This window comes from Callorhinchus milii, unplaced genomic scaffold (assembly GCF_018977255.1).
Source record: "Callorhinchus milii isolate IMCB2004 unplaced genomic scaffold, IMCB_Cmil_1.0 Scaffold1, whole genome shotgun sequence".
Classification (NCBI taxonomy): Eukaryota; Metazoa; Chordata; class Chondrichthyes; order Chimaeriformes; family Callorhinchidae; genus Callorhinchus; species Callorhinchus milii.
Window position 1 is genome coordinate 45233855 of NW_024704742.1, and position 72089 is coordinate 45305943.

The following is a 72089-nucleotide window of genomic DNA, read 5'->3' on the forward strand; positions in this document are numbered from 1 at the left end:
TCAATAGGTAAAATCATACTTGTATCAATGTCACATAACACCTAAATACAAAATAGCTGGAAAGCAGTGCGTAGTGTAGTTATTTGCAAAATTAGGTATATATTCTAAAACTATTACAGTAGACCATTTTGACATTTCACACATTAAACCAATGATCTGATTTCAGGCTCAAAGCATTGAATAGAATCTCATAATCCTGCTTTGGTCAAGATCATTCTCACATCTATACTCATATTCGATCATTTCCAATAGGACAGTGATGTACCAAGGACAAGGTTGTTTAAGGAATTTTTTTTTGTTACGGAACACATCTATTTTCAATTAAAGAATTACATTTCACCAAGAAACAAAATTACTAAAATAATCTTCACAAAATTACTGAGCAATATTTGGGGATTAGGTTCTTTTTAGATTATAAAACTACAATATCTTCTGTTGTGATTATTGTTCAGTAAAATAATGTGGTAATACAGGATAATTCCTCTTTATCAAGTTTCAGCCAACTTGTTCCTTTGGAATAACATAAAGTTATTTTTTTTAATATGCCCTATCCTCCCAGTCTCCTGATCAACAATCCCCCAAATAAAATTGCTTATTCTTTTGTGGCTGTTTGTGAGACATTGCTGTGCACAAATGGGCTGCTGCATTCACCTTAATTCACATGCACTCCATTTCAAAGTAAATTCTGTGAAACACTGTGAAACATTTTTCTGATGTGATAAGGCGATGATGCAAGAATTATTAAGTACATTTAGGTCACCTAAAAAAAAAGTAAACATTCTTTCCTCACCATTGAAATTGCTACCCAAATTTCCCATGGTATTAGTCATAACAATTGTCTTAAAATATAAGATTGTACAGAATTATGGAAAAAAAATAATTTGTAGTTTGATTTGTACAGCTATGAGGTGATGGTTGATGGTGATATTTTGGAGTTTCATTTGATTATTTTGACTATGCAAGTATTTATCTTCAACCCTCATTCAATCTCATCCACTTAATTTCAAACTCGGCCACCCTCAATTCTCAGCCCCACTCAGTATGGGCCATAATCATTCTCAGAAATGCTGAATCTCAGCCTTACTCAGATGTTATTTATTTATTGCTCAGGTGCTATTTATGTTTGCTGGAATCTTTCAAAAAAATATTTGTGCGCCCCTGGATGGATTTTTAGTTACACTCTCATTTAGATTTCCCTGAATACCAAAAGTGGGTATGTACTACCCCAAATGCTAATGAAGAGACATAACATCCAACAAGTTGCACAGCACTATTGGAGTATTAATTTTATTTCTATTCTTGCATTTGATATAGATTTTTGCACACCAGAAAGGCACCTCAAAGCATTTCACAGGAGTTTTAATCTACTGTAACGTAAAGTGACTGTATTTTGTGGGCAAATGTGGCAACCAATTTGTGAGGAATCTAAACACATTTCTCTCCTCATGTTTATGTCCTTATTTCTAGTGTCACTTGGATAGCTAGATTTTATAATAATAGTAATATTTGAATCCTTGCCTTTGATATAGTACTTTAGCACAATGTTGAGATGTCTCAACACGCTTCACAGGATATACAGTAAAGTGATGTTACTGTGTGTATTTTGTGGGTGAAACACAGCAGCCAATTTGTTCACAGCAGAATCCACACAAACAGTCATAGAATGTGTGAACACTTTTTTGGGGGCATTGTTGGCCAGGATACTAGGAGAAACTACCTTACCTTTTTGAATAGGGCCAAAGGATCTTTCACATCCACCTGGACAGACCTCAGTTTAACGTCTCATTTGAAAGGCAGCATGTCCACTCCCTCCCCCCTCCAGAACTGCATTGGATGTGGGGTCAGACTATAGGGTACCAACTGAGCCAAGCTTACACCTGACATTTTGATGAAACACAATTACAAACAAATAATTCAAATCCACAATATATGTACAACCTAAGCTTTTACATGGAGTAGATTTTATACACCCAAAATTTCCCCTCGTCTTTAAGATCATTTGATCTTAAATGTTAAGCTTGGAAACATATTCTATAATAACTTTCAAAAGGGAATTGGATAGGTACTTAAAAAGGAAAAATTTGTAGTTCTATGAGATAAAAGTGGGACTAGTCAGTAGCACTTTCAAAGAGCTGACACAGGCAGGATGGGCCGAATGGCCTCCTTCTGTGCTGTATGATTCTATAATTCTATGATTGTGCAGATTTGTTGAAAATTCATCAATCAAATCTTAATTCAAAAGTGGTTTTCCACCATCCAGAAACAAAATGGGCTTCCAAATAAAGGCAGAATTTAAGAATTTTTCATAAATATGCACAAGCTCAAATTGTGTAATAAATGGTTTTACAGCATAAGATTATGAGAAATTTTGGATCTTACGTTGTTTAGAATATGCAAAAATGTACAAAAGCAGAATACTTTAATGACAGACTTCAAAGCTGAACAGATCACATCTGATTTTGAAAATGGGATGAAAATGCTAACATTTCACGACAGATTTGACATCATAAATATTACCTTGATTCGTTATCATAATTATTATAATTGTTAATGATCTCTGCAGGCCTATCACCTTGTGACCATGCAAAAGAGAGGCTGAAGCACAGAATCATTCAACCCAAGCAGTAACTTGCAAATCATTTGGACGTTGCCTTCAAAAGTCATGCTTGCCGGCTAATCTCCATTATCCCGCGGATTGTGTCACGACAACATGCCAGCTCGTCAAAAATTTACACACACTTCATAAAGTCAAAAATGCTTTATTGCACGTCAGATCACAATACGTGATAATCTATAAAAGACACACTTCGGAAATTGACATTAATGAAGAGTACAGAATTGTTACTTGTACAAATACAGAACCTATTCATAGATTATGTGGAATTTGGGTGCATAAATATCACATAAGGTATGTATCAGAATTTCTTCCTCTATTAGAAGGGCAGTGAACTTGAAAGATTGTTGCAAAGGTGATAATATATTGTTAGCTAAATAAAAGTAGAGTAATACCGTTACTGCCACTTAGATAAATCATTAACAAAATGTTGTCAATTATACATATGTTACACAAATACACAGATATATAGGATATACATGCACAAAAAAACAAACAATTAAAAAAGCCTTACGACAATCATTTTAGTGTCACCATCAGTCACGGACTAGCACCAGGAATGTACTGATAATCTGCAGCGTGCCTTCAAAGGTGAAGTTTATTTGTCTTTGTGAACAATTGAGGGTGATATTTTAGGTGCTGCGATCTTTCCACCCGAGTCCAAGTATTTTTCAAGTCGTTGAACCATGAAGCATGTTGTAACTCAAATTGAAGAGATGGTAGAGATGAGCAGAGGGCCAATTGAGAGCATTTATTTTCTTGGCCAGCTTTGGCTTGTAACAGGCACTTAACAAAGGGGGGTAAAGATTGTTTCTGCAGACTTCTGCCAAGCAAGCTGTAATGTTTGCCATTGTTTTCTCCATGCTGTTTGGAGAACCTGCCTGCTTCTCAACAGCAACAACACAAACTTGCATTTATATAGTATCACTCACGCAGTGTAATGTTGCAGAATGGGTCTCCCCTGCATCTACAACAGAACCTTGCTAGTTTAAGGTTTGAGGGGGATTGTTGAAAATGTCCGTGATTCCTTCTCTGTTGGGGAAAGAGCTGATGTTTTGAGCATTAGAAAATGGCACAGTAGTAGTTGGGGTTGGGAGAGGGAAGGACACAGTTCCAATCACCAGGGGTCTGGCAGGCAATTTGGGGAGTACTGACTCAGCAAAGGTGTTGTGAGGTCACTGAGATAAGTTGGCATCCACAGAAATGTCATGTTTTTTATCCATCAGGTGTTGGGGCACATTCAATATGGACAGCACATGGCAGAGTATGGTGTGGCGATTGGTATCATCGTGTAATTATTACCAGCCAAGTGACTGGTCACATCTTGAAGGAAATTCCCAACCTGTTCAAGAGAATCACATATCCTTTCTACTGATTCTAGTAGGAAGACCACTAGATCTCAAAAAAATGGGATTCAAGAGGTTTGCTCTTCTGGCATTCTGAAAGGCTGTTTTTTCCTCAAACATAGTATCTGCTTTTGGAAGCAGAAAGGTCGATGATATCTGAATACAGCCATTATTTAGAGTGACTTCTTTCGGAAGTTCGGAGAGTGACATCATTCCCATCCCTTCACCCTACAATATCTAACAGACAACCCACAGCCTGTGTATGTTTTATATTTTAAGAGAAGTTTTCAACAGGAAATGTACTGGTACTTCCAACTTCTCTCTCACTGCCCGCAATGAATGGGGTAGACAGTCTCTCAATGCTAACCGCAGATGATGATCAGATAGAGAGCTATATACTTCACTGCAATGAACTAACCGTTGATAATAAATAATAATAATCCTTGCATTTGATATAGAGCTTATCATGTCTTCGAGATGTCTCAAAGCGCTTCACAGGATATACTGTAAATATAATTGACTGTATATTTTGTGGGAGAAATATTCAAGAGACAGATAGTTAAAACCGTAGGCTGAAATAGCTGAAAATAAAGTTTCACTTAAAGGAACATGCACCCCACCCTCCCTGTTGTTGAATCCATTATCTTGATTTCTTCTATGGTAAATGGGTATCAGCCTGCATCAGTGGAGCACTCTCACCTCTGAGTCAGAAGGATGTGAGTTAAGGCCCCTTGTAGGTACTTGGGATCATATAGTCTAAGCGGACACTCCATTGCAGTGCTGGGATGTGTTGCATTATCGGAGGTGGTGTCCTTTGGATGCAACATAAAAAATGAGTTCCCATCTGCCTATTCAGGTGGACATTAAAGATCCCATAGCACTATTTGAGTTGGGAAACTATTTGAAAGGAGAAGGAAGTTTCCCCGATGTCCTGGCCAACAAATTCCCCCAAATAAAATTGGTTACTCACTCTATTGTTATTTTGTGGGACACTGCTGTGTGCAAACTGGCTGGCACATTTCATGCACAAAATACAGTCAATCCACTTTACAGTATATTCTGTGGAGCACTTTGAAACGTCTCAGCAATGGATGCGGAGCTTTATCAAATGCAAGGATTATTATTATTATTAAACCTCAGAAGAAGTTTCTCATTTTCCTTTTAAGTGTTCTTCTGCTCAATTACTTTTAAGCATTGACTACAACACATTGAGACAGCCTAGCTGACTCCTTTGCTGTTCCTTTCTACCTCCACTTAGTCAATTTTGTTCACTTTATCTTGGCTGGCAGAGGCACCATAAGAGTTGAAATTGGACTCAAAACAGTAAGAGATGGCAGTGAAAATGTTAACGACAGCAGAATCATACACGTTCAATATTTTGGCAACAACAATTCAACAATGGAGAGGACATTTAAAGCATTTTAATAGGAAAAATTGATCTCAAGATCTCGTAAGATCCGGGTCAGACCGATATTACTGCAGCTGTCAATATCAGGTCAGGACTATAGTGAGTGAACGGGTCAATGGAAGTGCACTGTTTTTTTTAGCAGACAACACAGAGCTGCCATTGTAATGAGGTAATTAAGTAACATTTAGTTAGGAGAGCTTTAACAGCTGTGAATGTGACTTTTTGATGATATGAATATCAGTGCTTCATTAGAGGTGCTGAATGATGGATATCTGAGAGACTTGAAGCCCCGGACATTTGAAGGCTATAATAGGATCATTGGAGGCTTGTAAAATGTTCATTAGTTATACATGTAAAGTAAACATGCAGGCTACGATGGTACCTTTCTTTATGTACAAATAATATGTGTGTAATGCAAAAACAGACATTGCAAGACCTGAGATAACATTGTAAAGAATAATGATAAAATCCGTTGCGTGAAGGAGTTTTATCGCAAGTATCTTATTCCTGGAAAAAGGCTTATTAACAAATGTTAATCTCAAAGCATGTGAGAGAGAGCACTGTGCCAGACTTGTGAATCGTGTCTGTCTTCTGCTTCCACCTGCCTCAAAGGGATAAAAAGATGCCTTTTTATCACAGAATGTCAATGCAGCCTTTATATCTTGCAACAGTGCTTTTCAGTTTATCACACTTTGGCCACCAAGTGTGCCTCCTTAATTTTCATTTGCACTGCATATAAGGGTGTTGCATATAAACCAACATGTACTATAAATCAGCTTTATCCTTGGAATACATTCTAACGGACACTCAATTAATAAAGCTTTTCTGCACAAAGATGTTTATGTAGCAGAGATGGGACTCTTCAAATACTGTTTAATGATGTTTCAGTGTGCAATTTGAAACATGCCCATTACCATTAAAACAGTCCATTTTGAAACAAAAACTGCTTCTACAAAACCTTCTCAGAATATCTGCATCAGCCCTCTCTTATCTTTTGAAAACTTATTAAGGATGTGACAAAGTAAGGAGTCTTTGAGGGAAATGAAATTTACAGGGAGAACATGATGTCTGAGCCTTCAAATACTATACACCTAACCTCTGGAACTTCATGTCACAGTTCCTCCATGTTGCCCCGACCCTTTCTGTCCTTAAAGTGCACCTCATTATCTCCCATCCCCTTTCTCCCTTGCTCATCATCTGACCCTGCCACTGTGAAATACCCTGCCACCTGCGTGAAAGGCACTATACAAATGTAAGGTTTTAATGTTAGTCAAAACTGTTAGGAATAGAAAAATAATGGAGCCTAATATGCAATATTTGGAAAAGGATTTGTAAATGGTGTATTCAGAATGGATGCTGATCTTGTGCCAGCTGGTAGGAATCCCCTTGGCTGCAATCTGGAAGTTCGACTGAGATTGGCGCCTGAGTGGAGCTCCAGAGAGTCACATCTGGATCCAAGCTGTATTCTCTATTTATAAATCCTTTTGAGAATATCACAAATTAGGCACCACAGTTATTGAACATTTTTTCTCAGTAGAAAGAAATCCTTTTGTTCCTCCTGTATTAGACTGCTCTAGTGACAAAAAGTACAAGGAGGAGATGGAGCATCTCTATTGGTGTAAAGGGAGTGGGCACCTTGTATCAGCTTGATAATAAATCTTTATTAGATTTGTAACCTGCTTATCAACAACTGATCTGTAGCTCAGGTAAGCTTGTATCTTACATGCTTTCACTGTCAAAGCATGTTATAGAGTGGACACTAGGGAGAGAAAGAGGCAGATCAAGGTGATACCTGTGTGAGAAAGAAGTTGGCAGCATTACACTTGACCCAATCATGCTTTTAGATCAGGAAAACTACAAGATTTAATGAACTTTTATATTCTAGTGGAATAATCAATCTCAATGTAATATTGCAAAAAAATCACAGAAATATGTTTTTTTGTAAAGTTTTATGTTGGTAATTTGTTGCGGGAATATTCCTGATTTGTTTTCTTTTTAACATTCTGCTACTTTTTACATTCTAGTTCCATCCTCAAGGTTGATTCAGAAGTGATGGATTAGCCTGTGTCAGGTGTAGTGGTGGAGATACCTGTTTAGTGGCACTGAGTGTCACACAATTCATCATCTTCATAACCAGTGACTGATTGCTTCCTTTCTGTAGGTGCTTGAATCTTCTTGGGAAAGGTTTTGCAAGTGACATTGAGGGTATTGTTAGAATTGACGTTGTGGTGAGCTGTGGCTGACCAAGCATAATGACGGAGCAATATGTTCGGATACACGCACAACTCGTTGGTTCAAGACTGGACTGCAGTTGCTCAAGGCTGCTTCATACACAAGAGTTGAGATTACATGGATCTTGAGAACGCCACTAAATTATTGAGAAACTTGTAAAACTTTTCTTTTGGAAGCTAAGTGCTGTTCTTAACTGAAGCAGGAATGTCAGAATAGACACTGAATCTTTCAGTCGTATAAATGGAGGCGAGGTGATCCTTTTGCAAAAGTCACAAGATAACTTGCCTACCTATTTTGGGAAGTGACAATAAAATCTGTGTTCTGCAGACAGACCTCATCTCAATCAGCAAAGGTAGACGTGGTGCCGGTGACTGTCAGTAATTTCAGAAAAAAAATTCCTTGAATTGCTTTTTATTTTTCCCTCCAATATGAAATATTAATTTTCACTTAACCAATGATTTTTCTGGGGCATGGTACCTGGGAGAATAAAATGACACAGACAAAGGCAATACAAAAAAGAGCAGTTAGCTGGCAAATTAGGATTGCCTATTATTATTAATAATAACAATCCTTGAATTTGCCTTTCATATCGGGAGATTGTCTCAAAGTGCTTCACAGTGGAGTGACTATGTATTTGCAATGTCCCATAAACATCCATGAAATGGATGATCAATTTTATTTTGGGGGATGTTGTCTAGGACACCAGGAGAAACTCCCTTCACTTTTCAAACGTGGCATGGGATTTTAAATGCCCACCTGAAGAGGTCTCGTTTTTACATCTCATCTAAAGGAAGGCACCTCGAATAATACAACACCTCCCTGCATTGGGGTGTCAGCTTAGACGCTGTGATTCCAAGTCCCGATATGGGACTTGAAGCCTCAACCTTATGACTCAGAAGTAAGAGTGCTACCACTGGACCAGGCTGATAGTAGCATAGGAAATTTGTTCTGGAGCTTTTGCATAACTTTTACAAGCGCCAACTATACCCTATTTATCCTCTCATATGAGGAGCAGAGTTCTGGACTAATTCCTCTTTGCAAAGGGTCCTCCAACTGAGATAGGATGTTAACAATAACAATTTAGGTTTATATATTCCCCGTCACATGGGCAGCTTCTTGGAATGCTTAACATTGGTGTTGTTTGATGCTGAATCAAAAGGGAGAGAAGATGACCAAAGGCAAGGACAAAGACGAAGGTCTTCAATATGATTTGAAGAGAGGCAAAGAGGGGGCAAAACAGAGGGATTGAGGCAAGGAGTTCCAGCAATTCGAAGCATAGTAAACTAAGCCATAGAAAAAATACAAAATATTGGGGTATTATTGTATTATATTATTAAAATGTTGCAGCAGTTGGTAAGATCTCAATAGAAATATAGAGATATAGAGACGAAAATGATGAATCTATAAATATTGAGATCTGACCTAAACATTAACAATTATTTTGGTCCCATTACACTCACAAACATTGTAAAGAATTGACAGACAACTATCTTTCTCCTTTGCTCTATAGGATGGACAACAACCACAAAATTACATTTGTATAGCTCTTTTCATGTTGGGAGAACATACCAAGGCGTGGACTGTCAAGGTTTGGGAGTTGAGCTGGGTTTTGGGATCAGTGTGGAGGGCAGGGAAGGTAAGGGTAGAAGGGAGACCAAATGTATGCTCAAAGTAGAGAGTCTTGAAATGAGCCTTCAAGAAGGCAAGGGATAGGGTTAGGCGAAGGGACTGTGGGATTGAATTCCAAAGGGGCAGAAAGTTTGACGGCCTGACTGCCGATAGTGGACCAAGCCAGAAACCACCAAGCAGAGTGAGTAGACAGACCAGTATAGAGTCAGCAGATCACAGAGGTAGGGACAAGCAAGGTTGTGGAGGGCTTTGAAAGCTAAGATGAGGACTTTGTACTCTATCCTCTGGAAATGGGGAGCTAGTGAGTGGAACCAGGCGAGGATGGGTGTGGTGGATTCACAGAGCTTGCTGTGGGAGAGGACACGACCTGCAGAGTTTTGAATAATGTGCAGTTTGTGGAGGGAAGAGTTTCGCCCACAAACATATGGTCAATTCACTTTACAGCATATTCTGTGAAGCGCTTTGAGTCGTTGAGAAGATGTGAAAAGTGCTATATCAAATGCAAGGATTATTATTATTATTATTGGGTTGACCAACAAACAGAGAGTAAGCATAATTGAGCCTGGATGTGGATCTCAGCAGCCTGAGGAGAAAGTCAATGGTGGAGCTGGGCAATGTTTTGAAGGTGGGGAAAGCCAGAATGGGTCATGGTATAGATGTGGGGTAGAAGTACAAACAGTTCAGAAACTGAAAAACAAACTTTTTTTCTTGTTCGGTCTTCTGGGATTTTCTGTCATCTTCTGAAAGAAGAAGAATCCTAGAAAGGATGCAATGCTCAACTGAAACTACTTCATGCCTTGGCTCCTCCATACCTCTCCAACCTGCTTGTGTCCCCTCCACCATCTGCTGCATCCACTCAGCTGCCTCCAGGAAGGTGACCAAAGGCACGGTTGAAAAGAAAGGTCTTCAGCCGAGAGCTGAAAATAAGAAGAGAGGGGGTGCGGCGAAAGGAGTGAGGAAGCGAGTTCCAGAGCCTCGGGACATAGTGGCTCCAGGATCCGTCACTGTGAAGCACTCTGAGACGCCATCCAAAATCCTTGGCTAGTTGCAAAGCTTCCCGCTTTAGAGTCTTGTAGCTCAGTGGTTAGAGCACACGCTTTGCAGGTGAGAAACCTGGGTGGAGCGGAGGATTCGGGGGACAAGGAGGAGGTCAGACCCGGTGGAGCGAAGGCAACGGGCACTGTTTTGAGGAGAGAGGAGGTCAGAGAGGTAAGGGGGTGCAGAGGAGTGGAGGGATTTGAAGACAAGGGTGAGGATCTTGAAGTCGATCCTCTCTGGGATAGGCAGCCAGTGCAGTTTGGCAAGGACAGGGATTATTGAGGAGCGGAGTTTGGTGTGGTTAAGAATGTGGGCTGCAGAGTTTTGGATGACCTGGATTTTATGAATGGTAGTTGAGGGGAGAACGGTGAGGAGGGCGTTGGAGTAGTCCAGCCAAGAGGTGACCTAGGCATGGACCAGGGTTTCAGCGGCTTTTGGAGTGAGATATTGGTGAAGACGGGCAATGCATCGGAGGTGGAAGAAAGCTTTGCTGGTGCAGGTCCGGATTTGGGGGAGGAAGGATAATTGGGGGTCAAACCTGACGTCTAGGTTGTGTACGGGTTCAGAGAGTTTTATGGGGAGGTCGGGTAGGTGGAGGAGGTGAGAACCATGTGATTTTAGATGTTGACGAGAGCCAAAGAGTATTTCATCCCCTGTTATGCCTTTCATGAAAGTACATTGACAGTTTTTAGAAGCGAGTTTTGTGCAAAAGGGTACAAAGAAAGAGGAGATAATTGATAGAAAATATTTCCAGTGGAGGATGCAGTACCGGAATAAGTCTTGACTTGCCCACTTTCCTTCTATGCTACACTTTACAGTGTGTTCTGTGAAGCGCTTTGGGACGTCCTCCCGACGTGAAAAGCGCTATATCAAATGCAAGGATTATTATTATTATTATAATTTCTATGATTCTACAAGTCAGCTTTTGTCCTGCATCATTTTGTATTCACTGGAGAAGTTGTAAATAACATAAAAGGTGACGAGATACAAAAGCAAGTTTCAGTATAATCCCTGAGTGCTAAATCCTAACAAATGGTTTGGTGACGTAAGGGACCAGTGCAGAATTTAGATTCTGACTTTGTGAGATTTGTTGAGAGAATCATTCAGGTACTGTGAAATTGATTGAATAACAGGCTGACTGATCTGCTCTGAAGCTATATTGGTTGTCCAATCAAAAATGTTGCTGTTGAGATATTACAATAACATTCAATTCATTATATGCTTTAGTACAGCATGAATCAGTAGATAAAAATATATTGTTGGAAATCTGGTTTTCATTCCCTTTTGTAGATAAGCACAACTGGGCTGAAAATCCAGACAGTGTTTGGTGTAATACTTTGGCAATGTTGGCCATGAATACAATTTTCATTGTGCATCATCAAAGATGCTATGACTTATTCTGACTAAAATTACCGCCCATACATTTGCTGAATTCCTTTTGGATGTACAAATTAGTTGATTTTTTTTTATTTTTGGTCAGCTGGGTGTCTGACACATGCGGAAACCCATCACTATGTTTAAGAGTATTCAACCCAAACTGAGATTGCCATACATCCCACCTACACATTGAAAACCCAGAGATAGATTGTTGGAATGGAATGCGCACTCTCTCCCTGGAGGGACACATCCTGTTTACCTAATTCCGGAAAGTATTTAGCACAGGTTGGCAAGAACCAAGGCTTGAGGACCCCAGAGTGTGCATTGGGGTACTGCTGGAGGCTAACCAGCTAAAACCGCACAGCTTGCCATTGATATTCTGTCTTTCTATCTGGCAAGCTGTCCCACTGCTTGTCCAGCTAGGACCACACTACCCGTTAGGGCTTTGGCTTGTAAGGTTAACAGGAGCTGAGTGGGATGACTCCCTGTCCCCAGTAACAGGTCTGCCCTTCCAGCTCCTGCCAATGAGCCAGACTGACTGTGCTGTCATCAGCAGTGCCCTGGAATACTGCAGACCTGTCTGGCTCAGGAACCAGACTACCAACACCACCATGGAGACCTGGCTTAATTCCGACATTCCACAGCCAGGCATGTCACCTTGGAGCCAGTTCGGCACCCAAGAAGACCCCACTTATTACTTGATATAAACAATCAAAATAGATAAGAAAGGAAATTTCTTCAGATGGAGGTTTGAAAACCTGAGCTCCTATACTACCAGGGTTAGTAAGCTTTTGAAGAGGTAATATTTTGCCTTTGTCTGATCTTGTCATTTAGTTTTAACAGTTTATGAATTTATGGACACTAAACAAAAGTGGTAATTGTCAGGCACAAAAGTCATCTCAAATCACCTTTCAAATATCTAATACTTTTATTATCTTGATTTTGCATTTGATCCCTGGTTTATCTACAGTAATTTAGCATTTAGCTCTTTTTTGCAGCAATAGGAAGAACACAGTTAACTGAATAGACACTATCTGTTGGCAGTTGTTGAAACCAACTATCCAGCTTGAAGTGAGTGTTTTAACTTTTACTGATTGACAAGTTAACCAGATGACAGAGGTTGACCTTGTGACTATTTTAGATAGCCATGACATGGTAGATGCTGAGGCACAAATGATAAAATGTTTTCAACTATGCATTTACATTTTTATCAAAATTGTAAAGAATATTCTGTTACTGAGTTATGGTAAGGATTAAATGAAACATTTGGATTTCTTTTATCATAGCAATTTTGGAAAAAGTGAAAATTCACAAAACAAATTTATTTGAAAAGGTTCAGAAAGCAGAAAAGTAATTATTTAACTGTATTCTTTGCTCTCTTCCTGCAAAAATAATGAGAGTATAAACTTTATGCTTTTTTACTGCAGCTGTAGTTTTAGTCTAGTTTGCTCTATTTGCAAGTATTTTTTCTCTCATATCCACATGCTACTAATTCCTAATCAGTATATGCTGACTGTTTCAATCACTTCCCATGAGGACAATCACCGGTATTGTCTTTCCTTTCAGCAGCAAAAGAAAAATCGATTAAGATTAACTATTCCTCTTTTATCTCCATTCTTTTGCTGAAAACAAATGTGTTCATGAGTCCCTGATTATGACTGGTCACAAGGGATGTATTTGCTCTCTGTTGGATAGGATTTAGCAATGATGCCTGGGGAAGCTTCACACCACCTCAGAATGTTGGAGTTGTTTTAACACATTGTAAAGATGCATAGAATTGGTAAAGAACATCTGCTATGGTATCTTGGGAAGAACAGGAAATTCTAATTTAACGTCTCTATGGCATTATCCTCTGAATTGCTTAATTCGTAATGATCTCATATTCACTGGTTTGTATTATATCCTGAATTATGTACTTTTAACTCAAAGATTACTTCTTACTTGATGCTGTGTAGACCATGTGACTTCTTTCCAAATGAAATTTGCAAATCCTTGTTCAGATTTGCTATGAAAGGTGAAAACATCGGTTGTAATTTTTATTTATCTTCTTCATATCAGAAACTACCAAGAACATATCATGAACAAGAGATACTACCACAATGTACAGTTCAGAAATGAATATAAGATCATGACACGGAAATCAAACTCAAGAGGCCATGTAATCCTACATGTACCCCAATCACATCTTTGTGATGAGAGTTTATAATAGACACATCCTGATCTGTGTGTTGTGTTCTCACATAAAATTGAGATCTGTGAAATACAACCAGTCAGGGAGAGTAAAACATTACAATGTTGAATTGGTATCTTGATATCGTTGATATCATTGTAGCTGGACAAGAACACTGTAGAAATGTTGCTGAGATTTATCTTCTTGTAATTTTGCCTTTATTTATTCACCTTCCTCAGGAGATTTAAAGGACCTAATACATTTTATACAAAACTGATTTTATTCTGCTGACAGTGGAAAAACATTGTTGGGAAAGGATAAGGAAGTCAAAGAAATTGAAAGAAAGACAAGAGTAATTGATGGATAGTAAAGCCAAATAAACAAGTCAGCAGGCAAAGGAAAATTCAGGTCTGTAAACAAGACAGTGATGTTTTTATCAGGTAGAGGAGGGTAAAGGACACTCTCTGAAATAGACAAAAACACATTATTTTTTCACACCAAAGATAAAATCAAGTGATGAGCCAAAAATGTTCAAGAAGTTCTAAACAGATCTGAACAACAAGAAGGGCTAAGGATCCCCAAAAAGGTACAACATGAAACTTATGTGCTTGTGATAGCCTCCCGACATGAAAGACACGGTATAGATGTAAATTGCATTGTAAATTGCATTGTAACACAGAACTTAATGTAAGAATGGGGCAATTTGAAAATGAAGATTTCAATTAAGGTATAAAGAAGCTGTAAAATGGAAAGACATTAAGAAATGAAAAATAATGTGGACTGAGGATACCTGATAAGAAAAGAAGGATCACAGCAGTTTGAAGAGATTATTTGAAAGAGTTTGGACCAATAGCAAGCTGCTATTGAATTAATTTGGAATGCAAAATAATATATTTGCATTATTAAAGTATACTTTAAATAACAATGATTAAATCAGTTGCATAATTAATGCAGATTTACTTTCCAAATTAAATTTGTTTTTTGACAAAACACTTCTCATTTCTAATAAATCTCTTGTTGATGTATTGTTATAAAAATCATATTTTCTCCTTTGTTTCAGTTACTTGTCTTTTTCTCCTCCAGAATATGCATACATATCTGGCAGCATGGAGCCATGTCCCCAGTCTCTGCCAATGCTTCTCTATAGCTTGTTGCCAGGAGCGATGAGGTTGTCTGATACTTTGATTTACTTCCTCTCTGACTCATTGAAAACACATTGGCACAATTTGGTGGATTTTATATGCCATGGTCTTGCACATTATTGCATTAAATTCATTCATTCTGCCATTGCTAATTCTTCAGCTACAATTCCAGCATATTATTTATAACAAAAATGTGTAGCTAACAATAAAAATTGCCATTTGGCCATTGCACTAGTAATTATTAACCCTTGGACTGCTCATATAATAATAATAATGCTTACATTTGATACAGTGCCTTTCACATCAGGAGGACATCTCAAAGGCCTTCACGGAATATATTATAAAGTGTTGTCAATATGTATTTTGTAGGCAAATACAGCAACTTGTGCACAGATCCACAAACAGCCAAGAAGTGCCTTACACATTTCATTTTGTGGATTGTTGGCCAAGACAGTGGGAGAAACTCCTTTCTCTTTTTGAATAGTGCCATGGAATCTTTACACCTGAACAGGCAGAACTTATTTTCAATAGCTCATCTCAAGGACATTTCTTCTAACACCTCTAAGCAGGGACAGAGTGAAAACAATGTGCTTTATGAGAGTTGTGAAGGCAGGAAGAGAAAGGGTGGTGTGAAGGAATTTTAGCAATAAGCTCCAGCAAGTGCAAACATAACAGCTGAAGATTGAACCCCATGAACGATCTCTGCAAATTTGGAATTGTTGAAGCAATTAACAGCTGAAGTCTATTTTTGTGCCATGTTCTTCACAGCAAGGTGCAGAGATTATTGTTAGTTCTGTTCAAGGTAAGAAGCTGAAGTGTTTGAATAGCATTGCCAAAGGCCTTACTGTTCTTAATAGTTATAAAATTATGATAATGAGTAAAGCTCCTAATACCTTGCAGAGTGATTCAGGCTTAACATACTATACTACAGGTCTCAATGAGAATACTTCAACAGAATTAGATCACCAATAGACTTTAATCTTAAAATATGGGAAAACACACTTTCTGGAGCAAAAATAGATGAGCACTTTAATTATACATTTACTGTAGTGTCCTATTGAATGAAAGTGAAGGGACAACATATTACAATCATGCAATACAATACAAATTTACATTTATATAGCATCTTTCACATTGGGATATTATCGCAAAGTGATTAACAGTACTCTCCTATGGCATGATAGGAAAACGGTAGAGTGAGTATCATAGAAGGAAGAGATCAGGAGGGCCGAAGGGCCTCCCTTATCAATATAAACTTGGGATTTTGTTATATTACATACTGTATAAACATAAATATTCAGTTTTTTTTGTTGTGTAATCTTCTATCCCAATCTTACTGAAACTCCTGATGATGAGGAGAGAAATACAGGAAAAAATACTGTTCCTTATAGTCTTTGGCAGTGCTGAGCTGCTGGCATTTTACTCCAAATACTGGGTAAGAGAGAAAGGATAAGCGTCACTTGATCACCAGGAGCTTTGAGAGCGGTGGAGGAGCAGAACAAGATGGCCAATCGTCATCCATGATGGTGCCCTCCACAGCCTGGAAGAAGCAGCTTCTTTCCCCTGTTGAGAGGGAGAAATCAATTGTGGAGTCCCATAACATAGTGGTTAGCATACTCACCTTCGAAACGAGAGGACTCGGGTTCAATTCTCGGGTGTGGCGAAACCTTGGGCAAGTTTTCTTACTCCACACACAGTAAGTAGGAACCCAGTCGTTAGTCGATTCAAGGATCACTTTCCTTAAAAGAGATGTGGTCATTCACCCCATGACTATTGTGAGACATTGCTGTGTGCAATTGGCTGCCACATTTCGCTCACAAAATTCAGTCAATCTACTGTACAATATATACTGTGAAGTGATTGGAGATGTCTCAATGATGTGATCAGGTGCTATATCAAATGCAAGGATTATTATTATCAATTGATGGACAAGGGAGAATGTGCTCAGTGGTTTTAAAAGTCTATCTAAAAGGTAGTTGGACAATTTTTCAGGGACAAATCCAGAGAGATTTGCACATAGTCAGATGTACGTGCCTGAGTATAGGTACATTATAATTTAATCGTCACACGTAAGTATGTCTGGACATCAGCTTTCCTTCTTCAGAACACCAAACCGAGTTACAATACTTTGATGCAGAGTGATCCTTGATCAACCACTCAGCTGAGTTTTGTTATTATACTGTAAATTTAAGGATCCTGGAAGAAGTTAAGGCCAGCAAAATTGCCTTTTTGCAGCCATTGTTATTTTAATTTCCAGAATTAGAATTAGACTTGTATATGGATAATTTGTATAAGGTGTATAGGTGTTATGCAAACTCCAATATAAGCATGCTGTAGAAACATCTAAGGTAGCTTAATCAGTTTGCCAGAGGATTAGGAAGTAGAAAATCCTGACATTTAGATGTCCTCCCGACGTGCTATACAAACAAACAAAAATACAAAGCAAAAATTACATTTGTATAGTGCCTTTCACGTTGAGGGGACATCCCAAGGTGCTGGACAATCAGTATTTTGGATTGGAGCTGGGGATTGGGGAGGGTGGAGAGCAGTGGAGGGAAGGAGGGTGACTGAAGACACGGTCGAAGAGGAGGGTCTTGAAACAGCTCTTGAAGGAGCCAAGGGAGGGGGAGGGATGCGAGATGGAGTTCCAGAGGGTGGGAGCAGAATGGCTGCAGGCCCGCCTGCCAAAGGTGAAGTTGGCGAGGTGGGGGATGTTAGGCAGCCCGGAACTCTCTGAGCGGAGTGAGCAGGTAGGTTGGTAGGGAGTTAGGAGGTCACAGAGGTAGAAGGAAGCTCATGGAGGGCTTTGAAAGTGAAAACCAGGATCTTGAACTGTATCCTCTGTGGGATGGGAAGCCAGTGGAGTCAGGCAAGGATTGGGGTGATAGTGTCTTTCCAATCAGGAGAATGTCCCAAAGCACATCATATGATTTTACTGTGCATTTGTGGATGAACGCGGCAGCCAAATTGCGCACAGCAATGTCCCACAAACAGTCATAATAATAATATTTGCATTTATAATAATAATAATAATAATCATGAAGTGAATGATCAAGTTTATTTGAGGGATTGTTGGCTAGAACAGCAGGAGAAACTCCCTTCTCTTTTCAAATAATAATTAATAATAATATTCCTTGCATTTGATATAGCATCTTATCATGTTTTCGAGAAGTCTCAAAGTGCTTCATTATACCATAAAGTGAATTGCCTGTATATTTTTGGGTGAAAGGTGGCAGCCAACTGCACAGAACAGTGTCCCACGAACAGTCATGGATTGAAGTGACCAATTTATTGTAAATATGTTTTTAGGAATTATTACTCCCGGGAAAGCGATCCACAAATCGACTAATAACCAGGTTCCTAATTACTGTTAGGTAAACAGAAGCATGTGGAGTAAGAAAACTTGCCCAACATTTCACCCTGCCAGGAATCAAACCCAGGTCCTCACTTGCGAGGCTAGTGCTCTAACCGCTGAGCTACAGGACTCCACAAATAGTGCCATGGATCTTTAACAACCACCTAAAAGGGAGATGGGACCTTGGTTTAACGTCTGATCTGAACGATGGCACCTCCGACAATAAAATAACCCCCCCACCCACCAACAGTGCATTAGAATGTCAGCTTAGACTATGTGTGTTCACATCCTATCATTGGGCTTGAACCCACAACTTTCTGACTCAGAGATGACAGTGCTACCATTGAGCCAGGTTAACATTCATTATTGATGGTTGACTAGACTTTGAGACTTTACTACCCTCAATTCGGGAAGCTGAAGCTCTTGTTGGTATTGTCCTCTGAACAAGGCAAGGCATTGTGAAACTAATAGGGCAAATTCCCCCCCGACCCCCAAATATGTTATACGTATTCATAATTTTTACATGTTTTTAATTACAGATCTGTTAGTATTGTTTCGGATTGATGTTGAATCCAGTGCTTAATGAGTTATGATTGTATAATTGTATGTGTTTAGATTATTTTCTAACTTTCTGCTCGATCATATTGTATTCTACACAATAGAACAAAGTCTTGTCTTACCGGACTCCGGGTATCTGAATTTGAATCTAGTCGAACCCAAAAGCTAAAGATTAAAAAAAATCTGCGGACCAAAAATTTCCACAGGCCGACTTGTACATGTAGACACCAATTTTCCTAGCATCCACCAACGCCACATTGAGCAGCCTCACCACCCTTGCTGGTTTTCACAGTGGCCAGATATATAGACTTTGACTCAGATTGTTTGAATCCCATGAGTAGAAAATAGCTTAATCGCTATCTTCTGCTCACTGATTCAAACAATTATAATGCCGATCCTAGCATTGTAATTACATTTAGCTGGAAATTCCGGTTCACCGGACTAGCTCTCCCCCCATTAGTCTGGCTAGCCGAAGTTTAAATGTATATTGCTATATGCTGTATTGCTTTTTTTTAATAATTGTTCTGAATGTTCTTCAACAACAATTTTTTACAGTGTCTCGGAGCGCTTAGAAGTGATGTTGATTGACACAGAGCAAGGATGACTCTAAGCACAGTTCGAAGAGAAGGGTCTTCAAGTGTGATCTAAAGATGGACAAGGTGGGGCAAATGTAGAGGGATTGAGGAAGAGCGTTCCAGGGGTTCAGGATATCGTAGCTAAAATCATGCCTGTTGATGGTGAAGCCGTGAGGAAGAGGGACATGCAGGAGGCTGGAGCCACATGAGCAAAGGGGGTGGGTAGAGGAGTGGGGTGTAAGCAGATCCAAGATGTCGACAGGTGCCATGGCACCCACAAAATAAACAGTCATTCATTTTACAGTATATTCTGTGAAGCACTTTGAGATGCCTCAAAGACCTGATAAAGTGCTATATCAAATGCAAGGATCATTATTATTATGATGTGCTTTGTATGGGAGTGTAGATCATGAAATTGATCTGTTATGCTATAGGGAGCCAGTGGAGCCTGGCAAGGACTGATGTGATGGGCGTACAGAGTTTAGATCGGGTGAAAATACGGGTTGCAGTTTTGAACTGGATTTTATGAATGGTGGAGCTGGGGGGATCGGCAAACAGAGCATTAGAATACTTGCAGAAGGTGATGAATGCATGAATGCATGAATGCTTTCAGCTACATTAGGTATGAGGTATGGTCAGAGGTGTGCAATGTCCTTCAACAAGGAGAGCAAAACACTCTAATAAGTGTGCTGCATTGTGGCTGGTGTCATTGTAATGCAACTAAGATCACATTATATTCCTCCCCACCCTCTCCTCTCTTGTCCACCTTACTGGGACTGCACTCACGTGGTTTGAGTCCAACTTGACAAACTGCCAGCAATACATCTCAGTAAATCGTTTTTCCAACTGTTCCCTGCGGGGTACCTCAAGGCTTCATCAATGGCCCCCTTCTTTTCCTTATCTACATGCTTCCTCTTGGCGATGTCTTCCCGCAGACATGCGGTAAACTTCCACATGTATGCAGGTGACACCCAAATCTATTTCTCCTCCCTCCAGTTGTGATTTCCAGTCTGCTGATATTCTGTCGGCTTTTTTGATAGACATCAACACCTGGATGAGCGCAAATTTTCCCGCAACTGAATGTTGGCAAAACAGAAGCCACACTCATTAGTTCCAGTTAATGTCTTCTCTCCTGCAGATCTGAATTCCTCAACCTCCCTAGGCTCTCCCTCAGACTCACCGAATCTGTGCACAACTTAGGCGTCAATTTTGATCCCCACCTTTCCTTTCTACCTCACATCTACTCACATGCCCCAACTCTGTCAGTACCTCACAACCAATGCAGTAGAAACCCTCGTCCATGTCTTCGTCACTTCCTGGCTGGACTATTTCCAATGCTGTTCTCACTGTTCTCCCCATCTCCACCTTACACAAAATTCAATTAATTCAAAACTCCACCGTCTGGATACTCACCCAGTCAAAGCTTTGTACCCCCATCACACCAGTCCTCGCCAGGCTCCACTGGCTCCCAGTTACCAAACTGAATGATTTCAAGATCCTCTCACTCCTTTTCAAATTCCTTCATCCCCTTGCACCTCCCTACATATCTGATCTGCTTATGCCCCTCTCCACCACCTGCTGCCTCAGTTTGGCTGGCTCCAGCCTCCTATTTGTCCCTTGTCTCCACTGCTCCACCTTCAGCCACTATGCCCCGAACCTCTGAGACTCTCTCCCTCAATCCATCTGCCTTGCCTCCTCCTTCCCCACTTTTAAATCCGGCCTAAGACCATCCTTTTTGATTCTGCTTACGGTCACCTCCCACTCCTTCTTCTAGCTTGGTGACAGACTCCGCCACTGTCAAGTGCTCCGGGATGCTACCCACCTCAGGGGCATTATGTAAAATGCAAGTTGTCATCGTTGTTGTTGTAAATACTGAGTTTAGAATTTTAATTTTAACACTGGGATTGACCTCCAGACCAAGAAGAATGATGATTCCCACTCAGCTTCCTGACAGCAAGCCAGAGAAGAATTCATTAGATGGGCCAAGTAGAAATCCAGTGTGATGTTTTAACATTGGTGAAACAGAGAGTATATTAATTGTGATTTTTTTTCCTCAGAAGCAAATGGATAGAGGCTGAATTTAAATTTTCAATGTAGCCACAGAGTATTCTTTAAAACTTTGAAACTGAAAAAAGGAGTACTTTGGCATTAATATTATTTGGTCGCAATTTCAACTATTTGCACTGCAGCCCTTGATATGATTCTTTAATGCATTTGTACATGATCATTTCTGTATCAGAAAAATGGCAGAGAGAAGATTACAACAATATGATAATAGCTTAATCAGACTATGTTTAATACCAAAATAATCTTCCCTGTAAGTGCTTTCAGAGTTAAGAATTTCATGCACAATGTGAGCAAAAATAAGCCAGGAGGAATTTGTTATAGCTGTTGTACAATAAATAAGTCATGCTTAATTAATTATTTTTTGAATCAAGAAAAATCCACAATATAATCAGTTTAGAAACAAAAGAACATAGCAATAGAAGTTGGCCATTCACCCTATCCAGCCTTTCTTGCCAATAAATCTATGTCAACTCTCTTTAATTCCATTTCTGTATATCCTTTCGTACCCTTATTTACCCAATGTCGTTTTTAATTCCTCAATTAATTCTCTATTCATGGTCTACTGATGTGGTCCATTCTATCTCCAATGCAGTGCTGGGGGTGTGCTGCCTTGTCGAGGTGCCATACTTTGGATTAGATGTTAAACCGAGATCCTGTCTGCCTGCTCAGATGGATGATAAAAATCCCATGGCAGTATTCAAAATGAGAAAGATTTTTTTCTGATGTCTGCCAAAAATCTCCTAAATAAAATTGACCATTCACTCCATGGCTATTTGTGGAACTTTGCTATGTACAAAATAGCTGCCATATTTACCCACAAAATACAACCACCAGACTTTATACCATATCTAGTGAAGCATTTTCAGATGTCTTGAGGACATGATAAGGTTGTGTTTTATCCAATGCAGGAATAATAATAATTATTATATTCTCACAAATCTTTGTTTAACAATGATTTTGTTATCTCCCCTTCTATCACCTTGGCTCTAATTTTAAGTTGATGTCCTTTTGTCTTGGATTCTCAACAACAACAACAAATAGCATTGAAATAGAATCATTCATGTTGGGAGGAAGTCACAAAGTGCCGCATAGTCAAGGCTTTGAACCTGAGGTGGGGTTTGAGATGAAGAGGATGGAGAACAGGAGGGGTGGGGGTGGAAGGATGATTGAAGCTGTGGTCAAAGAGAAAGGTCTTGAGACAGGCCTTGAAGAGGGATTCCAGGGCAGGGTGGGGACTGGCCTGTTTCATGTCTCCCATGCTGCCTGCCCACCAATGGTCAGGTGGGCAGAGCTGGGCACAGGAAGCAGGCCAGTGCCCAGCGAGCTGAGGTAACAGGCAGGTTGGTAAGGTTTTAGGAGGACACAATACTATTTGTTATTTGCTTCTTTACTCACCACCCGCGATCCCTCTCAGCTTACAAACTACCGGCCCATTTCTAACTTGCCTTTCCTTCCTAAAGTTCTGGAAAGCATTGTTATAAATCAACTCCGCCCATACTTCTCCCTCCACTCCCTACTCAAGCTCCTCCAGTCTGTTTTCCCACCCTGCCCACAGTGCAGAGACAGCACCCATCAAAATCACAAATGATGTCCTCTCTCTCTCTATCTATGGCTCCTTCTGCCTCCTCATCCTCCTGGACCTCTCCGCCACATTCAACACAGTCAACACATGCCATCATCCTCTACTGCCTCTCCTCCCTCATCCACCTAAGTGGGACCACACTCACTTGGTTCAAGTTCTACTCAACCAACCGCCATCACTCACCATTCATATTTCTTCTTCAAACCTATGCTTAACAATTAGGAGTTAACAAGCCCTGATTTTTTGAGAATTGTTTTGCCACAGACTTCACAGATTTAAAATCACACTTGTGTTTCATTTTAGCTCCTGAGGATCCCAAGTCCTTTACTGTAGGCTGCCAGCATGTTGTTTTAATATTTAATTCTAATTTTGAATCCTAATTTTAAGTCAGTGTCTTGCAAAGAAACATTGAAACATTGCTCGCTGTTAAAAAAAATTGGAAGGATATTGCCCGTAGAGAGCTACCATCAAATAAGACCATAAATGGAAGTAAAACTGAAGCCTTCAGGGAGAGAGATAGAGAACATCAAAGGGAACAAAACCTCGGGTTCCTCTGAAATACCTTCCAATTGTAATAGCTCACTCACTCATTCACACTTGAAGAGGGGATGGTTATCTGCCTGCGTGACTAATAAGTAGTAAGCTAATTCATCACAACTGTGCCCAGTAACTCTCACTCGCTATTCACACTCTCCAACAGAAACCATTATAATATGTGACCATTCGGGATGGGAGGCCTGCCTGAAATTTTCCCTCCCCAACTTGGGAACTTGAAATTTCATCTCACATTAACCTACAAAACGATTTTGTTTTAAAATTAATATTGCACAGAATTGGAAACAAATGCCTACATTCCATCCTAATTGTGGACTGTGGAAAACCGACTTCAAAATTAAGACTGAATTGAAGAATTTTCCACCATTCTCTGTGGTGTTAAATTTTAAAATAAAATATCATACTTTGAATAGACAAAGACTAGATGGAAGGTTTGGTTCAAGCTTCAAGATTGTTTGGCTATGACCACCTGATTCTCTGTTGATTCCGGATTGAATCTGGGACTGATTTGTTCTTTATTCTTCAGGAACACACTACAGAGTTCATTCAATCACTGACTCACTGAATGAGTTTAGATTGAGATTAAAAGCAGATTTTGCGAAAGTACAAACAAAAAGTCAGTGGAGCTATTTATTTTAAATGTGAACTTTGAAATCCAGCTATGGTTAAGGTCACCTGGTGAATTATACAGCTAAGAAAGCTTTATCTAAAGTTAGAGAGTACAGATCCAGAACAAAGTACATGGGTTAGAAGTGTATCTAGCATTACGTCTTCGTAAACTCATTAAACTCAAATATTTTTATTCGCGCTGCCTTCTGATATTTACATCACTACTAAATATTAATAAAATCTCACTATCATTTCTTTTATTTTTTTAAATCTGAGATACTGTTGTCAACAATAATGAGCTAAATTATACTCCCTTTGTTCTATCAGCATTTGTGTCAAACATGGGTTTGACATCCTGTTCCCAGAGTTGATGCAGTTTCCGTTAAGACATTTTTGGATTCACAATATGCATGTAGTGCTAACAAAACCTACAAATTATACTGTAATGAATGTAAATTAGACATGTAGACCTATAATCAGGCTGCTTCAAGATTAGAGCCTGCAGAAAAGGATGCATAAAAGAAGAAAAACAATGTAGAAAATTCACGCAATTGTTCTCCTGAGTCCATGGGGAGGAAGAAGACCCACTGTTATAAACAGGATCTGAAATTCCTGCAAGGGCTGACATCCCTAGTATAAGTACAGTGGAGTTGATGTGAATCTGACGCTCCAAACCTTCTTATTGATTATTCAAATCGGACAGTATTTGCGTATTAACCAAAAGCTTCAATAAGTGATTGAACAATTAATCAATCTAATAATGTACTTTCCTATCGAAATAAATGGGATCACTAGAGAGCCTCTCAGAAAAGAAAGATTTCATATGGTTACAGTGCCTATCATGTTGAAATGTTTCAAAGTTAATTACTGTCAAGTGTAGATACTCTTTTTGTAGGCAAAACATTCTCTATTTACACAAACAACCGTGAAGTAAATTATGAATTAATCTGGTGCTAGAGAATGCTATGGTTTGCTCACATTCTACATTATAGGGACATAAGGAAACAGGAACAGCAGGAGACCATTCAGGCCATAGATGGTATTCTACCAGTTTAATAGATCTTTTAATGCTAACATCCTAACTTTTTGCCATAATCCTTAATAACCTCTACTACCCAAATACCTATCTACCTCTTTTTCAAACATCCCTATTGATTCCGTCTCTACAGCTTTCTGGTCAGTGCTTAGCAAAGATTGTACTTCTGGTATGCAGCAATCACATTAGGTTAATGTGTGAGGGAACTGTGACAGTTAGATTTCATTAACGTTCCCCCTCAAGGCTGGGATTGAGGTATTTACTTTTCATGGATTTGCTCTAATAAGTTATGTGGTGTATGGATATCAGGTCGGCTACAAAGATGTCATCGTTCTAGGTACAAAAGTGAGACAGGCCTTCTGAGACCAGAGTTCCACTATTTTACCTTAAAGATCCTAAGGTCAGTTTAGATGAAGATGGCCCTTCAGCCCATATGATTTATCCAGAATACTCATCCAACCGACCTCTTGTAACAGCATCAAGCTACTTTTTAAATGAGTTCAATGTCACGGCCTCAACCACCTTTCCTGGTATCCTGTTCTAGTTGTTTATTACCCTCTGAGAAAGAAAAACTTCCTGGTATCTGTCCTAAAATTGTCCCTTGCAACTCTAAATCTATGTGATGTTGTTCTATTGTCTTGGTGCATCCTAAAGTATTGTTCTGGGTTTACTTTGTCAATCCCATTTAAAATTTTATACACGTATATAAGGTGTCATCTGAATCATTTTCTTTCAAGACTGAAGAACCCTAGCTTGTCTACTCGTTGATCATTACTCATTTCTGTAACACTGGGGATCATTCTCATTGCTCTCCCCTACACTACCTCTCAGACTTGGGAAGCCCCTCGCGTCGCAGGGTCAGAACCGTATACAGTACTCTGATGGGCATAAGCTTGTGTGGGGACCGATTTAGCTTGACGAACAGACAGACCTGCCACTGTGTCTTCATTGATGAAGATTTCAGTTTTCAGGGAACAGGTACATTACTCAGTCGGTCATAGCTGCCCCTCGTTAATTATGATTCAGGAAATTCTACGATCAATGCAAAGGGACAGGAAGAATTGTGCTGTGTAAGCTTCGGTGCCTTTAGACCAGGATGTGACATTGTTTTCTGGGGGAGAGAGAAGGGGTGGGAGGCGTGGACAAAAGAGAAATAACACTGACAGACTTGTACACGAGTGATCACAAATAGTGATGGTGACAAAGTGCCATTGGAATTGGAGGTTTAAGACTTGGTTTTAACTCCCCTTGACATTTTCAATGAAGAATCCTTGCTCATGTGGACAATCCAGACCATGTTAAACCCTAAGAGAAAATTATCGTTTTTTCACTCAAACGCCTTCACTCCAAAGTTTGTTTCCATAGAGAACGTTTAATGCACAAAACAAACCTGAGAATCGTGAATTGACCAGAGCACTTTACAGCCTGTGAAAGACGTCTACGCATCTAAGCTCAACTGATTTAAAATATAGCTCAGTATCCTGTGTGCCTTGTTTATTGTTGCCTCACTGTTTTGATGTATTGAGCGATGAGTCAACTAAAGCTTTTAGATCCCTTTCAGTTTTCCCTTTGGCAAGTTGTATCCCATCCATGGAGTAAAATGGACGATCATGGAAGTTTGTGGAAAATTCTTAAAACCAGCCTCAATTTGGATTTATTTTAAGAATTACGGTAAAACAGACTGCATTTAAGAATGTGTCATAATTCTTCATAAATGTTCAGACAAAATAGTCTTAAGGTTAAGATTAAGTGAAATGTTATGCCTCCTGAGATGATACAGTTAAACAACCCCTTGTCAGATATTTGTTGAGCAATAAACTGAACATGCAATTGAGTGCACTCTAATATTATTAAATTTTTACTCTCAAACAGGAAAACATACAATATTCTCTTCAGAAAATCAATTTCACTTTTGAAGATAAATAGCTAATTTGTATGAGGTATGAGGAATTCTGCACTGATATTTAGTTACAGTTCTTGAATCAGATGAATAGCAATCCATTATTACAATAATTTGTTCCAATCATTTCATCACGTACTCACTCAGAGGACAGAAGTGTGGGAATAATATTTAAATTAGCTATTAACATTTCTAACCTGATTAACATGTGTATCTCAAACTTCAGTTTGATGCGTTTATTTTGCTGAACTTTACCTTGATTTTGTTTCAGTAATAGATGCCAGTAGTTTAATTTTGTTGAATAGGATGACTCAGATGACAACACAAATGTTTTTGTAAATTGGTACAGTGAGTCAACAAACGGGCTTGGTTGAATTGATATTTATCATAGATTAGTTATATTTCTGCAAAGAGATTACAAATGAAATTCAGCTTCAGTGTACCCAGGTCTTGTCCTGTGGTCCTGTAGCTCAGTGGTTAGAGCACTCGCCTTGCAAGCGAGACACCTGGGTTCAATTCTAAGCAGGACGAAACCTTGGGCAAGTTTGCTTACTCCACACAGAGCCCAATAATAATCCCTCCAAAACAAAACAATAATAAATTGGTCATTTTCAATTCACAACTGTTTGTAGGACACTGCTGTGTGCAATTGGCTGCCGCGTTTCGTCCACAAATATATGGTCAATTCACTTTACAATCTATTCTGTGAAGCGCTTTGAGAAGTCGAGAAGACGTGAAAAAGCACTATATCAAATGCAAGGATTATTATTGTTATTATATTTATTATATATTCAATTTGAAAATAACCAGGAACAAAATAGTTATCTGTCTGGAGCACAGGACCACTGACTATTTGGGAATTAAAGCCACTAAATCAAACTCATTCACCATAGTCACAGTTCACCAATTTATTGCAGCTTTTTTCTCTCTTTTAAAAACTAATTCAGCAAATGAATTGTGCTAGCAAGTTCTTTTTGGGCAGTCAGGTGTCTGATACATGTGAAAGCCCATTTTCACACTTAAGCATATCCAAACCAAATTACTGTGAGTTCCACATATATATGGAAATTGCTTTTGCTGGTATAGAGTGCACACTCTACCACTGGATGTATGCAACATGCTTACCTTGTCATAGAGAGTTTAATCACAGGTTGGCAAGAACCAAGGCTCATCGACCCCAATGTGCATTGGGATACTCACGGACCAGCAAAAACTTGAAACTTGAAACTTGGACGTAAAATCAAAGGAAGGACTTTTTTACAGGAACTATTATATTTCTTATTATACAGGAAGCCAATATTGTCTTAGGATCATAAGCTGAAGTATACCCCTCCCTTTTAGCTTTCTTGAAAAAGGAGATCACCAGCTGGGATGAACACCATCTCCACTACCTGATGAGAAGTAAGGTATCAATTCCACACATCAAGAAGATCACAAAAAATGTACTCACCCTCAACATCCAGCCAATAACTGTGACTCTCACGTGAGATGGAAGATCTCACAGAACATAAACAAGCCACAGTCAAATTCTTCTTCCTAGAGAGTCTGTAGGAAGATACAGGCTAAATTATATGTATTCCCATGAATCTACAAAGTGTCTTCTATTTCGTGTTATGTTGTCTATTACCCTTAATGAATATGAAGCACATCCTACAATTCAAGCCAATACCGTCCTTCTGCACATCCACTGACCCCTCCGCCCCAGAGTCCCAGTCTTAACCACCCTGACAGCTTGTTTCATTTGTTAATTACCTTCTGGGTATAAAAAACTTGAAATTGCTCTTTGCACACTGATAGCTCCTAATTATTATATTCTAATGTATAGGTGGCCATTCTTTCTAATCATGTTACAGTTACCTTACCTATAAGCTCATGCACAAACCAGAAAACCAGAGACCTCAGTTTTCTCCCTTTTATTAGAAATAAACAGAAAAATTCAAGGAGCCCAACTTCCACACAGATATTTCCTCATCAGTTCCATGCAAGACAGCTAAAGCTGTGCTACAAGGTTGTATAATTTGTTATGTCCCAACACTGCCAAAGGAGTAACAGAAATAAATGTTTGCCCTTGTGTGGAAGGTTGTATGGTTGAAACAGTTGCATGGAAGAAGCAAATTTGATATAATTCATCCCAACCTGTTTAAGGCTGTAACGTGACTTGGCTTCCTAATTACTAAGACAGTCAGGTTGTGTAATTCCTAAAGATATTTTACTCTTGGAGATGGTAGCGTGCCTTCCGAGCATTGACTTTAGAAGTTTTGATCTTGTTGTTCAAAATCCTTTTTTTCAGTTAATACGAATATGAATTATGATTTCTGGAATGTTTACAGCATTTATTATATATTACTATTATTTATTAGAATATTTTCTCCCTCTCTCTGAGAGGAATGATTTCACAGCATTTTACAATTAGCCTTGTTATGTTTCACTGGTCATGACCAGTGACGAAGTAAGGTAGCATCATTTAAGGAATGATACGTAAGGATATTCCATGTTGAATATGCAAAAATGGGATGGGTTCCCGGTTGTTAAAAGCCAAACTGTTTTTTGATGGTCATCTTATGCTGGCAGCAGAGTTCTTCAGTTGGGAAAATTAGAATGCTTCTATTTTTGCATTGCTGAGGAAAGAGAGATCCTTCATGCATATAAAATATGGACTTGTAATACAAAATTCTAGCAAAGATGCTTGTCGTTTGCTTGAAAATAAACAAAATTAGACTTACCCTTAAGAATTTGGTCACTGGGGCAAGAATTCTGTCCACTCAGCTCCTGTTAACTCTGCGAGATGGGTAGGGTGGTTTAGCTGGACAAGCAGTGAAACAGATAGTGTGCTTTCAATGGCAATGAAGCTTAGCTGGTTAAAGTCCAGCAGTACCCAAATGCACACTCTGTGGTCTCTAAGCCTTGGCTTTTGCCAAATTGCATTGAATACTCTCTGGAAATAGGTAAAACTGGTGCATCCCTCTGGAATGGTTTGGTTCATATTGCATGCGGTGCTTCAAGCAATTTATACCTACCTAAAAATCAATTGATGTGTTTTGTTCCTGCAAATTCATGCTAGGTCAAGACGGAGTTTCCCAGGAAGTTTTCGTTTACACAGAGGGTAACCAACGGCTGGAACAAGGTGGGATGGTAGGGTGGATGTTCTGGAGGAATTAAACCATTTGGGCCTAAGGGCCTTCTTCAACCAGGCCTATCTTATAGAATCATAGAATATTACAGCACAGAATGAGGCCATTCGACCCATCCTGCCTTTGCCAGCAATTTGGAAAAACTGCCCAATCAGTCCCACTTCCCAGCTCTTCCTCATAGCATTCTTCCTTTCTCCCATTTTAAGTCAATGAGGAGAGTGATGCCTAATAGTTCTACCGATATCTAGAAAATAGCTCTGTTGAAGATACATGTGAACTTGTATCACACACACCAATATTATACTTCAAGAATGTATGGGAATATTATGATGAGAAGTGACTGGTCTCTTTTGGAACTCCTAACCCCAAAATGAATCCAGTTGCATTTGATGCCCTATCAGCTCTACAAGTTTACTATGTTGAACTGAAACCAGAACAGCAGCAGTTAGCCCTCAGAGCAAACAAGCAAGTTGCTGCCTAACCTATCACTGGTATCATCGATACTCTAGAAGATTCCAAGATATTTCAAATTCCTCTGGAAACACCCAATATCAGTGTTTCATACATCGGTGTTCAAGTCACCTGCAACTTATAGTCCCTGCAAAAGACTAACCACCTCCTTTATCCCAATTTGTAAGCAATCCAGTGGCATCTGGCCCAATAAAGTATTTTATGAATCTCACTGAAGAGCAGAGTCAATATCTACAAAAAAAAATCATCTCACAGATGATTGTATTTTTAGGTCAGCACAGTGGACATCTGATGGTGGCATGACTGTGAATGAAATGCTATGAAATCTACAAGGGGGATTTTTTTAGTTTTCCTCTCCTGAAAATATTCATGGGATTTCAGTCATTTAGTAGATGATGGACATGTAAAGACAACATTTGGTTCCATGCCTCATCTATCATGGGCATGCTCCAAAGTCTAACCATTCCCATGAAAGGTATTTTGGAAGAAAACACTGTTACAATACTAGGCCTTTTGTTCTAGATCCTGGAAAAAAGCACCAATCACCCCAATCTTCCATGATTGGGCCTGTTATCTCAGTAGAGACCAACTCCAATAGCTCAAATATATTTTTTAGAATTGGGTCATAATGTGTTTCACCTGCTTAAAATACAAGCAAAGAATAAAATGCCCACAATGCCAATGTCAATTCGTAAATGAATGGCAAAGTAATTCCTCAGGAACAGGTAATAATAATTCTTGGATTGGAGACAGAAGCTATAGTGTCAAATAGGCCTTCACAAGCAGATGATTGTTGTTCATGAATAATGATGACAACAACACCAACTTTGCATTTGTATAGTGCCTCTCACGCAGGGTAGCATCCTAGAGTGCTTGACAGTAGTGGAGCATGACTCCAAGCTGGGGGAAGGGGAGGTGATGGAAGGCATGATCAAATAGGAAGGTCTTCAGGTGCGACCTGAAAATAGGGAAGGAAGGGACAATGTCGAGGGATAGAGGAAGGGAGGCCAGAGTTTCGGCGCGTAGTGGCTGAAAGCACGGCCAGCAATGGTGGAACGAGGGACATGCAGGGACATGCGGAGGCTGGAACCAGTTGAGCGGAAGCAATGGGTTGTGGCTTATGGGCTAAGCAGGTTGGAGAGGCAGGGAGGTGCCAGGGCATGAAAGGATTTGAAAACAAATGTGAGGATCTTGAAATCGACCCATTTGGTGATGGGGAGCGAGTGGAGCTTGGATAGAACTGGTGTGATGGCGTGACATTTTATAAACAATTGTGGCAGCCTAACTGTACACAAAAAGCCATAAGGTGACTGACTAATCTATTTAGAACTTTATTGTTCAGGACAGTGAAAACAAAGCTTTTATTTTTTCAAGTGATGTCAAGAGTAGACAGACAGGCCTTCAGTTTAACATTTCATCCAAAAGCAACACCTCCCTCAATGCATCTCCCCCAATATTGCAATGGAGTGTCAGTTTGAACTATGAGCTTAAAATCCTATTCTGGGGATGGAACCTATAACCTTTCATCCTGAGGTAAGAATGCTACCAATTGAGCCAAGCTGATACCTGATCTAACCATAACAGGATAATGTACCCACATTTCATCCTTAAATGCCTGTTAGCTGCACCTTGTCTCAACCACTATTATCTGAGGATAAGCCTTGTATGTGCATCGATTTACAATGCTGCATGGATTATATTCAAGCAAAGCGTTTCTTCAAGCAGTTCTAAGTAATGCTCGTCTTTCAATTGTTAAGATGTACTTTATTGAGTAAATGGAAGGTATACCGCATATTTAATGAACAAATATAAAGCTCAATAATCAGAATGCACTGCGTGCAGAGAATGCCCTTGAGTTAAAGGTTTTGTATTTTTATACCATTGCATAAGATGGTTTTGTTTATTGAGTATATTGGGCAAAATTGGAAATATTAAACAATAACAGCAACAAATTACATTTGTATAGTGCCTTTCACATCGGGAGGATGTCCCAAGATGCTGGACAATCAGGGATTTGGATCCATGCTGGGGGTTGGGATTAGGAGGGGTGTAGGGCAGGGAGAGTTGGAGTGGGAGGGTGAAGGGTAACCCAAAGTGTGGTCGAAAAGTAGGGTCTCGAGATAGGCCTTGAAGTGAGGCAAGGGAGGAAGTAATCTGAAAGGACTGTAGGATGGAGTTCCAAACAGTGAGGGCAAAGAGACTGAAAGACCAAGCGACGATGGTGGGGCAGGCTGGGCGGGGGATGTGTAAAAGCCTGCTGAGTGGAGGAAGCGGACAGATCGATATGGCATCAGCAGGTCACAATGGAGAAAGGCAGTTAAAGTCTTTGAAGGCAAGGTCAACGATTTTGAATTGTATCCTCTGAGGGATGGGAAGCCAGTAGAGCCTGGCAAAGGTGGTTGTGATAGGGTCACGGAGCCTGGTGCAGAAGAAGACACAATTAAAATCCTTAACAACACTAATTGCAAAAAATACAATTATTTCAACTGAGAAATGGATTGAAAATTTCTTCAAGACCCTTGGAAAATTGTGAACATATCTTTATAGGTATACTCAATAAACCAAGATAACTGAAATCTATTTTGGGATCTTTTGCTCCATTAACTTTTAATTATACAGTCCTCTCCAGTTCTACATTTTAAGAATCTTCTAAAGATCTGTCCTTTTGATTGTGCCTTCAACCACTATTAGATTCTCATTGCTTGGTGACCATCACTTCATATCAAGTGTTTCACAATTTGCTTCAATGCAAAAAAACGCTATATAAAGGAAATAGTTATTTTGTTATTAAATAGCTAGTCATTACAAAATTATAAGAAAAAGCTTTCCCTACTTCTTTTCCAAATTTGAGAGTTTCTCCCTCTATCCTAGCCAACAACCCACAGATTAAATATTACTAATTAATTGCTTTTGAGGCGTATTGGACTAGCCACATTTGCCTAAAAAAAGCAGTCACTCCACTTTACCTTAAATCCTGTGAAGCATTTTGAGATGCCTTTCTGACATGAAAGGTGCTACACCAAATGCAAGGATTATAATATTACTATAAATAAGAATCAAATATCTATGCAACCAATACTGGTGATTGATTATATATTTGCACTGCTTTAGGTTCTGAAATGTGGAAATAAATAAAATATTAGAGCAAAATAATTTTGCTAACCGAACGTAAAGAGAACAGGTCAGAGAAAACATTCTTAACAGGTTTTCAAGAATGAAAAACTGGAGTAGAACCACGAATAACAGTTGCAACATCGGGATTGAATCTATAGCCTTCTGACCATGCCGCAAGAGTTCCAACAACGAACCCACTGACACTTTGATGTATTTCTGTAGTTAACTCAGTTGATCCTGAGGCATCTGTTCAGACTGACTAATTTTCTGCAAACTAGCCACTAAACTTAAAATAATTGAAGCAAATTAATGATGAAATTAGTTATTTCTGTAAATGGGAAAGTGCAACACACTGGCTAGAACACAATCCTTGTATAAACATGAAGAAAGGAAAGTGTAACATGTTGCCTTTATTTTACACATGAAAAAAATGAAAATTATATTCATATTATATATATATTTTTGCATATGAACAAAGGAATTTCTAATTTATCTTACTTGCCTAAATTGTCAAAAAAACTTTAATGAAGAATAGAAACATTTATTTTTGACTGCAACTATTTATATTGTATTCTTATTGGTGCATTCTTTTTGCCCGTTCTTGCTTTGCTGATTGTAATAAATCATTTGTGGCCTAGTTTCATGTGCTAGTTTGTAAAGATTACCAATGGAATAATGTTCTCCTGCATATAGGAGCAGTCTAGTTGAGGCTTGCTTACTACATATACACGCATAAAAGAACTCATCAGGGACAAGATACAAAAGCATCAGAAAAGTGTCAGAACCAAACAGTGTGGCACAGAGGCCATCTTTCAGAGGGTGACAAAGAAACAGAAGAGTGCATTCCCACAGGATCTACTAAACATAACTCTTTTCCTCTGTACACATTTGTTACATAACATACATAGCAAATGACAAGTTACCAAAATCCCTAGCATGGAGGGATGAAACAAAACTGGGACAGATATCATTCCTGCCATCTTTTTACACTATATCAAAGTAAAGTACTGATGTTTTTTCTAAAGGATCATGTTAACTTTGTTGCTATTCTCTACTTTAAGTGCTATTTATGAATTTCAATCAGGGTGTAAAATTATAATCTTACACAGATGGCCAATTTTATGTGTTTTCAGAGTGTAATTTTTAAGGTCATCTTTGCACTCTGTATTCAAACAATCGGACTGCAAAAATGATGTGGGATTTTAATTCAAACGTGACATAAAGACATGCAATCCAAACATAACATAATAATCAATTTTGTATAGTGCAAAGCAAAGTTCTACACACAAACAGTATAAGTGTTACTGTTTGTGAGTAGAACTTTGCTTATTTCTATTTCTCTGTCAGGGTGCAAGGAGTGCTGGGGCTCACTTTAAAGGAGGAAACCCAATTGTTGTAAACTAAACATATAAAACCAGATCCATGTGGTTATTTTACATGATCAATACAACTACATAACAATAGATAAATATGAATATTAAGCTGCAGGTTGAATCAAAGATCCAAGCAAAATAGCAATAGTTGTTTGTTTTATTTGAACAACACCTGCTGCAGCAACATTTAATGCCACTACATTGCTACAATATTTGTTTGCACTCATTCTTGAGGGAATCAATTTTAAGATCCCTTGAGAAAGAATGTTTGACAAATTCAAGGTTTAGACATTTAAATACAATCTATTTTCTTTTATAAACTCCTCATGATGATTCTTTTGTCACAATATTCATAAGTTGGAAACTAATTGAAGTTTATTTCCTAGCACATGCTATGAGGCTCCTGGGATTCTTTTTATGTAATTGCCATCCTGTTCAGAATCAACCAGCTCAAATTGTAGTTAATAAAAGAAACGCAGTCTGGAGACTGTTAAATAAACTAAACGGTTTGATCTGCCTGTATTTATTTCAGATGAAACACTTCTTTGTTGATTAATGCAGATTTTCCACATGCGCAGCTTCTTTTTCCCAGTCTCAGTGTCTAACGTGTCACAGTGTAGGGTAAACTGATTTCAAGGAGTAAAGGTTTTGCTTATCATCATTTCATCAGCAGGAGGTGTGACCTACATTCTTGAGCAACTTTCTTGCTTAGACTTACAAACTTAGCTTTGTAACCTGGTGTTTTGTACAGAGTGACTTATTGAATTCATGAGCAGTTTTCTTACTTAATTCTAGTCTGCCTGTCTCCACAAATCCTGTATCTATGAAGTATATTTACACCCGTAAACCGATAGTGTGCAATTAAACTAATCATTATAAAAATATTTATTGAAATGTCATAATGAATTTACAAATATTGCAACCTGTAGCTTGTAAACATAAGGCTTAAAATACTTGATTTACAGGCTCCAGTCTATGATAGGCATTAGTGAGAAAATATTCATGCTTACCAGTCCTTTTTGCCCTTTATTACTTAATGTATTCAATATGAAATACTTTTAAAAATTGGAAGCTGAAACATCAAATGTTTTATTACCAATTTCAGATGGAGTGCTGAAAACTGTTTGATACAAACACGATCAGTTTATTATAACTATAGTAAACAGTTATTTCAGTTTGCTCAAAACCAAGCTACATGTGGTGTTGCAGATCTTCTATGTTCGTATGTTGCATTGAACTTAACATAGAATAGTCAGTGCTATAAAAAATCTGAAGATTATTATTAAAAGACCTAAATCTGGAGCAAAGCTGGACTTTCTCACTTGCATTATTCAGGTGCCAGAGTCTTTATCTTTCTGGTAAGTTAGCTTGTTAGAACTTTAGCGATAGACACATGCATGGAAGATTAATCTTTTCTAATAATTAATGATCAATTAAAAATCAATTGAGTTCCACTAATAGTCATAGCTAAAGGGGGCAATATATGGCTGAATTCCTTTTGTTAATCTTTTGTATCAAGAAACTGATTAGTGTGACAATCTTTGTAAACCTATCAGAGATGGTGAAAGTGAAGACATTTATTAATTTTGATAGACTTCAAATAGAACTCTTGAACTGAGAACATCAAATATCCAAGAAACATATTAACTCTTACACATTCAGTGTGTTCATCAACATGCAATTGAGCAGGTTGAGGAACAGTCAGCTTCCTCCCAATACATAACAAACAACTGTTTGTAGGATACTGCTGTGAGCAATTGGCTGCCATGGTTCAAAAAGTCTTAAGGCTTCTGGCTAAATGGTTCAAGCCCCATGTTGGGACTTGGAACTCATATTGTCTCAGCTGACACACCAATAAAGTGCTGGGGGTGTGTTGTATTGTTGAAGGTGCTCCCTATAACAGAACGGATCGACTTAAGATCCTCACTCTAGTGTTTAAATCCCTCCATTCCTTGGCTCCGCCCTATCTCTCAAACCTCCTCTCCCCACAGCAGTACCCGTTACCTCTGCTCTCCTGGGTCCAGCCTCCTTCCTTGTCTCACGAATCCTCTGCTCCACCATCGGAGCAGCCACTACACCCAGAAACTTTGCAACTCCCTCCTTTAACCTGTTCAACTCATCCCCTCCTTCCCCATACTCAGGTCACGGCTGAAGACCTTCCTCTTTGACCGTGCCTATGGTCACCTTCCCCTGCCCGTGGCTCAGACTCAAGCTCCGCCATTGTTAAGTGTTCTGAGATGCCGCCTGGCATGGAGGGCACTATATAAATGCAAGTTGTCGTTGTTGTTTTTGTTGTTGCTAGAATCGGAGGCAGAAACCATCCTCTTATTTAAAACTGTATACGTAGAAGGAAATAGAACTATGCAGTTCTGGACAGTTAAGCTCCAGCACTACCCCAAGGGTAGATGACATATATGGATCTCTCAGTTCAGTTTGGATATTCTAAACAACAACAACTTGCACTTATACAATGCCATCCATGCAGGGTAGCATCTCATAGCGCTTAACAGTGATGGAGCCTGACTCCAAGCCGGGGTGTGTGGGGTGGAGGTGGCCATATGCACAGTCGAAGAGAAATGTTTTCAGGTGGGACTTGGAAAAGGGGAGAGAGGGGCGAAGATGGAGGGATTGAGGGAGAGTGTTCCAGAGTTTCGGGGCATAGTGGCTGAAAGCTCAACCTCCGATGATGGGGCGAAGGGTGTGAACAGGAATCTGGTCCAGTCAAGCTGTGGTGCTGGGTGATGGATTGGGGTGTTTGGAGGTCGGAGAGGTAGGGAGTGCCAGGGAGTGAAGGGATTTGAACACGAGTGTGAAGATCTTGAAGTCAATCCATTCGGTGATGGGGAGCCAGTGGAGCCCGGCCAGAACTGGCGAGATGTGGGTACAGAGTTTGGTCCGGGTCAGTATGCGGGCGAGTTGGGAATGATCTGGATCTTTTGCATAGTGGAGCTGGGGAGTGTGTTTGAGTAATCCAAGCGGGAGATGACAAACGCATGAACAAAAGTTTCAGCTGCATTTGGGATAAGATACAGTCAGAGGCGGGCAATGTGGCAAAGGTGGAAGAATGCTGTCGTGATCAGGGACCGGATATGCAGGTTGAACCAGATGCCTAGATTGTGCACTGATTCATTGAGTCTGAGGGAGAGCCCAGGGAGGTTGAGGAGTTCAGATCCGCAGGAGTGAAGATGTTGATGGGAGCCAAGGAATATGGCTTCTGTTTTGTCCACATTCAGCTGCAGGAAGTTTACACTCACCCAGGCCTTGATGTCTGCCACACAAGCTGAGAGAACATTGGCAGACCTGGAGTTGGTACTGGAGGAGACAAAGTAGATTTATGTGTCATCGGCATGCATGTGGAAGTTTACACCGTGTCTGCAGATGACATCGGCCAGAGGGAGCATATAGATAAGGAAAAGAAGAGCAGAGAGTGGAGGGAGAGGTGTGATTGAAGTTGACCTGCAACAATGCATTCCAAAACATTGGCAAGGAAGGTTATTGGAAATGGGATGGTAGTGTGAGAGATTAGAGGGATCGAGGGTGGGTTTTTTGAGGAGTGGGGTGATGAGTATTGTGATGAGTTTCAGCATGTGTCAGTCATCCAGCTGACCAAAACAAAATTGAATTCAAAAGTTAATTTATAATGTTATCCAACTGCGAGAAACATCTAGAAGTGTGCTACTTGGATTACAGAAATTAGATTCAGTTGTGATATGCTGCCACTAATCACATTTAGAAACTTGAAGCGACTGTAATTATGCAAGCTACATTTTGTTGGTTATGCTTATGTTAATCGCATCTATAACTCCACTGTACTCCAAGATTCTAAATACTGTATGAAGTTAAATAAATTAGCTTTATCTGGAAGTGTAAAGTGTACCATGCCAAGTCTTGATGTGTCTGAGACAGACCAGAGGGGATCTACATATTGCCAGAACTGCAGTGTACTTTAAAGCACCACCAGCTGCAATCCACTATATTCTATGCAGCACGCAAATTGCTGCTACTTTTGCCTACTAATACAATCCTGACACTCTTGTAAAAAATCTGTGATGCTCTTTGAGACACTTTAACGATGTGATAAAGTGCTAAATCAAATATAAGTTTAATTATAATTATTATTTCCTTGCATCATTATTATATAGGAATGACTCGGCTGAAATTACATTTCCACCTTAAAATAATTAATTGTAGGAATTCATCAAGCCACATTCATCTCTTCTACAGAGATCAGAACTCATCCTTAATATTACACAACAGAAAATAACATAATTGGAAACATCAACTTATGGGTTCAATGTTTACTAAAATAGTCTGATTATGAATTGTATGGCAGTGATGTTAAAGGACTTCTTATACAGGAAAATCATATCTCCAGATTATAGAAATGTATGTATCATACACTGAAATACTACCATGGGATATATTTTACTGTTTGTGGTACCAGAGGTTAATGTAATCGTCAGTATTTACTTCTTTTTGAGGGGGAATAAAATATAGTAGCCACCAGATTTCTAATTTCTCCCCACTGTTACCAATAGCCTCATATGCATGTGACACTGACATATATTGGGGTAGAAACTGTAGCATGTGATATAATAATTATGTTTACACTTTCTTCCTGAGATTTTGCACTGAGTAGATTGTTGAACCAAGTGTGCACTGATGATTTTAGCAGCAAGAATAAAATAAGGAGATTGACAATAATACATCTTTTTGATCTGGACCCAGATGAAGTCTGGATCAGTTTGATTTGTAAATAGGATGCAAGTCTCACAACTTCTTTTCTGAGACCATTCTAATCGGCCTGATCATCGCAGATACCCACTGTATTTGTTATTCCTTTTAAGATACAAATGAAAGGCTTCTTCAACATTGATCAACTGCTGGTCAGGAATGCCAATCATTATTGAATGCTTTAGATGATCAGTGGACTTGGTCAACACAAGCCGTAAGCAGTCATTACTTCTTGTGGAAAGTGAACCATCTAAGTCAGGTCATTAGTGACTGCAAAGCGAAGCGCAGTCAGGGACGTGGCAGTCTGTTTATTTTGCCTCCAATATGATCATTGGCGATCAGGAGACTAGTACAGCTAGGCTAGGTGAACAAATTCTGTCACTGGCACTCGGTATGTAAGTAAAGTAAAATGTACAGCAGATGGTGGGTGGTAACTGATGCCAGGGTAAGCTTTTTGGTCCAGAAAGATACTTCTGTCCAAAGAACTTTGAAGGTGCTTCTTTCTATACTTTGCTTGCAAGAGCTTGCCAGCCCACTGGAATCATAGCCATTCCATCACTACATTTGCTGCAGGCTTATTTAAGGAGATCAAAGTGAAAGGTGGATGCAGCTGTTTGCTGCCTACTCTATTAAGAACATAACAATAATAATCCTTACGTTTGATATAACACGTTTCATGTTGGGAGAATGTCTCAAAGTATTTCAAAGGATATAATGTAAAGTGTATTAATTGTGTATTTTGTAGGTTAATGAGGCAGCCAATTTGCCCACAGCAATGTCCCACAAACAACCATGCAGTGGATGACCTATTTTATTTGGGGAATTTTTGACCAGTATACCAGAAGAAACTCCCATCTATTCGAATGGTGCTATGGATCATTCATATTCACCTGAGCAGGCAGGTGGGACCGTAAATATTTTAAAAACTCATCAAAATGACAGCATATCTGACAATGCAGTATATCCCGAGCATTACGGTGAAGAATCAGCCTGGCCTGGGCAGTCCCAACATAGGATTTGAACCCACAAGTCTTCTCACTCAAGTAGTAAGAGTACTACCAACTGAGTCAGGAAGACACATAGATAATTAATTGTTGTATCAGGACCAAGAGATAGCATTTGTGAAATGTAACTTCATAACCCTGTGTACAAACAATTGTTTTTTTGCCAACTATATCAACAATTCATTCCTGATCCTATGGCAAGAAGGTTTGGTAACCTTCGGACGTTTCTCTCACCTGCTTACTTTACTGTATTACACACAGCTGGTGGAGTTCAAAACCTGTAACCTGTGTGAAAGTTATGGGAGTCCAGTCAATGCAGGGTTCAACCATAAATTTACATCTGAGTGCATGTGGGTACGTTACCATTTTTTCCATCTTAATCTCAAAGTAGTATCTTTTACGGGATCATTGCAGTTTTTTTCAGCAACCCAAGACATTATCTTACGTGAAGGGCACTATATAAATGCAAATTGTTGTTGTTTTTCACATTTTCTGTATGTTCTTAGTGCCTCTTTTTACTAAAATTGACAATTTATGCCACAATGTTAAGAGATCTGTATTGTGATTCAGTATGGCCACGAGGGCCATACCTACATGTTTTCAGATTTCAATGCTCACAACTTGTAGAGTGAGTAGATATTCATCTTATCTTTCTGACATACATTCAGAAGCTGATCACAAAGGCAAAACACAGTGTTGTACTTTGCAGTGCCACCGATGAAGCTGTGCCAATATCTGCACGACCTCAAGTCATTTTAAGTAAGTTATTTTAGGGAATTGGGACACTTTCTGTTTCCTGATTGGAATTCTTCATGTTGGGCGCAGTATTATTCACCTGTTCATCATCTCTTGTACTGATCCAATATCAGCTTAATTAAGTAGCATTAAAAAAATATTTTTGCTGCTTGCTGAGGGCTGAATTGGCAAAGACATTGTGCTCCATGTGGAACTGAATCAGACATACTGGGAAGGTCCCAAGTTTCATCCCTGGTTTGTGTTGCATTAGTTGATCTCAGTTAGGTAACAACAACAACACAAATAACAACAGAATTACATTTGTAAAGCCCCTTTCACATCGGGAGGACGGCCCAAGGTGCTGAACTGTCGGGATCAGGACCCGAGCGTGGGGGGCAGGGTTGGAATGAGAGAGGGCAAAAAGGTAGGAGGGCGGCTGAAGGCACGGTCAAAAAGGAGGGCTTGAGTCGTGCCTTGAAGGAGGCAAGAGAGGGAGCAAGACAAAGAGATTGTGGCATGGAGTTTCAAAGGTTGGGGGAAGAGAGACTGAAAGCCTGGCTGTCAATGGTACAGCGAATCGGGCAGGAGACATGGAGCAGGCTGGAGCCTGTTGAACGGAAGAAGCGGACAAGTTGATAGGGTGTTAGCAGGTCAGAGAGGTTAGAGGGTGTAAGCCAGTGGAGGGCCTTGAAAGTGAGGATGAGGATTTTGAATTCTATCCTCTGAGGGATGGGGAGCCAGTGAAGCCAGGTGAGGGTGGGGGTGATAGGATCACAGTGCCTGATGCGGAAAAGGACACGAGCTGCAGAGTTCTGGATGATCTGCAGCTTGTAGAGGGAAGAGTTGGGGAGGCCGACCAGCGGGAAGTTTCCATAGTCGAGCCTTGAGGTGATGAATGCATGTATGAGGGTTTCGGTGGCCTGAGGGGTGAGGCAGTGGCAGAGTCGGGCAATGTTGCAGAGGTGGATGAAGGTACAGGTCATCACACGGGTATGGGGGATAAAGAACAATTGAGGGTCGAACAAGATGCCCAGGTTCCTGACTGGCTTGGTGTGCAACCAAGGATGCTGCCAGTGTCTGAGGTGCTGAGGCACTGGCAGAGCCAATCAGGAGGGCCTCAGTTCTTACTGACATTCAACTGTAGAAAGTTGTATCTCATCCTGGACTTGATGTCTGACAAACAGTCTGTCAGGATGTCAGTTGTCCTGGAATTGAGGGTGGAGGCAGTGAGATAGAGCTGGGTGTCATCCCCGTACATGTGGAAGTTCACCCAGTGTCTGCAAATGATGTCACCATATAGAGGTTGCAGAGGAGAGGACCAAGGATGGAGCCCTGAGGAATGCAGCAAGAGACTATGCATGAGCTGGAAGAGAAACTGTTGGCAGAGACAAATTGGAAATGGTGTGAGAGATAAATCCTGAACCATTCAAGGAAAGAGCCTTGTAGGTTGAGGTGAGAGGAGAGGCGGTGGAGGTGGATGGAGTGGTCCATGGTATCGTGCTTTGAGCAGCACGGAAACCCTATTTAAGGGCTCGTGAATGGAGTGGTAGGAGAAGAAGGAGCGAAGCTGAGAAGCAATGACTTTTGGAAAGAAAAGTGAGGTTGAAGATGGGCTGGTAGTTAGAAAGCAGGGATGGGTCCAGGGAAGATTTTTTCAGGATCAGGGTAATTAAGACGATGGGAATGGTACCAGATGATAGGGAGAAATTGATGGTGTCAGAGAGTAGAGGGGCGAGTAGGTGGAGCTGGATATTAAGGAGATGGTTAGAGATGGGGTCAAGGGATCAGGTGGTGTGTTTCATGCTGGATATGGTGGTGATGAGAGAAGAGGGGGAGACAAGTTCAAAGATGTAAAGGGATGGATGGTTAGGGGTCAGAATGTCGAGGGTTGAAGGGGAGGGAGTGGCATATGGGAGGGCGGAGGCAGCTGAATGGATCCCCTCGATTTTGAACTTGAGGAAATCCAGCATCTCCTCACTGTCAGAGTTTGTGCAGAGAATGGTGGAGGCATGCGAGAAGGGTGGATGGAGGAACCGGTTATAACAATAATAATAATGATCCTTGCATTTGATATAGTGCTTTTCACATCTTCTAGACGTCTCAAAGCGCTTCACAGAATATACTGTAAAGTGAATTGACTGTATATTTGTGGGCGAAATGCAGCAGCCAATTGTGCACAGCAGTGTCCCACAAACAGTCGTGGATTGAAATAACCAATTTATTATTGTTTTATTTGAGTGATTTTTATCAGGCGTGTGGAGTAAGGAAACTTGTCCAAGGTTTCACCCTGCTGGGAATCGAACCCAGGTCTGTTGCTTGCAAACCGAGTGCACTAACCATTGAGCTGCAGGACCCCGGTTGGGTTATCTTGGAGTAGAAGGACGATTTGGCAGAGGCGAGGGTGGAGGAATATATTTTGATGTGGTCCAGCCAGATCTGCTGGTGGACTGCTAGATCAGATTAGATGAACAGGGAAGTGTTCTCAAAGCCCTGAGCAAAATAGAGGAAAAAAGTAGTTTTTGGACCTGTTTATTTGGCAGCACTTCTGAAAGAAGTGGGAGGTGATAAACACATGGATTATAGTTCTACCACAAATGAATACCCTGTCCATACACACTGTAAAAGCTAAATAATGGCCTCTAAGAAAATATATGAGAATGTGACTGGTGACCCAAAATTGAAAAGGGATAAAGATTAGTGCTTTACCTCCTTTTATATGTGATTTTTATTTGACAAGATTTTTCCTTCAAGAAAAAGATTGGTTTGTGAAATTTTACTGAGCCACAAATAATTTCCATTGTCCTCATTAAAATGCTCTATCCTGATCCCCTCCTTGATTTTTTATATTATTTTATTGCAGCCTGCCTCTCAATTTCAGTTTGATACTTAAAGCAACATAAGTGTAGTTTCATGCATTTCAGAAACGTAGGAAAGAATAAATAACTGCAGACATCCTTAAACTCACATATGGTTAAGCGAAAACTACTCTGTGGTGAACATTCACATACGCGTTCAAACAAAACCTATTCACCAGATAGCACCACAGAAATGTAAAACACAGAAGGGTTTATACTCCCTCGTGTCTATGTTGATTCTTTGAAAGAGCAATCCATTGAGTCCTATTTACTTGGCTTTTCCCCATAGTTATTCCTTTTTAGAATATATGCATCAGATAGTGGGAGAGTTTGGCATGAAAGTCAAATACATAGTAGTCTAAAATGTGATGTTTGCAAATAGATAAACTGTGCTAATTGTGGCTTCTGTTTTGTGCCTGCAATTGTGCAATTCACTAACATATTCACCAAAATACTACAGCACCGAATGCCAGCAAGTCTCTTTGCTACTGAACCCTGTCCTCATTTTGCGCCGTTTGTCAGCTGAGGAAAAATCTTTCCAGCTTCGAACAAAGAAGTGGCACTCGTTTAGTTTCTGGTGACCTCAGCTAAAATGGACTCAATAAGGTTATTGCTCCTCTTTTCAGGGGATACTTCACGATATGACCCAAGAGCAAAATGCTAGATACAACAGCAAACCTTAACTCGGTGTGAGCTCTGCAAAGCTACTGAATGTCATCATTTAACAAAAATCGCTTAAAAGCATGAAGGTTAGGGTTTTAATGGGTTTTAAAACCCTAAGAATCTACCACACCAATTATCTAAATCTACAGCTTTCATTTCTTTGAAGCTAGACACAGAATTTGGTTATTGCAAGTTATTTAGAAATAGTTTGCTCCAAACGTCTCCCCTGTCCTATCCTAACCTGAAGGCAATGGTTAATATTGGAATTTGGTTCAATGGGCACTGACAGCTTTCTAGTAATTTACCCAAGTGTAGGGGAGCACAATATCTAAGCCTCATTCTCTCATCAGCTCACACATAATAGCACTTTACTAGTAGTGTAGTGACTGTAGAGTTGTAGGCGAGCATGGCAGCCTCTTTGTACATGGCAATGTCCCACAAAAAGAATTCCTTAAAGACCTACACTTTCAGCAGGTATCAATGGACAATGATCAGAACAAGGAACCTGAATGCGCACCAGGAATCTACCCTGTGTGAAGGGCACTATATAAATGCAAGTAATTGTTGTTGTTGATCAAGTTACCATGGAACCTTTGCTGCCATGGTAATTTGATGTCAAATATAGATTCCCCATTCTTGCCTGTGACCTTTTCCTACTACCAAAGGGTCAGACCTACACTGCAGTAAACAAAATCAAAATAACCGTGATGTGGCATCATGAGAAAATAAAACTAGGTGGTTAAGTAGGCCAAAGAGGTCTCATACCCCCAAGAACTGTTTCTAGTCCCGACTCTTGACTCTCGCCAGATCTACCTCATGATGTATACAGTGATAGAATGTTTACAGCATTGGAGGCTATAGTGTCTCAGAGGGTTACAATGCCCGTGGCCTTTACTTTCCCCTCTTTTATTTTTCTTTCACAAACACTTGTCTAATTCCCTGATAAAGCTTGATGATTTATGCTTAAACCGCAAAACAAGCTCCAAAGGGCCTCATGCATTGAATTCATATCCTAAATAACCATGGCCTTTCTCCATATCCTAAATAAACCTCCATGAAATAAAAATGAATCTCCTAGCCTTTCCCTTTGCTTTTTGGTATTGATCCAAGTGCTATTCACAATGAGGCCCTGTAACCAACTCTCAAATTCTCTCCATGACCGCCTCCCCTTCCTTCCCCATCATTGAATGATGATACACTTTATAAGCTGTTGTGCCGTTCATTTAGTGTTAACCCATCCAAGTACGATGTTGCAATACTCAAATAGTTTGAATCAGCAGTGGGAGTTGAAACATAAGCTTGTTGTAATTGACGATAATTCATCATTTTTAAATATATTCATATGGCAAAAGTTTAGTTTATACATTTGGGATGGTCCATGACTCTTTTTAGTAAAAAAAACTGATGGGATATTGGCATTGATATTATACAGTAACATGTGGTTTTGGTTTTCTTACTCATGTGTTTCTTGCCAATTTTCTCCTTCAAATTTTTCTGCAATGATATATTTCTCCCTTTCTTTTGCGAAAGCATTTGGCTGTTGTTTCTGCTTTCCAGTCATGCATAGTTTCCAGAAATCAGCCTCTTCTTTCACTCCCAAATGGTCTCCGTGCATGTTTTAACTTTTGCAATGAGTGTCGTCGGGCTCTTCTACTTGGGAAAGCAGCCCAGCTTCCCTAATCCTGTCCTCACATGCCATCGACATGAGAGGACTTCAAGCAAAAATCACTGAAATAGTGGGTGTATCCACAACCTAATCCAAGATCCTGTGGCTGTTTTAAGATCCTTTCAATGCCACCTTGATTGAGCACAACACAGATTGGGAATGAAACTGGGACCTCTCAATTTGTACCCTGCACCTACTCTCTGAAAAAAACACTTTGAACCATCAAAAGGCATGTTGGTTTTAGTGTCACATTGTAATTTGCTTCTCATTCTTGGTGGAATTGCTCCTTTGGCTTTAATGCTAGCTGCATGTCAGATAATTACATTGATTTATTGCTGTTGGTAATTTTTATATTTCCAAATCTATTTCAACAAGAAACTTTTTTTTCAAATTTTGCTATATCTTAGCATAAACCTCTCAATCCAGTGACACTGTAGTCAAACATTGTATGAGTTTAATTAAGCATTTTTCCCTATAATCTCATACTTACTGACATGATATTAATTGGATTTGAAAATGGGATTAAAATATCAGTGTAATCCCTTAGAATAATTCTCAGTCACCGATTTTTTTTAATTAAGCAGAAGCACAGCTCTTAGGTGTAAATGCTACAAGTTTCATTAAAGTTTTGAAACTCACATATTGCATACTGATAAAATAACAACAACAACTTGCATTTATATAAGCACCCTTCACATACTACACAATCGACATGTGTATTTTTTGTGAGGGTGAGGGCATTATAGAGGCTGTCCCTTACCTGAATGTTACATTGGCTGCCACTTTTGTTCCACTTTTCTAACATTAGATTCATATCATTATTTGTACCACAAATCTGTACTAAAATGAAGTTGATATAAATGAATCTTCCTACAGATGTTAGAACCATGTAAGTAGGAGATCAACCTTCTTTTAGCAGCATTTTCAATAAAACAATTTGAAGAAACGAAACCATTTTGGAAATATATGCAGACCTAAAAACAGAAAAAAATATACATAACTTTTATATTCAACCTGCAATGGGGATATGAGTAAACACAAAATATTAATTATTATAATTTAAGCATTTATTAACCGCTTGTAATGCTATTTACAAGAGTTACACACAGCATTGGAACAGAAAAAGCTTTTTTAAAATCTCGTTGGTGTTCTTGAAGAACATGTTTTTACATACTGGGTTGCCTTTTAGAAAAGATTTGTTCTTCTCTTTTCACAAATCAGTCTTTTAATTGTTTCCTCGGGCAATTTTACTACATCAGCATTTCATTATGAAACAACACACACTTGTCTTTGTCTATGTGCCACTCAGAGGAGAGACTAAACAAGAAAGGTTTCCATTTCACCAGAGTTCAAAAGTCATTTGAATTGATTTGCATATAATCTGCATAGATTCCACATCTGAACAGCAATACACATCTGAAGAAGCCTAATTCGAAAAATAAATTGCCAAACAAATAAATCCTCTTTTAACTGAGGGGCCAACTTTAAGGGTTTTTGGCTAAATTATTCATATTTTTCAAGCATAAAGCTTCATATAAATTTTTGCCATTAAAGCTATGAAGGTTATTGATAATCAGCCAATGTTCCAAAATGTATTAATACAACATTAATATTGTTAATATTATGGAGTCCTATATCATAGTGGTTAGTGCGCTCGCCTCACAAGTGAGAGGACCCAGTTTTGACTCCCGAGTGGGGCAACATCTTGGCCGAGTTTCCTTACTCCCCATGCCTCTGTTTGCCTAGCAGTAAGTAGGAATTAGGGGAATCACTTTTCCAGGGGTAATAAACCCTTCAAAAAAGATATAATAATAATTTGGCCACTCAATCCACGCCTGTTTGTGGGACACTGATGTTTGCAATTGATTGCCATGCTTTGCCCACAACATACACAGTTAATTCACTTTACAATATATTCTGTGAAGCGCTTTGAGACCGCCTCAACAAAGTGATAAGGCACTGTATCAAATGCAAAGATTATTATTGTTACTATTAACGTACTAGGGCCTCTATGCCTAAGAATCACGTTTTTGAAGCATATTAGTCATCATCAACTACCAGAACCATTTATTGTGAATCATAGCAATTTCGTAAATATATCAACATTCGCCATGGAAATACTGTAGTGCCCCACAACTCAGCAGTAAGCATGGTAAAGCATGATAGTACAGAAACAAGGAGAAATTCCACCCAGCTTCAGATTTTCTCAACTTTCTCAACATTTCAGAGACTAGAACTTGTCAAATTCCTAAACACCGTCTCAATTTGAAATCCAGCTTTCTGTTAGTACTTTTAAGATGCCATTTAAAAATAGAGTACATGTAGGCCCAGAATAAATTTCTCCCCCAAAGGACAACAACAACAGCAAAAACTTGAATTTAATTAGCGCCCCTCACGCAGGGTAGCATCCCAGAGTTCTTGGCAGTGGCAGAGGACGACTCCAAGCCGGCGGGAGGCGGGAGGTGCCCATTATAAATGGAATCTTGTTGTTGTTGTTGTTGTTGAAGAGGAAGTTCTTCAGGCATGATCTGAAGATGGGTAAGGAAGGGGCAAGGCGGAGGGATAGGGACCATGAACAAGAAAAGGGAAGAAACAAATCAGACTGCCAGAGTTTTGGGATGGAGTGGCTGAAAGCGCACCCACTGTTGATGGAACGGAGGGCACGAGGGACATGCAGGAGGTCAGAGCCAGTCGATTGGAGGCAGTAGGTAGTGGGTTGGGTAGTAAGCAGGTCGGAGAGATAGGAAGGTGCCAGGGCATGAAGAGATTTGGAAACGAGTGTGAGGATCCTGAAATCAATCCGTTCGGCGGTAGGGAGCCAGTGGAGCTTGGCTACAACTGGTGTAATGGGCGTATGGAGTTTAGTATGGGTGAGTATGTGGGTGGTGGAGTTTCGGATTAGCTGGATCCTGTGGTTGATGTAGCTGAGGAGACCAAGCGAGGAGCTCATTTGGAAAGTCGAGTCGTGAGGTGATGAAATTTCTCCCCAAAGGTCAATAAACAAGCAGATAAAATAATGTACATGCACCATAATAACAAGAAAACCTTCTGGAGCCTTTGGTAACTTTATGAAAACCTTATAAAAAGTAAATCAGTCATGTCACAAACAACAATACTCCATCACTTGTGTGACACTCAAGAGATGCGCAGGTGGCACCATTCAGTGGACCAGTTTCTGGTATGTGCTCCCTATTTAGATCTTCACAATGGTAAGTGATCAAATTATTCTTATTATTTTTATTTGAAGGGATTATTATTCCGGAAAAAGCGATTCGCCAATCAGCTAACAACTGAGTTTGTACTTACTGTAAGTAAACAGAAGCGTGTGGAGTATGGAAACTTGCCTAACATTTTGCCCCACCAGGGGAATTGAATTCCATGCCCTCTCCCTTGCGAGGCAAGAACTCTAACCATAAAACTACAGGACTCCACATTGATCTGAAACATCCCATCAAACAACCATCATCAAGGCCCCAATTAAGACCTTTCTCTATGTTTCTATAACATACTCCCAGTTCTACCAAATAATGTCATATAAAGATGTCTGCATGAGCTAGCTAGTATAGTTCTATCCAACAAATATGTCATACCAAACAAGGGACACAATAAATTTGTACTAATTTCAGGGTCATATTGGCTGTTTAGCAAACTTGCTTTAGAGTACTCTGAAGCTGCAGCACTTCAATACCAGCTCAGAATATATTCATAATACAATACAAATTTACATTTATATAGTGCCTTTCACATCAGGAGGATATCCCAAAGCACTTTACAATCTTGGCTTGGCACCTGAGCTGGGGTATGAGCCAAGACGATGGGGAGGGGAGAGATAACCAAAAGCACATTCAAAGAGGTATGTGTTGAGACAGACCATGAACAAGACGAGGGAAGAAACAAATCAGAGGGACTCTAGGCTGGTAATGCCATCCTGTTTGTATGTGGTGGGAGAGGCGGAAGAGGAAGTAAATGGTATCTATCTAGGTCTGATTTGCTCAGAGAAAACTCACCTGGCAAAATCCTCCTCATTCTTTAGTAATCCAAAACAACCTTAGAGATGCAGATAAATCCTCAATTCCATAAGCCAAAACCCCAACAGATAGGGAATTACTAGCTGGATAATTATTGCCATTAGGGTTGTTGATGATTATATTGTTGTAGAATGTCATTGATGCAGTAAAAATAACCAGCTTATTAGTAGAACATAGTGTGTAATAGAACATCATGTTCCTAAGACTTGCCAAGGATTGACATTCTTAGTTACGCAGGATGTCAGAATGAGAGCGATTACTCAAGATCCCTTATTGGAAATTCAAATTATGTCAGGATGACATAGGTGGCAAGAATTATAGTTTCCTCAAAGGCATCTCACCCTGGAGACAAAATCTGACCCAACTTTGCTTTTAATCAAACAAACAAAATCTCCAAAGATTTTAAACGTTGTACAGTTATGGTGACAACTGAAGTAACGTTTTAATTTGCAAAATAATTTGTATAGCAAATCCCAGATGTGTTCCAAGCTGTGAATCCACTGCAACTCCACTCAGACACCAATTTAACAGAAACTGAGATCAGCATGTAAGCAAATTTCAAAGGATTGGACTTCAACTCTTTTGGGATTTTTATTTACAAACCCTTTGAGAATATCTTCTGTTATGTATATTATCAGCACTCAATAAGAACAATAATCATTGCAATCAATATGGCACATTAATATCACACTTTGAAGCACTTCACATGATTTCACTGTGAAGTGTAGCAACTGTGTATTTTGCAATTTCCTACAAGCAGCCTGAAGTGAATGATCAATTTTATCTGAAAGATTGTTGGCCAGGACACATGAAGAAATTTCCTTAATTCTTCAATTAGTGTCATGGGATCTTTATCTGAACAGGCATAGGGGACATTTGGCTTTAATGTCTCATCTGACAGACAGTATATCCAACATTGCAGCACTGCATTTGAAATGTCAGTGTAGACATAGAGGTTGAAGCCAATTCCTTCTGATTCAGAGGTGAGCATGCTACCAACTGAGCTAAACTGACACCTATTTCAAGGCTCACATAAAGGAAGAATGCATAAAATGCACTTCAATGCGCTGGTTCAAAATAATATTAGCAGCATGACTGGAGTTTAACAATCAGCAGACATTTGTGTGCATATTTTCTTAAGATTTGTTATTGTCTTAAAAGAACAAAAAGGCAGGCACACTTTTAGATTACTGCTCTTGCTTTCCAGGATTCTCTAAGTAGAATCCAACTAATATCAATAGATACTTACACATTTAAATATATTTTTTTCTGCCACTTTGGGAAAAAAATAGATTTTTGGACAAAGACAATGACCACCAAGTTGAATACCAGTGAGTTTTCAAGCACCAGCCGTGAGGGAAAACAAACAAGATTGATGTCACGTGATGTTTCTATAAATGCTGGGGTACGCAAATTGAACTTATTTAATTGAAGCTTAAATGCTAAAGGAAAAAAACAGTTCAGCTCGCATTCTCATGTAGCTAATCATGTTGTCACTGTTAAAGCGATTGCAGCCCTCCTTCAGCTGTTTAATGATAAGTGTTCATAAACTTCAATGGAGAAAGCTCTCAGTTGAGCTCAGTTGCTCCTTTTATCTGGTGTGCTCATTATCCTACTTTAAAAGTCTTCCGCTGCAACCCTTTCGTGGTTATATGGATTATGTAAAATGCAAGTTTCCTCCCCCTCCCCTACTGAATGTTGCAACTCCGTGCATATTCCAAGAAGTGAAATTAGCTTTTTAACTCGTAGTATTTATGATTTCAATATGAATTATTGTTATTTACAACAGGGTTAATTACAACTTTCTATATGTGTTTATATATCTCTTCCTCTCTGTGATTGTCTCTCTTACTGCCTCTGTGTCTTTGTGTTTGTTTTTCTATGCCTGCCTTTTGTTTTGTGAGTATGTATGTGTCTGTTCTCCTCTTCTATATTGCAAATATTCCTGGAGCACTTTTCCCCTCGCCTACTTGAGTTAACAGATATTTTGTGTCTGTCTGATTGCTTTCCTGACCTTTTCTTCTGTTTCCTTCTGGCTTCTAGCAAGTGCTCATCTTACTTAAAGACAAATAATAGCAGGGCATCTGGTCATGGTCCAGTACAATGACCTGCTGGAGAAATACTAATTATTATTTTAATATTAATGCTGAAATTGCCCAATGATTGGAACATCTAACAGTAATGAAAGGATTAAAATGCAAAGCACTTACAGTGCCAATTTTCTCTCTTAATGATTTGGGGGTGTCAGGAAGTCAGGAATCTTTATCACAAAGCTATGGAAGATTGTTTATCATTCCTAGAAACAGATAGCGGCATAAGAATCATCTTGTCTGAATACTTACATTAGTAATTAACCCTTAAACTGACATGTGCCAGTGACGCAAAAAGGGTTTTGGCAGCACTTGGAGTAAGGTAGGTGCAGACGGACAAATTATCAGAGGTGAAGAAAAACAGTGTGGTCAGAGATTGGATGTGAGGGAGTCCTGTAGCTCAAGGCTAGAGCTCTTGTCTCGCAAGCAAGTGGCCTGGGTTTGAATTCTGGCAGGGCAAAATGTTGGGCAGGTTTCCTTACACCACATGCCTTTGTTTACCTAGCAATAAATAGGAATCCGGTTGTTAGTCGATTGCAGATCGCTTTTCCAGGGGTAATAATTCCATCAAAAAAAATTGGTCACTTCAATGTACGACTCCGAATTTCACCCACAAAATATGCAGTTAATTCACTTTACATTATATTCTGTGAAGTGCTTTGTCACGTTTCGAAGACATGATAAGATGCTATATCAAATGCAAGGATTAGTATTATTATAAAGGAGAGATGAGGATGATACTGGCTGCCAAGGATGCACATTGGATTGGCAAGATTGTGAGAGAGGTCAAGGAGGTTGAGGAGGTTGGAGATACAAGTGAGGAAATGTTGGCAGGAGCCAAGTCGGCTTGATCGTTTCCATGTCTAGTTTCACATAGACAGGACTGAGTAAAATCCGGACAGTATTTAATTAACAGTAAGGTAGAAATAAAAGTACTCAAATGTCAAGAGTAGGTTTATTGCTGCAATATTTAAAACCAAGAGGAATCTGAGAAAGAGAAATACTATATAAAAGGGTATGAGAAAAGCCAGGAGATGGTATGAAATGGATAGCTCTTTCAGAGAATCAGTGTTACTATAATGAGCTGAATAATCTGTTGTATGTGCTGACCTCTGTTCATCTTAGAATAACATTATCCCAAAGCTGTTGTCAACATGCATTCATATTTGTCATTGGGTTCGCTTCTGACTCCTGACTTTCTGTCCTGTTTCTGTATTCTATACGTTGGCCGGAACACTTATCTATTTATTATCTATCAGAAGGTAATCATGTTGATTTTCAGGGTTGGAAGGTGCATGGTTTCAAAGCAAAACACTCAGTGAATCCCGTGCATCAGATTGGATACTATGGATCCCAAACACCGCATAATAATGATGTTCCACTGTTTCACAAATTAACCCCCAATATGGAATCTCAAGAAGGAAAAATAATTAGTACGCAATCTATTTTACATGTATTCCAGTGATATCAGTGAAGGTAACTTTGAGAGTAATAAAGCAAAGATTCCCATTATTTGCTTCAGTCTAAGAGTACTTTACTGTGTCACCTGTTAGAGACATTACATTTATCATCATATGCCCAACATTTTCTGGTATGGATCAAAAGGTCTGTAGAATAATATCATCGTAGACTTTAAACTAAGATCCCCTCTACCTGACTAGGTGGACGTTAAAAATCCCAAAGCACTATTCAAAAAGAGGAGGACATTTCTGGCCAACAATCCCCCAAATCAATTTGGTTTTTCACTTCATGGCTATTTGTGGGATACTGCTGTGTGCAAATTAGCTGCCACATTCATCTACCCACAAACACATCCTCTCGACATAAAAGGTGCTATACCAAAATATAAGGATTATTATTATTTACGATTCAGGTCTCTTCCTTTGGCTCTTTCCTCTCTTGAGAAGAATAACAAAGATGACTTTCAGCCTGAAAGCTGTAAGCCATGAAAGATGTCTCATAGTATTGAACCAATTCTCATTAAAGCGAAGAAGACTGAGAGAATTCATGACTCAGGTTCTTTAAAGAAATGGTAGTTGTGGATAATGTAGATGTAAGCAGGTTATGTAGCTTATACTGTAACTGAGGAACGAAAGGACATCAGTTAAAAAATTAGCAAGCCCCAAGCAACACTGAGGATTAGAAGAATTTTTTTCCCAACAGAGCAATAGCTAAGTGGAATAGACTTTCATCAATGGCACTTAATGTTATGTCAATTAACTCCTTTTAAAATGAGCTGGATGAATATCTGGTTGGATGAAGAGTAGAAGGAAAAAATTTAGTGGTTGCAGTCACATCAGTATTAACCTCTAGAGTGCCTAGCTCAAGTTCACTTGACCAAGCTTCTCGTTCACTGGAGATTGTCACTGAATTCATTCACTTGCTGCTCCCTCTGCCTGATTTAGAACCTGACAAGAGGTTAGAAATTGACTTTGAATCATCGAAGAAAATGTGGTATGTGATGGAATATTTTCACTGGTGTTAATTATCACACAGACAGAAAATGTGGTTGAAACACATGCTTGAAACCTGTCCTTAACAACAGGTTTGGGAGTGAACATTCCTTTCCTTTGGGAGAATGTTTTCACCTGGAATGAGTTGTGGCTTCCTAGTTTCGCTCCTTTCTCTCCTGCCACTCCCTTCACAATCCCCTCCAATTGGGTTTCCGTGCTGCCCACAGCACAGAAACAGCCCTCGTCAAAGTGACAAATGATATTCTATTCATCTGCGACCAGGGATCCATCTGCCTCGTCATCCTCCTTGCTGCCTTCGACACCATTGACTACTCTATCCTCATCCACCACTTCTCTTCTCACCTCAACTTTAATGGCTCTGTCCTTGACTGGTTCAGGTTGTACCTCTCACACTGCCTCCACTTCATCTACACAAATGGTTTCTCCTCTGGACCCTGCACGTCTTGTGCAATGTTCCTCAGGGCTCTTTCCTTGCTCCTTGGTTCCCTCCTCTTCAATATCTGTATGCTCCCTCTTGGTGATATCATCCACAGACATGGGGTCAACTTCCACATGTATGCGGATGACACACAACTGTGCCTCTCTGCCTCCACCCTTCACTCCAGGACCACTGCTGTGCTGACAGAATATCTGTCAGACATCAAGTCCTGGATGAAAGTTAACTTTCTTCAGTTGAATGTCAACAAGACCGAGTGTCTCCTGATTGACTCCCGTCAGCGCCTCCACACCTCAGACGCTGATAGCATCACCATCCATGGATGCACACTCCACCTCACTGAGACAGTCCGGAACCTTGTCATCTTGTTAGACCCTCAACTATCCTTTCTACCCACATCCGTGCCATGACCAAATGCTCTTCTTGCTCTGCAATGTTGCCCAGCTGTGCCACTGTCTCACACCACAGGCCGCCAAAATTCTCATGCATTCATTACATCGAGGCTTGACTATGCAAACTCCTTGCTTGTCGGCCTCCCCAACTCCTCCCTCCATAAGCTGTAGATCATCCAGAACTCTGCAGCCCGTGTCCTCTCCTGCACCAGGCTCCATGACCCTACCACCTCCATTCTCGCCCAACTCCACTGGCTACCCATCACACAGAGGATACAGTTCAAGATGCTGGTCCTCACTTTCCAAGCTCTCCATGGCCTTGCTCTCCGCTACCTCTGCGACCTACTAAACCCCCTACCATCCTGCCCCATTTTACATTTATAAAACGCCTGTCACGTCAGGAGAATTTCTAAAGTGCTTAATTGAACTTTGTGTGCAAGAGGTAGACCCTCAATGCTCTTCTCAGTAATCAAGTCCATATACTTATGGCACTGGACACCTGCCTCTAACTGCAGGTTAGTGGGATACTAAACTAAAGAAATTACATCGACCCAGCTGCAAGGAACTCACCACTGATAATTGATATTTAGAATCCATCTTGCGTACAATGTAATAAATTGACTATAATGTGAATACTCTGCCCAACATTATTCCTTCATTTCATACTCTTTCATGCCTTAATTTGTGGTTTATTTTATTCCAATATGTGTAGGATGCAGCCTGAATTTGCCGGCAGAATTATTTAAATAGTGTACTATGATTACATTTTAGAGACAACTGTTCCACATTGATAAATTTATGATTATGAATTTAGTGGAGAATTAGTTGATGGATAGACAATTTTAAAATATATATTCTTGCAATACTTACATATGAATTATGAGACAATGAATTATGGGTGATTTTTGCAATGTTTCATAATGCATTTGATTTAATACATTATGAAAACCTGCAAGTTTCATTTATGTAAATCTAGATATAAATATGATACATGCAATCTTTACCTGAGACTAAAACAATGCAATAATCATAATCCTTGCTTTTGATTTAGCACATTATCATGCCAACACCTCTCAAAGGGCTTCAAAGAGTTTTCTGTCAAGTTTAATGACTCTGGATTTGTAGACTAGTGTTGCAGCCAATTTGCATACAGCAATGTCCCACAAATAGTTATGAAGTAAATAATCAACTTTAAATAGGGGATAGTTAGTCAAGACACCAGGAAAAAAATCTTTTAATTGTTTGGTATTGTCATAGGATCCTAACATCCACCAGAATAGAAAATGGGACCTCAGTTTAACATCTCATTCACAGGATGACACCTCCAGTAATACACCACACCCCTATCATGGCATTGAAGTGTCAGTCCAGAACAGCATTTCTCAAAGGTGGCCACTACAGCTACATGTGGCAACCTGCATGATTTCCTGTGGCCACAGGAGCTGTCGGCTCAAAAGGAGGGAGAATAAGTGTGCATGTGTGGAGCACAAGAAAGTGCATACTGGTCCTGGTAGTTCAACCGTATATTAGGGCCACTGCTGCAGATGCAGTGGCTGGACTATCGCTCCCACAAAGTTAGCCAGGCACTCAGGGATGCGTCAGGAGAGGAATGGCACATGCACAGGTCTCCTGGTGCGTGGCCGGCCATGAGTGAGCAATGAATGAGTGTGACAGTTGAGCTTTGGTAGGTTTGAGCAGCGAGGAGACACCTCAGTCATGACCTTTGCTCCCACCTTACATGAGGCTTGAACCTACAACCTTGTGATCTGGAGCACTACTGACTGACGCAGACTGACACATGGCATGAACATTCCCTGAACTGCATCTGCCATCTATTTGTAGCTCTGGAGAGTTAAACACAACCAAGCATCAAAAAGACCTCAATCAAATATAAAGTGGGTTAAACACAGGGCAAAGCTTCCTGTTTTATTCCAGTGGGCTACCAACTGAGCCAGACTGACACCTAACCCTGGAAAAGCAACGTGTTTTTGAAAAAAAAACTACTGCACTAATCCTGTCAACAAGTGAACCAAATGCAGCCTCACGTAAGGACTTTGAACAGATATAGTGGACCAGTGTTTCTCAGTGAGGCGGTAGGGGAGGGAGAGTGTGTATGTGCATGTGTGGAGCTCAGTTCATGATGGTCCTTGTAGTTTGAACGTTCATAAGGCCCGCTGCTGCAGAGGGGGCAGTTGGACTTCAGCTCCCAGGGAGCACCGCGTTAGCAGGTGGCCTGCCATCGCGTGATCGCACACTATCCCTCCCTTTCAGTTTCTCCCTATGGGTCAGCTGGCTCAAGAAGGGCAGATGTAATTCAGATTACAGAAAATGAACCAGTAAGTGTTGATGGCTGCACACTGAGCCCACCAAAACAATTGTGGAACCAGTTAGTGAACTCTAGTCTGTGTGAGTTCAAATTCCCAACTTGGGGCCAGTCAGAATCTTCTGTCTCAGAGAACGGTCTTGCCAACTGAACCAAACTGACACCTGAATATATTAACATGAACAGGCAGATGGTCCCTCAGTTCACTATCTTGACCAAAGGACTGCAGCTCTGACAATGCCAGTGTTCCTCCAGCACTGAAAATACAATGGAAATGGAAGAAAAACAAAATGTATCAAAACAGAAATACAGAATAAATGTAATGACACTGACTGACTGGTTTTCTTTATAGCTATATCATAAATGTTTCACTCCAAAGCATACTTAATGGTAACAATATATGTTCAGAAGACGAGGTTTATGACTTTAGTGAAGCAATAATTTAGAGGCAGCAAAACCATGGACTTTTTTTTAAAATAGCAACAGAAAGAAAAACTGTTTCTAAGCCCCTGGCTAATGTAAAAACAATTATTGATTACAGAGACCAGATGAAACAAGCTGATTATTGTGTTGTTTTCAGTTTCTGATGCATGGACCTTCAGAGACGAGCATTCCCTCTAAAGCTTTACATTTTTTATAGCCAATTGGTAATACACTCGCATTAGCGTCAACCTGTAATTCCTACTTGTTGCAGTCAGAAGAATATATATTATTCTGTGTTTATAGCACTCTTCTTTTGCTATTTCATCTATCCTCATTTTTATAGTCAACAACCAATAAAGTCACTGCCTAGCTTCAGTAGTACCACATTATGCTTTAAATGTTTTAACACAGCTTCAAGTCTACTTCTGCTGGAGCATCACATCTAATGACTTTAAATGACTTAAATATAGACTTCTGCAAACCCTGGAAATTTTCAAGACAAATTCATTTTGTATTTGTTCCTACAGAAACAGCACTGATTTAAAAAAAAGATATTTTGCAATCACCAATTTCTGAAAGTGAGAATCAGTGCATTTTCTATTTTATCCTCAAACATTTTATAGGCTTATTAAAGGCTGCGAAGAGTTGAAAAGATGAAACATGTAGTCCATTCTTAGGTGCATGATTTCAGCTTTACACTGATTCTTTAATCATAATAATAAGAAAATAATAATCTTTACATTTAGCGCCTGTAACATTGAAATGTCTCCAAGCTCTTCAAAACATCAAATTACTGTAAAGTGAAGCGACCATATATTTGTAGAAAAACACAGCAGCCAATTTGTGTGTAGCAATATCCCACAACATTCCAGTGAACTTTTGGGAATGTGCTGCATTCTTGGAAATGCCTCAATTTGGAAAAGACATTAAACCCAGGCCCCATCTGCCTGTTGCTGTGGACATTAAAGAACCCGTAATTCCATTCAAAATGAGAAGGCAGTTTCTTCTCGTGGCCAACATTCCTCCATTTAAATTAATCATTCTCCTCATGATTGTCTGGGGACATTGCTATGTGCAAGTTCATTGCTACATACAAATTTGCAAATACATAATTGTCACACTTTACCATTTAATGTGGTAAGTCAACATATCAATTGCTCAGATTATTATTTTTTTCAGCATCTATGAGGGAATGACCAATTAATATTTGAGATTGTTGGTCAGGACACTGGGAGAAACTCTCTTCTCTTCTATATAGCATGGGATCTGTAACACCGACCTGTACAGGCAGACTTGGTTTAACATCTCATTTGAAAGGCAGATCAATTATAGATCTCAAATAAAAAATGCATATATTTTCAAAGCCGAGCCATTGAGAGTATCTCATCTTGATTACTTACTTTTAATTTACTTATTTATTCATTTTTTTATTTATTTACTTAAAAGTTGTAACTTTTGGAACAATTTGGTTAGGAACTTGCTTAACAATGACTTTATTCATTTTGTAAAGAAACAACAACTTGAGTCGTTTCTACCATAAAATACAGTCGATCCATGTTACAATATATTCTGTGAATCACTTTGAGATATCTCAGCGACGTAATAAGTTAATAAGATACAACATGAAATGCAACAATTATTATTATTATTATTAAGAGTCAAATATTGATGACAGTTAACATATTTGTATCACAATTCCCACTGGAACTGTGGGATCCTGACCAGTGTGTTTTATGGCTGATGTGTTCTGAATGAATGGGGCAAGTTATTGCATTTTGCCAGTTTGTTGACATGTACTTTGATGAGGAAGTGAGCTGGGAAGCTCAATAGAAGGATTAGTGCTGACACTACATAAGTAGCATAATTAGCTTTGCAATTAGTAAGCTAACTCCTCTGGGTAAAAAAGCTTCTAAAACTTGCATTCAATAGGCATATAAATAAATGCATGACCATTAGCTTCTATCAATTACTGCCTCAAGAATTTCTAGGCATTTATTGCACATTTGGGTTGCTTTAAACGGACTTGAGATCTCCAGGTCTATATGGGCCTTGATCCAAATGGATTGAATTAGCTTTGTTAAGTCAGCAAGGGATGAGAACCAAATTGTTAGTAGTCTTTGAGAGAAGTTATCAACAACACTTCAAACTTGCAATTTACGTTATTTGCATTGCAATCTGGTTTGTGATGTTTGAGAAACTGAAAAGATGAAACATGTTATATTTCTATTTATTTGCGACTCTTGGTTTGGGAAATTAATGCCTGCAAAACCTCAAATCAGCAGAGTCTGCAAAAAACACAGCATGCATAATCGCATGGGAAATACTTGCCAATGTTTTCTTATCGTCCTGTTTGGATTTATCCTAATTGGGATTCACAATTTGCTGGCTACAAATTTTGTAAACAACAAGTCACAAGCAGGGAAACTGAAGTCCTACCCTTAATGGGTAAGATGACTTGAAGTTAACATTTAAAATGTAAATTAGAAGCTAGTTCTTTTGAAAAGTCTTTAGAGCAGAGGTGGCCAACCTTTATGGTGAACCAACAAAATAAATGTTCTTGATTGAATATTTCTTGATTTATGCCATATATCATTTATGTTACCTCTTGACGGCCTATGGTCACTCAGTAAGACCTTCAAGCCACATGGTTTGGCCACCACTGTTTAGAGGTAGTTATTTCCTGGAGGGTACTGGGTTCCAAGAGATTGAAGAGCCAGATTATAAAGCATTGGACCCAAGCCAGGTAAGGTGTTCTGGGTTATAGAGGAAAACAATGATCAATAAATTAGTAGTTCAGGCACCAAATCATTAATGTTAAATGGAGTAGCAATCAAATGGAAAAAAAAAGTGTGTCTTCAATAAGAATTAAACTTTTATTATCAGTTATTGCAATCAGAGGAACTTCTGTTTAATGTCTGAAATTGTATAAACGTGAATTTGAAATAGTAATTACACATTACAGTAAATTCTGTGAAGCATTTGAAAACATACTCTCTAAGTAAAAGGCTTACAACAAATGCAAAAATTATAATTATTATTTTCAGACAAGAAAAGATCCAAGAAGTCAACTTTTACTGGTGTTTAGGAACCAATTTTGTTTGTTAGAATTTTTTTTTCAGAATCCATGAGTTCAGATGTAAAATAAAAGTCACAAAGAGAATAATCACTTGCAGTTTGAGAATCTTGGATCCATAATGGTTTTAAATGTGAAAAACTATACTTTTCATAAAGGGCAAGACATAGGGTGATATCATGACAAATGTGATTTGATAATTATCACTGCTGATCCCAATCACATCATATTATAAGTTCCATTTCTTCCTCTTGTAAAAGTAGAGAGACTAGACAGAAATGACCGTTTCACCTTGAATGGTTACATTTCTGACTATAACTGATGTTTGCAAAGGTTGCAATTGAATTTAGTTTTTCACAAATTGTTCTTATTCATCAAGGTTAAACTGAAATTTTCCATTTTTGACAAAGATGATGAATTTGGTCTGAACAAAGGTGTCACTATAAAACCATTTATGGAACTCACTAATCGAGTACAAAAGTGCAAAATCCTGAAAGAAAAGGCTTAACAATCAATAAAAATGACAAACTTGCAAAATCGTTGAATCCATTTTGAAGCCACATAAAAATTAACATAAAGGGCAACTTTTGTGAATAGTGGTCAAAATGCTAAATCAACAACAAAAAAACAGTCTTTTATGTACCAGTATTGGATTTTGGGTAACAACAATTTTGAGAGGTAGAGTCATTTTTAGGGCTGTGATAACTGTGTTGGAAGCACAATGCAATTAGACATTATTCAAATGGTAAGGCAGATTTCCGAGTTTCAGAAGTGTGAGAACAATAACATTTACACTTACATATAAGGCCTTTCACATTGGGAGGCATCCCAAAATGCTGGACAACTCTGCCTGGGCACCAGAGCTGAAGGCGAGAGCTGAGGTGGTGAGGAAGGGAAAGACAATCAAATGAGTCGTCGAAGAGGCATATTGTGAGGCATACCTTAATAGAAGGGAGGGAAAGAGAGAACAGGTCAGAGGGATGTGGGATTTGAGTTCCAGACAGCAGGCGCCAAGTGATGTGGGAACAATCTGATAACTTTCTTAGATAAAGAATTGTACGCAAGTCTTATAGCACAAACAAGAACAGGAGAGGAAATTAATAAATCCATTGGAAACAAAACTGACTCCTCTGGGTTTATTTCTAAATACAGATAAATACATTTTGGATTATCCTAATTCCTTGAAGATAAAAAAAACTTTCATTGCGATCAATAGACCTGACAGCTACTCCAACACAGTGTTGGAGGAGTACTGCAGTGTAGGAGGTGTTGACTTTTGGATGAAATGTTAAAACAGATCCCATGGCAGTATTCAAAAAGAGAAGAGAGTTTTTTCTGGAGTTCGGTACAATAATGTCCCAGATTAAAAATAATGTCCATTCACTTTAAGGCTGTGTGTAGCCTTAAAGTTGGCCATTAATTTGGCCTTTCAATGGACAGTCAAACTTTACATCAATTCCTTGTGAATCGATTTGAGATGTTTTGACATCATAGACACTATATCAATTACAAGTATTATTATTTTTATTTATTAGAAATTACAACTGTGTTTTCCTATTGACCCTAATCAGGATCTCAGAATGGCAGACAATCTCTTTTATTTTTATTCCTTCCTTGGGATATTTATATTGAGGCCAATAAAATCATTCTTCACCTTTTCACAGTAAACTACTATTTTCAAATTGGATACTGAACGTCAGTTGACTGGGAACAAAGCACTACTTTGTTTGCGTGAACTAGATATTCAATATAAAAGAATTGTTCTGGTGAAAATATTCTGAAACTTGTAAATGCAAAATATGCTTTTGGGATTGAAATTCTTAGTCACTAGTCACCGGCTCAGGCTTAACCAAATGAACCAATCCAATAGGTAATAACTAAGCCTGGCTGGTACTTTTTTGTCATTGGGGTGTCTGACACATGCGGATATCAATCAGCATGCCTAACGGGTATCCAAACCAGACTGAGAGTTCCACATATGTACACAATTTCACATGGAAATTTCTCTGTGTCTGGAATGGAATGTGCATTCTCTCCTTGGAGGGACACATCCTGTCTACCTAATCACAAAGAGTATTAGGCAAAGGTTGGGAAGAGACAGATTGCAAGAGTTTTTATAAATACATTAAGAGGAATAGGCTAGCAAAAGTAAATGTGGGTCCATTATAGGCAGAGACAGGAAAAATTATAATGGGGGATAAGGATATGGCATGCTTAACAAATATTTTAAATGTTTTTGAGGACATATTAGGTAGATTAGATAGGGGGGAATCAGTGGATGTAGTGTATTTAGATTTCCAAAAGACATTCGATAAGGTGCCGCATAAAAGGTTGATCCACAAGATTAGGGCCCATGGAATTAAGGGGAATATATTAGCATGGATTGAAGAATGGCTAACGGGAAGAAAACGAAGAGTAGGGATAAACGGGTCCTTCTCAGATTGGCAGGATGTGATCAGTGGAGTGCCACAAGGATCAGTGCTTGGGCTTCAACTATTTACAATCTATATCAACAATTTAGATGAGGACATCAAACTTAATATATCCAAATTTGCAGATGACACTAAACTAGGAGGGAGAGTAAACACCAAGGATGACATAAAAAAATGCAACAAGATATAGATAGGGTAGGTGAGTGGGCAAATAAGTGGCAGATAAAGTATAATGTAGGGAAGTGTGAAGTCATCCACCTAGGTGGCAAAGACAGTAGAGCAGATTACTTTTTAGAAGGGGAGAGACTGGATAGTGTTAGCGTTCAGAGGGACTTGGGTGTCCTTGTACACCAGTCACAAAAAGTTAGTTTGCAGGTACAGCAAGCAATTAGGAAGCCTAATGGTATGTTGGCATTTGTTCCAAAAGGTTAGAATATAAGAGTAGGGAAGTCTTGCTGCAACTGAATACGGCCCTGGTGAGACCCCACTTAAAGTATTGCATGCAGTTTTGGTCTCCTTATTTAAGAAAGGATGTAATCAACTTGGAGGGCGTACAACGTAGATTCACTTGGTTGGTACCTGGAATAAGGGGGATGAGTTATGAGGATAGGTTGAGCAATTTAGGCCTATATAGAATATAGAAGAATGAGAGGTAATCCTTTAGAAACCTATAAGATTATTAAGGGGCACAACAGAGTAGATAGTGGAAGACTTTTTCCCTTAGTTGGAGAAACTATAACCAGGGGTCACAGTCTTAAAATTAGGGGTAAGCCCTTTCGCACTGAGTTGAGGAAAAACTTCTTCACTCAGAGGATAGTGAATTTATTGAATTCTCTACTCCAAAGGGCTGTAAATGTTCAGTCCTTGAACATATTCAAGACTGAGGTTGATAGATTTCTTGTAGATAAAGAAATTAAGGGATATGGGGATAAGGCTGGTAGGTGGAGTTAGAATATATCAGCCATGATCTTATTCAATGGCGGGGTAGACTTGAGGGGCCGAATGGCCTACTCCTGCTCCTAATTCTTATGTTCTTATGTTCTTATGATTGAGGACCTCAATCCTTAGGGTACTGCTGGAATTTAAGAAGCTAAAACCCCATAGCTTGCCACTGAGAGCACTGTCTGGCAAGCTTTGAGCTAATTGACCAGCCAGGATTATTGTTCCATTAGGTCTTTGAGTTGCAGGGTTAACAGGAGCTGAGTAGCAAGAATCCCTGCCCGAGTGATTGGTCTGCCTGGTGCAGTTAGTTACATTCCTAATTCTGTGTTAGGAAGTTGTGGGTTGACTCTCCATGCTGGGTCTTCAAGTCTGGAGTTAAAAGTCTGAAGTTAAAAGTCTGATACTGTGTGAGGGCTCCATTGCTGAAGATGCCATCCTTCACTTGAGAGTTTAAACAGAAATCTTGACTGCTGTCCTTCTACCCATTCAAGTTGATGTTGAAGATTTCATGACACAATTTGAAAAAAGAAAGAAGTTTTGCCAGTGTCCTGGCCACAATCCTCCAGATAAAATTGATCATTCACTGTATGCCTTGGGACACTAATGTGTGCAAATTGGATGCACGCTTTGCACAGAACAATCATTACACTTGACAGCAATCATCTGTGAAATGCTTTGAGAAGTTTCAGATCTTTCTGGTGCTATATCAATCAAATACATGGATTATTATCAACTGCTCCAACTATTCCCCATGAAAATTGTGAAAATTCGCCTCATGGCTGTTTATGAGACTTTGATGTGTGCAAATTGGCTGGTCCACTCACCTACAAAATACACAATCACTACACTTTAGAGTAAATCCTATGAACGCTTTGAGACATCCTCTTGATGTGAAAGGCTCTATATCAAATGCAAGATTATAAGAATTATCCAGGCCGGTGATAATTATTTACTGCTTCTGACCCCAGTTTGGGTCAGTATAATGCTATCACTCATGATTATATTATCACTGATGGTAATCATACATGACACAATTTTGGCCAAGTTGTTAAATTATAATAAGAATAATCCTTAAATTTTATATAGCACCATTCATGTCAGGAGAATGTCTATAAAGCACTACAGAAGATATACTGTAAAGTGCAATAGCTATGTATTTTTTGCAGGCAAAATGTGGCAGCTAATTTGCACAGAGCAATTTTGCACAATTTATTGACAGTTACTAATATTTAAACTTATTATAGTCCAGTGTCATTAACACTTCAATGCATTCAATATTAATAAAAATATTGTTGGATTTGTCCATTATATCCAACTTTGTAGTATTGTTTATGATCCATGGTAGCTCACTTTATATTGCTGTGACACTTGTGGCAGTCTTCCCAGTTCTTTCCATGTGGGAGGCCACATTTATTTGCAAGCTATTTCTGCCCAGGCTACACTGCACTCTCCAAATGTGGGCAGTTTCTGCAGGCTGAAGATAGCATGATGCCTTTAAGCTGCAATTCCCTGAAGGATACCTCGTACATGGCTTTTGATCCATACAATTCCTATGCCTTAAACTGGCATGGGAAGCAAATTTAGATGAGTTGAGAAAGGCTAAATAGTTTATTTCCAAGTTATTGAACACATTAACTTGCATGATAGTATTGTTGATTTGATTGGACAGCTTAATTTACTGCTATCAATATTGCCTTTTTCACAAAAGTGGAAAATGCAGAATTAGCACTTCACTGATAAATAATTAGCAGCAGCACCACTTATTCACTTACAGGCCGAATCCTTCATCTGTCTGTTAAATGTATAATCTATCCAATAATATTTTTTTCAGACAAAATGGTCTACAGGTTGATATCGGTGTTAACATTCGGCCAGGATTGACAATACTGACAGCATATTTGACTTTGACTTTATTTGACTTCACTTGTGGTGCTTCTGGTGAGAATTAATTTTATTAATCCTAATCGTAATAATCATAATAATCGTTACATTTGAGGTATATAGCACGTCTCACATTTAGATGAGTTGAGAGAACATCACAAAGTCCTGCACAGGATATATAGTAACGTGTGGTAAATATGCAATTTTTAGATGAAAACAGCGGTCAATTTGGGCACAGCAATGTCCCGCAAACAGCCATATAGTGAATGGTCAGTTTTATCTGAGGGATTATTAATCGGGCCCTGGCAATAACTCTCTTCTCTTTCAAATGTACCACGGGATCTTTAAAGTCCACCAAAACAAGCTTTAATATGTCATCTGAAGGACAAGGCCCTCTACTCTGTATTAATGACTGACTCTATTAGTTTTCACCAACCATTTGGAACCAATTAGTTTTGCAATTATGGGGTAAAATGCAGTTGCCAAAATTAGGATTAATCACAGCAATATTTAGCTCAGTTTGTAGTTTGTTTTGAATGTGACCAAAGCAGTACTAAAAGTGACTTTGGGAATATATTGCACCTAGCATTACTCATATAACAACAGCTGCACAGAAGGGTGGAGCAATTATCAAAGTTCATAATTCCAAAGGTTTTTTCCCAATGAATGACAAGGGAGTCATTTGCCACTTGTTGGTCAATTTATCAACCTTATTCTCCAATTCTTAGTGAATTTACAGATCTCAACAGCACTTTGCATATTAAGTGAATACAGCAACAAAATATGCTTGTTTTTTAGGCCACCGGGTGCTTGTCACATGTGGAAAGCCATCAGCATACTTAAGAGTCTCCAAACTGAATTACTGAGTTTCACATATGCATAGTTGGTATCTGTCCCCATTGGGATGCACCCTGTTTACCTAATCCTGTAGGCTTTAGGTTAAGAGTCAATGCTTAGGGTCGCCAAGGTGTGCGTTGAAGAATCACTGGTGTTGAATTATCTTTAATTGTACATCTTATCACTGGACACTCTGGCATGTTTTCCATTGTTCAGCCAATGAGGTCCATTCTACCTGTTGGAGCTTTCACTTGCAGTCTTAACATGAGGTGAGTGGGAAGAATCCTTGCCCCAGTGATTTGTCTGCTCTTCAAAGTCCCACTCATCAACTGGGCTGTTTGGGTTGGTCATCAACAGTGGGAGTAGTGTAGATCTGGCTGGTTCAGGAACCCGACTACCAAGAACACAACTGAGAATCAACTCAATTCCAATTTTCCATTGCCACATGTGTCACCTTGAAGTCAATTCAGTCTCAATTAGACTCTGCTTATCTTCTCCCCACCCCTCAAGGAAGATAGTCACCATTTGGTCATTCGACATCTGACAAGCACAGCTTTGAGCCCTCACTTGATGGACAGTAGATACTCCTTGCGAACAGTATGGAATTGAGTTGAAATTCTTATTTACAAACAGGAAGAAAATAATCCCTCAAATATCTTTGTCTTTTAAAGTTCAGTTGGCAGCTATTAAATTAGTTTTGTTGATAAACATTGCACTGTTTTTTTCAAATATAGGACAAAAATTGTGATGTGTTAATTAATACCTGTGGTGCTAATTATCTCATCATTAAAAATAATGACTAGTTGACGTGTTAATTATCAATTGATCCTTGGGTGTATTTTGTGTGCAACTGTATTTCAAGCATAAATTATCATTACTGCACCCACAGTGTTTGGAAAAGCAGAATCAATACACAATCAGTGTAGCTCCTGTCTTTCTCATCTTCATTTCTGCCTAGTAGCTTGTGTAACATGGCTCCCTTTGGGTTGAAAATGCCAAAGTTTCTAGCTTTCTGATTTGTCTCCCTCTAGCCTGAGATATGATATGTTCACTGTGGACCTTCCCCATTCCATTGAAAGTACAGCCCAAAGAGATTGCAATGTCAATGGACAATGGGATGTTGAACATACAATAATCTTCTTAATCTCCATGTTCCTGAGGTCTGATTCATAATGTTCACTCAGTTAGAATATCCATCCTTGGATGCTCATAGATTGAATGGTTTTGAAGAGCACTGCCCATTGATAATTCAGTCACACCTATATCACAATTCACTCAGTGGAACCTCCACACTGTCAGGACTCACCAGTGGTAGTAATGGAACAAGACTTGTGTATTCTAATGCTGGTAATATTGTTGGTGCGGGGGTTGTGTGTTCTCTGTCTTAATTTGAAATGCTGGACAGTGAAGAGAACAGATGGTAGAACACTGTAGACTTGGCAGAATAAACAAACCTTGTGTAGTTGCTAGAAAATGTGCTTTACACACCTTTATACTTTACTGACCTGAATAACCCACAAAGATTAAAACTAATAAATTACTAAATATTTTTCTACACTTTGAGTCAAATAAGACTTTTGTATGTGTTTAAAAGGATTATGACTGTACATTATATAACAGATACACTGTATGAAAAAGCTTGTACATAAAAAGTAATTCAATGATAATTCATGTATTTTTTATTAACAGTCAAAAATGGGCAAATGCATTGAAAATGACAGAATTACTGAAATCCTGCAGGACACTTGGGCTGATTTACTTCCCAAACTCCTTTAGCACCTGCCAAGAATTGAATCAGGGCTGTAGATAAAAGACATGCAAATGATTCATTTATTACAATTTCTATCTAAACATGCAATTCTAAATGCAGAGAAACCTAACAAAAATGACTGGGTAAATCGGAATTTGGAAGTCAGAAGTAAGTTGTGCTTATTAATGTGCATTATATTAACTATCTGAAATAATGGGCATCTCAGTCATGTGTGGGGTAAGCTTTGTGGCATTTCATCAGCCGTTCCTTGTATTAATTAATGCAGGGATGAAAGGTGCCTGTGGAACTACCGCAGCAAAAGTCTGCACCTTGAGAAGGCTGTATTTTTGAGGGGTGGATGGCGGGGTTGGGGGAAGGTAAGTGAGCATATTTTAACAATTCATATAAACTTTGACCAAAACATTACAAATTTTCACTGTTCTATCTATAACATTAATTTTGTGTATTTTAGACATTTATAATCAATACTGATATAGGACTGTATGTCATGTCAGAAGGATATCTCAAAAAACTTTAAAGAATTTACTGCCAACTGTAGTGACTGTGTATTTTGTGGCTGAATGTGAATTTATACACAGCAATATTCCACAAATAGCTAGCTATCAAAGGAACGATCAGTTTTATCTGAGGGATTGTTGGCCTCGACACTGGGACACCATTCACTTTATAATAGTGCCATGGATTCTTTAATACCCACCTGAACAGGCAGTCAGCACCCCAGGTTACTGTCTTATCTGAAAGACAACACCTTCAACAATGTAGTGTTCTCCCATTGGTGCAAGGGAGTTTTACAATAATAATGATAATCTTTACATATTCATATGAGGGGAATGTTTCAAAATACTTTACGGGATATACAAAAAGTGTAGTGACTGTGTATTTTTTGTAGGTAAACGTGGCAGCCATTTTGCACACTGTAATGTGCCTCCAACAAAACAGCAAACAATTAACACTGCATTGAGATCAGTCTAAACTATGTGAGGTCAAACTCCCGACATGAGACCTGAACTGAACCCAAACCTTCTGAGTCAGAGGCAAGGGTATTACCAACTCAGCCAGGCTGGCATCAAAATGATGCAATGGCACTGGTTAGAATTGCTGTATATTCACTACGATTGTGTGGAAAGTTCCAAGACACTTAATTACAAGAAAGAAAATGTGAACAACCTATTTTTACTGCATCATGTTTACAGCAATGTGGATATCAACAATCTAGCTAAATTCTTAGACAGCAGCCAGGAACAGTTCACTCTGAATATTTAGTTGTAAAAGTCATAACAATTTCAGGCAGGAACAGACCATAAGTCAGTCTTTTCAATTCCCCATGGGATATATTCAATGAATCTATCTCTAATAACCCAGAAGCTGACAGGAGCTTGTCGAGTTCCTCTTTGAAGTGCATTATAGTGTATTGTTTCACTGCCTGTCCTGCACATACCTAAAATTTGCAATGAGTTAAGTAGGTTTCCCTTTATGCCCCAAGCAGGTAAAAATTGTATCACTGCTACTTGCAAGGGCTTTGACAATAGGGAAATCAATGTTGACAATTCCATACAGATATGGGCCCATACAGGATCAGCACTGGAATATAAATTCAGAGGATTGGGAATAACTCAAAAATGCATTGTATTATTAACGCTGATATTTTGCTCTGTTAACCCTTGGTGAGAAACATTTGAACCTAATGGTTCACTGCACCCCAAATCTGATAAGAATTTCCACACCACCTCAATGCATTCCAAATCCCAGTAAGGTGCATACATTAACCATAAATTAATGGGTTGAAAAAGAGCTTCTTGAGAAACTGGCAGCATTACTAGCAGAAAAGGCATCACGCTCCATAAAACTACATTCTGAAAAAAAATCCTGTGTGTCTCCAGACCTCAGCTCTGAGAGCAACCTAGAGATAACATGTGAGACGTCATCTCCGAAGGTTTACAAGACATTGTGGAGTCCTGTAGCTCAGTGGTTAGAGCACTCGCCTTGCAAGCGAGACACCTGGATTCAATTCTAGGCAGGGTGAAACCTTGGGCAAATTTCCTTACTCC